General features: G+C 43.3%; 2 protein-coding genes across 3 annotated transcripts; one reads left to right on the forward strand and one right to left on the reverse strand.

Moving 5' to 3' along the window:
* The first annotated feature begins 1756 nt into the window (after positions 1-1756).
* ANXA11 (annexin A11) lies at positions 1757-36114 on the forward strand. Of its 2 annotated transcripts, none has more exons than XM_069980903.1 (15): positions 1757-1841; positions 16766-16839; positions 17916-18010; positions 19735-20238; positions 22213-22300; positions 24145-24239; positions 25706-25819; positions 25905-25995; positions 26419-26498; positions 27971-28027; positions 28339-28432; positions 29387-29482; positions 31952-32010; positions 32224-32346; positions 33285-36114. In XM_069980903.1, the coding sequence occupies exons 2-15, from the start codon at positions 16788-16790 to the stop codon at positions 33342-33344; spliced, it is 1608 nt and encodes a 535-aa protein (XP_069837004.1). In that variant the 5' UTR covers positions 1757-1841; positions 16766-16787; the 3' UTR covers positions 33345-36114. The 2 variants fall into 2 exon arrangements, with proteins under 2 accessions (XP_069837004.1, XP_069837005.1); XM_069980904.1 differs by lacking the exon at positions 1757-1841 and adding an exon at positions 14494-14569.
* Positions 36115-37341: 1227 nt separating this feature from the next.
* On the reverse strand, positions 37342-56084 carry PLAC9 (placenta associated 9). Its single transcript, XM_069980905.1, has 4 exons — positions 55902-56084; positions 40535-40626; positions 38758-38881; positions 37342-37447 (listed from the first exon to the last, which is right to left on the reverse strand). Exons 1-4 carry the CDS (start codon positions 55984-55986, stop codon positions 37437-37439), a joined length of 312 nt encoding a protein of 103 aa, XP_069837006.1. The 5' UTR covers positions 55987-56084; the 3' UTR covers positions 37342-37436.
* Positions 56085-72089: the final 16005 nt, after the last annotated feature.

Genomic DNA, 72089 nt, shown 5'->3' on the forward strand with positions numbered 1-72089 from the left:
CACTGTGTATAAAGAGCTATAGACAGGTAATACCCAGCACTGTGTATAGGGAGAGATATATACAGTTAATACCCAGCACTGTGTATGGAGAGCTATAGACAGGTAATACCCAGCACTGTGTATGGAAAGATATAGACAGGTAATACCCAGCACTGTGTATAGAGAGCTATAGACAGGTAATACCCAGCACTGTGTATAGAGAGAGAGATAGACAGGTAATACCCAGCACTGTGTATAGGGAGAGATATAGACAGGTAATACCCAGCACTGTGTATAGGGAGAGATATAGACAGGTAATACCCAGCACTGTGTATGGAGAGCTATAGACAGGTAATACCCAGCACTGTGTATAGAGAGCTATAGACAGGTAATACCCAGCACTGTGTATAGGGAGAGATATAGACAGGTAATACCCAGGCATTGTATATGGAGAGCTATAGACAGGTAATACCCAGCACTGTGTATAGGGAGAGATATAGACAGGTAATACCCAGGCATTGTATATGGAGAGCTATACACAGGTAATACACAGACACTGTGTATAAAGAGCTATAGACAGGTAATACCCAGCACTGTGTATAGGGAGAGATATAGACAGGTAATACCCAGCACTGTGTAAGGAGAGCTATACACAGGTAATACCCAGCACTGTATATGGAGAGCTATACACAGGTAATACCCAGCACTGTGTATGGAGAGCTATAGACAGGTAATACCCAGCACTGTGTATAGAGAGCTATAGACAGGTAATACCCAGCACTGTGTATAGAGAGCTATAGACAGGTAATACCCAGCACTGTGTATCGGGAGAGATATAGACAGGTAATACCCAGCACTGTGTATGAAAAGCTATAGACAGGTAATACCCAGCACTGTGTATAGGGAGAGCTATAGACAGGTAATACCCAGCACTGTGTATGGAGAGATATAGACAGGTAATACCCAGCACTGTGTATAGGGAGAGCTATAGACAGGTAATACCCAGCACTGTGTATGGAGAGCTATAGACAGGTAATACCCAGCACTGTGTATGGAGAGCTATAGGTCACCAGAGACAGGTAATACCCAGCACTGTGTATGGAGAGCTATAGGTCACCAGAGACAGGTAATACCCAGCACTGTGTATAGGGAGAGATATAGAAAGGTAATACCCAGCACTGTGTATGGAGAGATATAGACAGGTAATACCCAGCACTGTGTATAGGGAGAGATATAGACAGGTAATACCCAGCACTGTGTATAGGGAGAGCTATAGACAGGTAATACCCAGCACTGTGTATGAAAAGCTATAGGCCACCAGAGACAGGTAATACCCAGCACTGTGTATGGAGAGCTATAGACAGGTAATACCCAGCACTGTGTATAGGGAGAGCTATAGACAGGTAATACCCAGCACTGTGTATGGAGAGCTATAGACAGGTAATACCCAGCACTGTGTATGGAGATCTATAGACAGGTAATACCCAGGCATTGTATATGGAGAGATATAGACAGGTAATACCCAGCACTGTGTATAGAGAGCTATAGACAGGTAATACCCAGCACTGTGTATGGAGAGATATAGACAGGTAATACCCAGCACTGTGTATGGAGAGATATAGACAGGTAATACCCAGCACTGTGTATGGAGAGATATAGACAGCAGCAGAGGTGACACTATACACAGATCAGTCAGTGTTTCCATGGGCGGCAGTACCTCAGTGTCATGTACAGGGGCGGGAATCCTCCTCCTCCTCCTCCTCCTCCTCTGAGACATTTCCTTCTGCAGAGAGGAGTTGTCGCAGGAGAGTGCCGGAGGAGGCGCACAGAGACACGGCCGCTGCCCGCACACTTCCCTGCAGGTAGGTCCTCTGCCCGGGGCTGCCCCTGTCCTCTGCCCGGGGCTGCCCCTGTCCTCTGCCCATGGCTGCCCCTGTCCTCTGCCCGGGGCTGCCCCTGTCCTCTGCCCGGGGCTGCCCCTGTCCTCTGCCCGGGGCTGCCCCTGTCCTCTGCCCGGGACTGCCCCTGTCCTCTGCCCGGGGCTGCCCCTGTCCTCTGCCCGGGGCTGCCCCTGTCCTCTGCCCGGGGCTGCCCCTGTCCTCTGCCCGTGGCTGCCCCTGTCCTCTGTCCGGGGCTGCTCCTGTCCTCTGCCCGGGGCTGCCCCTGTCCTCTGCCCCCTCACACACACACTGCTCGCCCGTGTCCTGTGCTGTGTGCCCGGCTGTGCCCAGCTCTGTAGGGATCCCCACATAGGCCATAGTCCCTATACCCACCAGTCTCCTCATCCCGCAGCCTGTGCTATACCCCACTGGGTGCTCCTCCCCTCTGACAACACTTCTGGGCAGCGGATACTGGGTCTGGGCGACAGGCAGATATAAAAGGAAATTGGTTGTCAATGTATGAACCTTTCATGTATAAGCCAGACCCCTCAGGACCCTTTATAGCTGACATTAGAATCCAGGCTGCTGCCCCCCTCTATCTGTACCCAGCCCCAGACCTGGTACAGGTTAGCAGGTGGCACCCTGGCCCTCCACCCTGTGACACACCCAGCCCCTGAGGCCTCCTATGTGTGTATGTCACCGAGCCCCAACCTGTGGATCTATAGCTGTAGTGGAACTACAACTCCCAGCATACCCAGATAGCATTCTACCTGCTGGGATTTGTAGTTGGAAAGCTTCATGTTTGGGATTACATTGTATGTATTTTGGATTGGGGACCCTGTCCTATGTGTATATCCTATATCTACTGTATATCACTTGTAGGCTACATACACAGTGTATACTAATGAACTTATACAGCAGTACCATTATATACTCAGGGGATGTAGCTTGTGTTTTACAGATAAAGTTGTAGGGTGACACCGCAGACTTCTCTTTCCCTGGCACAGTCTTGCACATCCGTGGAATGAGAAGTATTACTGCAATGTGAGGAGCTCACTGACTGATCCCCATGGGGAAACGTTACTAACACCAGGCTTTTATGTTGTGTCAAGGATATTGTTATATATATTATACAGTATATCGGTATATCTGCATTATGGACAGAGATCAGTATTTTGCAGGTGATCTCGCAGTATGGCAGTGGGAGCAGTCCTCTATTACCACATAAGGGTCTTTTATACTGAGACGCTGATGCAGGTTACCAGGAGAGGATTAGCCGATTGGCGCTGGTTTACTGGCGGTATAAACGATTGCTGGCAGTGGCGTAGCTACCATAGAGGCAGGGTAGGCAGTTGCTATGGGGCCCGTGCAGGAGGGGGGCCCGAGGGAGAAAGTAAGAGCGTGTGTCCTTCTGCTTAACCCCTTATGTACTGCAGTGTGTAAGTGACCTAATGTTTACTTACATGCTGCAACACAAAAAAAGGGTTAGGGTTAACAAAGAGAAGACAGAGATCTCTGCTTTACTGCACTGATAACCTCTGACCTCTATTCTCAGTCAAGTAGGAAAGGAAAGTCTGCAGAGCTCCATGCAGAGGTCAGGGGTTATGAGTGCACCAGCAGTAAAGTATGTGTATGTATATATATATATATATATATATATATATATATATAATGCTTTGTGTTGTGCGTAGTGGAGGGGGGGCCTTACATATTTTTGCTATGGGGCCCCGTGAATCCTAGCTACGCCCCTGATTGCTGGATTGTTCCTGGCCGCTTGCATCACTTTCCATCACACATCCCCAGTTTGCACAGCAAGACGTTGGTGAAGTAGTGCGAGCCCAGAGATTGGCTGACGAATGAGTGATTGATCATTCATTGGCTGATTGCTGGATCCAGTGGGCGGTCCCAATAAGTGATTGACATCCTTCCCTGTATCATTCCGCATACAGATTACTGTCAGTCACTGTTAGTGCCGCCCACTGGACTCCTATATGTAAGAATTACAAGCTGAATCTTTTCCCTCAGAACTATATATAAATGTGCTTAGCTTCTCCTGCCAGCAGACATTATCTCACTACCAACGTGACAGGTCTCCTTTAAGCTGAGCGAGCCTTCATCGGTCTAGCATGTAGAGTAGACAGGGCTATGTCAGGACATACATGTATCAGTCAGAACGTTGCGGGGCTCCTGTGTGTCCGTAGGGGGTGCAGCCATTCTGCTCTTCATCTGCTTGTTTTCACCATCACATGCACAGTACATTCTTCTGCCAGGAACAAGTCTTCTGAGGTCTGTACTAATATCCTTACACAACCTTCATTGTACGTTCTGCTGAGATGAAACCCGTCAGCTTTACTAACATCATAAAGTCATTGCTGACTCTATAGCCGGCAGTGCATGGGTTAAACACGCTCTGGCGATCGTCACTGTTTATTGCTCCTAAAGCAAATAGTGAGTTTCCAGGTCAGAAAATGGCGGCATTGTGACATCAGAGGAGGACTTTCCTGAGTGGGAGGGGAGTTTTCCTGGAGCCAAATGTTTTTGATGTTCCTTTTTTTCCTGTAATCTCATATATATAGAGCGGCGGCCCAGGTCCTGACAGAGCTAGCATTATTCTAGTTCATGACGGATATTTTCCTGTGGTTTCCCGGCCTGGTCACTGCCTGTAGCTGAAAGAGTTGGTGGGTTCCAGTTAGGGCAGGTATGGAGTTGCCTTCACGTTGCTAAATGTATCAGCCGTATAATATGTTACAATAGTTTCTCACTGGCAGGTTGTGCAAGCACAACGCCATATCACGTCAGGACTGAAAGCCTAGACAGAAACATACCTGGTAGTAATGCAATACTGTATCTGCCCTGTCTCATTCATTTATACTAAATATAGCTCTCTTCTTTACAAGCTCATGCTATAAATGGCTTTTATGTGCTACTTGCAGCATGTCAGCTGCTTAGGAATAGCAACACGGAGCTCTACTATATTGATAAACAAAAAAGCAGGCTAAAGCTTTGGCTGTCCAGGCATGATGGGAGTTGTAGTTATACAACAGCTGGAGAGCCAAGGTTCCCTACCCTGCCCTAACAGTTCTCACTATCTAAAGGCCCCAGTACACATAGGAGAAATGTCGCCGACATCAGCCAGAGCAGCCACTTACTGTACCGCATTCTCATTGGTTGGAAAGGCTTCTGACTGTCCACTGACAGAAGGATGGGGGATGGTGAATCTTAATACTTGATCATTTTATTCTTCCTGAGGATAAGCTGCCACCAGTTATCAGCAGAATGAGTGTACGTACCTGATAATCCATGTAAATGGGGCCAGCGATGAGCCAATGAAGGAGAAAAAAGCCAGTTTGTCGACTGAAAGGAATTTTTATGTGGACAATAAAATAATTGTTACCGGCCACACATTGCCCTGTGTAAACGGAAGAGGTGCGGCCGACTGATAAATGGCCGTACAAACAATCCAGCAACCTGCAAGGTACTGGAGCCCTTGCAGTGTGAGGCTATGTTCACACTACGTCAGTGCCGCAGAAATCACGGCCGTTGTTACAATGGCCGTGATTCCTGCGGCACTTACGTAGTGCTGCAGCCCGAGGGAATCCCGGATGGAAGGTAATACACTCCGGATGGGATCCCTAGCGGCACTGTAGTAAAAACTGACATGTCTGCGCGCCCGCATCAGAACTCCCCACAGCACTCAATAGAGCAGTGAATAGCGGCCGCAGAAAACCCTGTCAGTTCACACAATAGAGCGAGCGGCTCTGGCCCCTCGCCCTATTGTGTGCTGTGGGGAGTTCTGATGCAGGCGCGCACAGATGCGCCCACATCAGTACTCTGCGGCCCGAAAGATCATCCGGCCCGGGACGATCTTTTCAGAGACAGTCTCTTACTAAGTGTGAACATAGCCGCCTGAAGGATCATAAAAGGAGTGTTGATCAACAAGATTAGTGCTGGTTATTGTGCAGCTGTCGCCCCATGTGAAGGGTCCTGTACTCCCCTGATCCTGGTGAAGATGCATGAATTCTTCAATGGACTGAGTGTGCATGTGTATACAGGGCGATCGGGAGCAATAGCTGACGGTCAAATGAGCATTCTTCTCACACTTATTGAACATGTATGAGTGTCTTTATTGGGGTTTCTTTAACCAACCCCAGTGCCAGCCACTGAGCCACTCACTATGTTCCCTTCAATGATTCCCAGCTAAATCTGCTATAAACACACTGGTCCAAATGGGGTAAAGGTCTCTGCTTCCGTCGCTTTCCGCCAAAAGAATTGGCATGTCAACGGAAGCGGGACTTGCGAGCCATCCCATAGAGACAATGTGTGACACTGAGGCAGGCGGGATTCCGACACTTTTGCTCTGTGTGAACATACTCTAAGGCCAGAATCTGATGTTGGGGCTTCTAATTTCATAGAGGTTGGAGATTCCCAGCCTATAGACCACTGACCAATAAATTCTTAGGGTGTGTTTACACAGACTGATTTATATGACAGATTTTTGAAGCCAAAGCCAGGAACAGACCATAAACAGAGAACAGGTCATAAAGGAAAGACTGAGATTTCTCCTCTTCTCAAATCCATTCCTGGCTTTGGCTTCAAAACTCTGGTCACATCTGTATATGGGAGCACCGTTGTTCTACAGCATTATAAAAGCAGTACAGTGAAACTGGTGGAGTGCCAGCTTTGACGGACTCTAATAATTTATAATGGGTTTGTCGATTTCTCTCATGGCATCTGTTTTGTTACAGCAGGAAGTAGGTCAGCTTGTTGCACAGGGTGTTTTTGCCAATTTTCACGTAATCTGCAGCCGTGGTTGTGACTGGCACCTCCTACACTGGTGTGAACACAGCCTTATACTGGCACACACTATACGCCTCTTCACAACCCTGCACAGCACCCTTTTTTGGACCCTTTTTATAGCATTTACAACCTCCCATGAATATGTACCCATACAGAACATACAGTACATACAGCGATGTTGGATGACATAGTGACGCTCACAATCAGCAATGTAGTTTATCCCATAGGTGATCTCTGGGGTGGAGGTCAGGACTCACAGCCTGTCACATCATGTCTAGTATGTACACAGGGGCACTGTCACACTGGAACAGGAAAGGATCTTACCCACAAAGTTGTAGATAGAGACACAGATATATGTGACCAATAGAGATGAGGGACTTTCGTGCATGCTGGGGTTTTGGTAAACCTGAATGCTTTGCATTTGACTGCCGGTGACTGAAGAAGTTGGAGGCAGCCCTAAGGCTGCCCCAGGACTCCCTAGGGTTGTGTCCATTGTGGCCACCGATTAGCAAATGCAGATTGTTTGGAAGAACCCGAGCCTGTTCAAGGTTTGCTCATCTCTAGTGGCCACCAAAGACCCCCTTTAAATCCTGAAGGAGATGGCTTATGATTGTGTGATCTCTCTGCCTAATTACCTGTAAGCTGAGCTTAGAAAGTGGATTATAAATGTAATTAGAACAAAGGTTGTAGTTAAATAAGCGGGATGGAAAATGCTGGAGATGAGAGTCTATTATCTGTCCTGGGAGCATTACACTGTGGTATGTTAGTGAGTGCTGTGCCTGTGACTTCCCCCGCCACGTAGGGTTGTGGGTAGGGCTCTTACTGACAGTCATGTGTTGTCACTCAGGAGATAGAGAAGCAGGAAATAGAAGTTTTATATAGCTCAAGAGATAGAGAAGAGAGTAGTAAACTTCTCAGAGATCACTGACTATTAACACTTTCTTGGTATACATTCAGATTGCATTGCCTTGTTGCACTAAATTTCCTATTTGCTGGCGTTAGGTGCAGTCATCAGGTCTGTCCATATCATGTATTAAATGGTATGGATTGGCAGTATTGTATTCCAATTGTTAAAAGCATTTTCATACCCTAAACTCAGCTCCAATTTATTGTTAAAATTTTAATGTGTAAAAAAAATCTATGGATTGTTGGTTCCTTTATTAAATAGTTGTATGTTTTCCTGGCCCGATAAAGGTCACATATGGCCGAAACGTTGTCAAGTTATGTACTTTGAATAAAGGAAGCGCTCATAACAGATCTCTGGTGCACTGTCCATATCAGATTAAGGGGGTATCTGACAACCTTAAAGGGGCTTTGCACATAAACTGCAAGGGTGCTTCGAGTCAGACCCCACTGGACCTTTCTGAGGGTAGGCCATCAGTTTTTATGAGCTGGATAACTCCATTAACATCTGAAATGTGTTTCTTGGCTCACTATACTTACAGATTAGAAGGTTTGTTGACCTGTATTGTGGTCTTTCAGGTTCTGAATACACAACGTGTTTCATTCCCACTTAAGTTCAGGGAAATTCCAGTAATTCCACCTTCGACCAGAGGCAAAGACCTTGTTGTCTGTGAGTGAGGGGAGAATCTGTGGAGATGTTCCCCCTAAGAGCACAGCAGCCCGTTAGTGTCCGTATCACAGTAATAATTATAGTGCTTGAAAAGCACTATATTGTAATCCGTATTCTTCTTCCGTTTCTTCTTCTTCTTCTTCTTCCAGCCATTTTTCTGCGCGTAATACAGCCCGAACCGCTTTGTGCACACACTCCGTTCAAACTGCGTTTCGAAGCCCTCGGCGGTGTGTGGTGTGCTATCTATTTTTCGTTTCGATCGGATTTGTCGTTTTTAAGAAATTTACGTTTAAAGACCCTGAATTTCCCATAGAAAATAATGGCCCATTGCAAATAATGGCCACACACTAACCGCTGACAGCCAATCACAGCACATATGCAAATAGCTGAAATATAGCAGCCAATAGGAACTCTAAGGTCTCGTCATGCAATGTATCACACCATCCACAGTCACATGTCCACTATTGGCCAATAGAAGATGTAATATATGGAAGGTCCTTAACGATTTTGTCTCCCTGACATGAGTAAGATTGTCATGGTAACCGAGCAATGATCTTTACCATTATAAGTACTCAGATCGCTCTTAAAGGGACTCAGGTCGCCCTTAAAGGAACGCAAGTCGCTCTTAAAGGGACCCAAGTCTCTCTTAAAGGGACGGGAGCCATGTCGCTCTTAAAGGGACCCAAGTTGCTCTTAAAAGGACGGGAGCCATGTCGCTCTTAAAGGGACCCAAGTTGCTCTTAAAGGGACGGGAGCCATGTCGCTTTTAAAGGGACCCAAGTTGCTCTTAAAGGGACGGGAGCCAAGTCGCTCTTAAAGTGGCGGGACCCAAGTCGCTCTTAAAGGGACGGGACCCAAGTCACTCTTAAAGGGTCCCATGTAGCTCTTAAAGGGATCCAAGTCGCTCTTAAAGGGACGGGACCCAAGTTGCTCTTAAACGGACGGGACACATGTCGCTCTTAAAAGGGACTCAAGTCACTCCAAAAAGGTATGGGAACCATGTCGCTCTTAAAGAGACCCATGTCGCTAGAGGGACCTGGGTCCCTTTAAGAGCGGCCCGGGTACCTTTTAAGAGCGAAATATGTCCCTTCAAGAGCGACCAAGGTCCCTTTAAGAGCGAAATTGGTTCCTTTAAGAGCGACCTGGGTCCCTTCTAGAGCAAAATATGTCCCTTTAAGAGCGACCTGGGTCCCTTTAAGAGCGAAATATGTCCCTTTAAGAGCGACCTGGGTCCCTTTAAGAGCGAAATTGGTCCCTTTAAGAGTGAAATTGGTCCGTTTAAGAGCGACCTGGGTCCCTTTAAGAGCGAAATATGTCCCTTCAAGAGCGAAATATGTCCCTTTAAGAGCGAAATATGTCCCTTTAAGAGCAAAATGGGTCCTTTTAAGAGCAACCTGGGTCCCTTTAAGAGCGAAATGGGTCCCTTTAAGAGCAAATTGGGTCCCTTTAAGAGCGACCTGGGTCCCTTTAAGAGCGAAATGGGTCCCTTTAAGAGCAAAATATGTCCCATTAAGAGCTAAATATGTCCCTTTAAGAGCAAAATATGTCCCTTTAAGAGCAAAATGGGTCCCTTTAAGAGCGACCTGGGTCCCTTTAAGAGCGAAATTGGTCCCTTTTAAGCGTAAAATTGGTCCCTTTAAGAGTGAAATTGGTCCCTTTAAGAGCGATCTGGGTCCCTTTAAGAGCAAAATGGGTCCCTTTAAGAGCGACCTGGGTCCCTTTAAGAGCGACCTGGGTCCCTTTAAGAGCAATCTGGGTCCCTTTAAGAGCAAAATGGGTCCCTTTAAGAGCAAAATATGTCCCTTTAAGAGCGAAATGGGTCCCTTTAAGAGCAAAATGGGTCCCTTTAAGAGCGACCTGGGTCCCTTTAAGAGCGAAATATGTCCCTTTAAGAGCGAAATATGTCCCTTTAAGAGCAAAATGGGTCCTTTTAAGAGTGACCTGGGTCCCTTTAAGAGCAAAATTGGTCCCTTTAAGAGCAAAATGGGTCCCTTTAAGAGCGAAATTGGTCCCTTTAAGAGTGAAATTGGTCCCTTTAAGAGCGACCTGGGTCCCTTTAAGAGCGACCTGGGTCCCTTTAAGAGCAAAATATGTCCCTTTAAGAGCAAAATGGGTCCTTTTAAGAGCGACCTGGGTCCCTTTAAGAGCGAAATATGTCCCTTTAGCGAATCGGGCCCCTTTAAGAGCGAAATGGGTCCCTTTAAGAGCGTCCCGGGTCCCTTTAAGAGCGACCTGGGTCCCTCTAAGAGCGAAATTGGTCCCTTTAAGAGCGACGTGGGTCCCTTTAAGAGTGAAATAGGTCCCTTTAAGAGCGAAATAAGTTCCTTTAAGAGCAAAATAAGTCCCTTTAAGAGCGAAATGGGTCCCTTTAAGAGCGACCTGGGGCCCTTTAAGAGCGAAATATGTCCCTTTAAGAGTGACCTGGGGCCCTCTAAGAGCGACCTGGGGCTCTTTAAGAGCAAAATATGTACCTTTCAGAGTGAAATATGTACCTTTAAGAGCAAAATGGGTCCCTTTAAGTGCGACATGGGTCCCTTTAAGAGCCACCTGGGTCCCTTTAAGAGCCACTTGGGTCCCTTTAAGTGCAACGGGGACCCTTTAAGAGCGACCTGGGGCCCTTTTAGAGTGAAATTGGTCCCTTTAAGAGTGATCTGGGTTCTTTAAGAGCGAAATGGGTTCCATTAAGAGAGACCTGGGTCCCTTTAAGAGCGACCTGGGTACCTTTAAGAGCGACCTGGGACCCTTTAAGAGCGACCTGGGACCCTTTAAGAGCGACCTGGGTCCCTTTAAGAGCGACCTGGGTTCCGTTAAGAGTGACCTGGGTCCCTTCAAGAGCAAAGGGACCCACGTCGCTCTTAAAGCGACCCAGGTCGCTCCTAAAGGGACCCATGTCGCTCCTAAAGGGACCCATGTCGCTCCTAAAGGGACGGGAGCCAAGTTGCTCTTAAAGGGATGGGACCCAAGTCGCTCTTAAAGGGACGGCACCCAGGATTAAAGTTAAATGGAAGTCACTGGTAAAGGGGCGCTCTTTTCAAGCACTATGTATTTCCCTGGAAATGCAAATCTAGTTCTACTCTATTATTCACTGTCATAAACAGTGTAATGAAACAGAGGTAGGAAACATTACATAACGGTACTGTAGGCATGAGCAAACTATTACTCAATAGCATTCCATTCTGTTGTTCATAGTCTTCTGATAACCTACTTTCTCTTTGGGAAGATAATACTAAGTGCAGAACCGCAAGCTATAGTGGTGTACACTAGGTGAGTAAAGACAGTGTGGGGTGAGTGTGCTGCTCTTCTTCAGGGACACATTGCCTGCCATCTGCATGATATGTAATCTTATATGGAACTGAATTATGTCCTAACAGAGCTGTGGCCTGTCTGCTTGTACAGATCATTTAAAATGTTAGATACTATAGATTGCATACTTATCTACAACTTTCCCACAAGTTCACAAACTATACAAACTATTGGGGAATTTTACCATAAGAATTACACTGCTTTTCTTCTGTATGTTTTTTTTTTTTTTTTTTACAAAGATTGTGCAAATAGCTATTTGTGCAAAATTTTTGACACTTATTTGATAACCAGTTTTACCAAAACCAGAAATTTATCCAAATCACAAAATAATATATAGTTCTCAATTGATCAATAAACACTAAATTACTTTGTGTGATCCCAGTCTCAAAACTAAAAATGTTGTTCTAGTTTTATGACAACTAAGGAAGCCATACACCTTCAATAAGTGACGGCCCGCTGCCGATAATGGCCGTCAGTTCTGTCTCCTGCCCATCCTCCCCATACACTGGAATGTTTAGCACGGCCGAGCATTCCTGTGTTCTTCATGGGGAGGGGTAAGATGCAGTGAGAAAGCTGTCACTGCGGTCTCTCTCTCCCTGAACAAAGCATGTCAGGTGGTGATTTTCCATCACGTATGCAAGTATACATGACTACAGTCTAAAGGCCATATTACACCAAACAATTATCGGCTGTACTTGACCAATTGTTTGGCCAGTTCTTTGGTGTAATAGCATGCATAATGGCGGCTGATTGTGGTCTTTCAATATGTTGAAAGATGCCATTCATGTCAGTGACAGTCTGCTGCTGGCCGCCTTGAGCAATAGGAGCGGCAGCAGACCGTCACTCCCACAGCTCCTGCTCAATGTCTGTGCATGTAATAGCACAGACAGCGAGCAGGGAACGGGGGAAGCGTGCGCTAACCTGACAGGTCGGCACTCGCTTCCCCCTCATTATGGTGCCATTATCATGAAGGTGTATGAGGTTCCCATCTGAGGTTGACTCTCCACAATTCTGTTTCTTTGTTCCATTTAGGCAACAAACAGAGGTAAACATATGACTTTCCAACATTACATCCGTCATCATTCACTTCAATGAAAAAAAAAAACATAACGTCTACTCTCCCTTTGACGTTGTTGCCTATTTTTTTTTTTTTTTTTTACAGAAGGACAACTGAACCCAGCCAAATACTATGGCAATGGTTATCTGCATCAGACAAGCCTGATAGATTACTGCTTGGGATGGGTTTACAAACAAACCGTATACATGAAATATTGTGTGCGTGCTCTTGTTGGTAAATATGGCCAGGTGATGGGGGAGGGGCTTTATATAAGACTGGTGTATGGTAACGCCTGTCTTGATATATGTCTTTATATATGTCTTTTTCATAAAATACATTGAGTGGTATGTGACATCACTGGCACTGGCGTCAACAGGAAATTTCTGACCAGTATACCAGAAACTTTTTTCCCTCTAGATGTTTAAAGTGAATGTACCAATTCCTTACTGTTTTTTTTTTTTTTTACACTGTCTGGTCGGGGATGGTACAGAGATCCTGGTGGCGTGGTTAATTTTTCAAAACGCTACTCTTTGGCCCACTTTATGCACTGGAGGTGGGCCCCACACCCCCAGTCTAACAATATTCCCTCGCTGATGTGCCTCGATCAGAATAAAGTCTGGCCGCATCACCGGGGAGGGGATATCCTTACACTGGGTGCGCAGTGCATAGAGTGGGCCAAAGTGCACATGAAGAAATTGGTGCCGATCGCAGGAATCGGGCAGTGTTTTGAGAAATGCACCCCTGACCTGATAGTGTAAAAAAAATTCTGTGAGCGAATACGCTTTAAAATGAAAAAACAAAACAGTATGCTCCCCTTGCTCCTTCCCTGGTGCTCCTGTTCCGTGCACTGGTGTGAATGTTCAGCTGCAGATTTCCCTGTGAAATTGTGTGTGAACATACCCTAATAGTAAAGTGCTGTGTTTAGCCAATATAATGACTGCAGCCAGGTCCTAGTCCTGTCCCGGCTTGTGTGGTGGTCAGCACTTTCTTGTATTTCTGGTCTAGCAGGTGGTCCTTCTAGGAGTGGCATTGTACATAGAAGCCAGCACCGCAAGTCTTGTATCATATCATTTCATCAGACACAGAACAAAGACTTTAGTCAGGTAGGTAACTCTTAGCTAGTCTCCTTTGGATGGCAATGTACTACTTTAGGATTCATGCAGTGTAGGTAGTTACAATAGTACAGGTTTGATTGTTGGTAACAAATGCTGACTGGGCTCATAGACTGCCGTGCACCATATTTACCGAGGGTGACTCCACACAAGTCATAGCAAAATCTTTTATAGTTCGGCTGTCACTTTTGGTCGCTAGCAGCCAGACACTCATATATCTCTATAATAAAGGTCTATGGCCCGTGTTCAAACTCTTTTGTAATACCATGAAACTTCCCTTTCTCCTGAGTTGACTCATTGCATAGAAAATGCTGTTGGCAAACAATGAATAATGTATAAGGCATTTATAACGTGGGTGAGCGAGGTTACAATGCTGTAGCTGTTTGTGTTGGTTGACGTGCTTCCTATAATACATGTATTTTATACTTTTTATTGACTTTCGAGTATTGTAAGAGTAACATAACTATGTAACGCGGCTGGTTCTACTTGTTGTCACCTGTGGTTGTTGGGGGTTGCTGGCTGGTGCCATGGCTGGAGCTGACAGCTGTATGTTAAGGTGTTACTATACATTGGTTATCTAGTGTTATACTACTGCTTGGATCAGTGCATGGCTTGTATGGTGCTGTTACCAGGCATGCTCTCCTAAGTGTTAGTAAAGACTGTGTGGGTGGGACGGGACCTGGCAGCTGCTGTAGCTATTTTCATAGCAAACACTCCCTAAGTGCATTAGGCACACAGGCTCCAGGCCTTGTTCATAGCTAAGCTGGGTGAGGAATCCGCCCTTCTCTAGCTCTAATATCCGTACTTATAAACAAATCCAGGAAGCCTGTATGAAGCTGCGGCTGGCTCCGGCAGTGCTCCTTACCAGGTAAATGCTAGCTCCCGCTGTGTGCCTTGTAGAAACTACTCACTTAGTAGCTTTCCTGTAGCAGGCCTTGCTTGTTTTCTGCTAAGTCAGTGTGCACATGGTAGATAAAGGTATATAGGAAACAAGCAGATACACAGCTTTCATAATCTACATTCCATAGGCTGTAGTAACCGTGCCCTTAGGGTCCTATTCCACCGGACGATTATCGTTTGCATAATCGTTAACGGTTAACGATCTCAAACGACCGCTATTGCGAATGACCTGAAAACGTTCACTCATTTCCATGGAACGATAATCGTTACTTATGATCGTATTTGCGATCGTTTTTTCTTCGCTATTTATTCGCTATTGCGTTCGTATCTATTGCGAACGACTGAACGATGTCTTATTCAATGCGAACGATTTGCGAACGAGCAACGATAAAAATAGGTCCAGGTCTTATAAAGCGATCAACGATTTCTCGTTCGGTCGTTAATCGTTAATTGCATTTCAAACGAACGATTATCGTTTAGATTCGAACGATTTAACGATAATCTGAACGATAATCGTCCGGTGGAATAGGGCCCTTAGGTTATACCAGTAAGAAGCTTCACATAGGGAAAAACAATGGAAAGATTGCACAGGTATTTTCTAATATGATATAAAGTCTCCATGTTTGGGATGGGGAACCTTCGGCCCTCCAACTGTTGCAAGACTACTATTCCCATCATGCCTGGACAACCAAAGCTAAAGCCTCCGCTGCCCAGGCATGATGGGAATTGTAGTTTTGCAACAGCTGGAGGGCAGATGGTTCCCCATCCCTGGTATAAAGGCTTCCTTCCAATCTATGGAGCTTCTGTACCCAAGAAAAACACCTTATTTCTTGGTGCATAGCTTCTCTGAGATGGTTCCTATACCCAGGCTGGTGCACGTTGGTGCTGAATGACACTGGGAACACCTGGTTTTATTTACCAAGCGTCACTTAACAAGACAAAATTGTATAAAGATAATCTGTCATGTCTTTTATAGTTCTGTATACACGGCCTGGAGGCTTCATTACACCAGTGAGCAAACTGTTCCTGTGGTTGCCGCATGTGCAGCAAGAACAAGCTGCAGACAAGAAGTGGGGTTGGTGCCCATAGCCGCTCGTATGATCAGGGCTTTCACTCTCATGTCTGCTGGAGATCATAATGATACCAGCATCACTTGTCCTTTCTAGTTTCCATACATACCTTGGGCAGTCACCCCTCCACACTATTCCAGCTATGTAAAACATGTGGCCATTGTTACTTGCAGGGTACAAGAGCAGAAGTGTATGTGTCTGTTCCTATGGAGCCTTCATACTGGGATTTATGGCCACAGTGACTGTAACCTCACAGCAATAGGGCACGGTTGTGCTGCCGTTTTACAAAAGACGCAATAATGTTTGGCTGTAATTTCATGGAAATCATACCAATAAATTGTAATTTGCCCGCTCCATGGACTCTTAGTACTACCAGCTATTCTATAACAGGGGCATTCATACAAGCAAGTCAACAAACAAAACATATTTAGGGTCTAGTATTTCCAGAGGGTGATAGTGTGCCACGGGCCAAAGCTATGAGTCGTAACATGTTTTATTAACATGTCGACCAATGCTGTCAGAGGTGAGAGCAGCGTATTCATTAGGTGCCCTTGTGATTGACAGACAGCTCCCATCACTATGACTGAGCATATGGAGAATACACCAGACTCATCCCTGCCGCCATCAGGCACATACCATAGAATGTAAAATGCAAGTGCTTCTGAGCACCTATTTCCAAAGGCAACACTACCACACTATGTGAATATACCCTGGTGATTACTGTATGTATGCAGAATAATCTCAGTAAATAAATACATTATATGGTATACCCAGCTCAGACATTTATGGCTTGGCCACAGAAGAGGTGGCCACACATGTGCTTGTTCTACTTACTATGGTTGCTGCGGGTCCCAGGACCCCCATTCTGGATCTGAAAGTGTAAGCTAGGTGTACTTGCTTAGGAAATATTCAAAAGCAGTAGATATGTTGTAGAAATGGGGTTGTATTGGCCACCAGTACATGGATTTCTACAGGCCTCATTGACATGAATAGGACAGTTGCAGAAAACTCAGCTGCAGACTTGCTGTTTGCATTCACTGTACATGCACTACAATACAGAGATGCATTGATATTCATCACACCTTTTATTTCAGGTGCAGAGAATCAGACTAAAACATGAGTTATCCTGGTTATCCTCCGATGGGCGGTTTTCCACCTATCCCTTCAGGTAAGAAATACCAACCTTTCTATGTATATATGGGAGGGGGGGGGGGTGACTACTGTAAAACTGTCTAATCCCTAGTCAGTGCAGACTAGATTCACACAGGACGGATCAGCTGTGGAGTTTATGCTGTACACTCACAGCTAAATCCGCATCTTTCTTCAGGGGTTCCAGGTGTCTGGACATCCCGCTCAGCCAATCTGTGCGCTGCCCTGCCTTAAGGCCCTATTCCACAGAACTTTTTCGAACGATTATCGTTCATAAAATCGTTCAAACGACCGCTCGTTAACGATATTCGTTCTGTGGAATAGCTGTAAACGAGCGAACGACAACAGCGAAATCGTCGTTGAGTCTTTACTATTTTTTTTTCAACAATAATTCGCTAATCTTTTCGTTGAATAAAAAAATCTTTCAGTCGTTCTTGAAATGTCTACCTACATTTCCCCACGTTTTAAACGACCATGTAACGATGTAACGACCGCAAAAAAATCGTTACACTACAGATATCATTCACGTTCCCACACGTATTGTGTTATCGTTCGCTTAAAAAAATCGTTAAGTGCTTGTTAACGAGCGGTCGTTGGAGCGAGTCTATGAACGATAATCGTTCCGTGAAATAGGGCTATTAGTGACACTGTGCAACAGTGATAAAGCACACAGAGGAGACAGTATCTCTTTAAGACAATGTATATTATTTTGGCCTTTGTCTGTTATTTAGTTCAACTAAACTCTAGTAAAATGGCTGATATTTCATACACCCATTTATTTTATGGTGGTAATATTATGTGCATAGACCTTTCTTTGGGTCTTTCACAGTCCAAAATATACACCTTTTTGGACGTATAATGTAAATTAGGGCCGTTACTTAAAATGATGCATATGAAAGCTTTGATATTTTTTTTTATGCCTCATTTGCATCCCATTTGAAGCATCTTCTGTTCTGCCTTTTTACATTAGCTGATATTTATTTGGTTATGGCTTTAGAATCCTTGTGGTTACGTTAGGTATTTTATTTTCTTGCTCATAAAAAATGTTTTAGTTTTTCTTAGGTAAATTATGTTTCCTTTGTTTCTCTGCCGCAGGCGGTAACCCATGGGGGGCACCCAGTAACCCTCCTCCCATTGGACTGGATATGCAATCGGGCTTCTCTCAGCAGTACAATCCACAGCAATATATGGTGAGTGCATCAATAAAAACACCTTTTATTAGTCCTTAAAGGGGTATTCCAGGAAAAATTCACTTTTCCCCTATCCTATAAAGTAAGAGATCGCAGGGGGTCCGACCTTTGTACCCCCCGCTGATTTCCATATTGAGTCCCACAGGCTCTGTTGTGAATAGAGCTATGGATATGGCACGTGATACGCGACTCTATTCATTTCTATTGAGAGACAGAAAGAGCGCTGTACTCGACTCTTTCTATCGGTTCCATAGGAATGAATAGAGCTGCAGGTCGCACACGGAGGTCCAACCCCCTCCAATCTCCTACTTTTTCCCTATTCTTTTGATAGGGTAAGAGTACAAACACACACACCGTATACGCAGCGTATTTACTGCTGCGATACGCAGCAGATTAGATCTAAATAACTGAACACAGCATCAAGTCTTGACCATCAAATCTGCTGCAGATCTGCTGCGTATCTGCTGCATATACGGTGTGTGTGTTTGTACCCTAAAAGTGAATTTTCCTAGACAACCTCTTTGAAAGAAAACTGTCATCAAGGTTGTTAAAGGTTTTTGAATATAAAAAAAGGACTGTTTGTGATCCTTTGTAGGGGTTAGGGATGGGCAAGGAAAGCAGTTCCCCAATATACAGATATCATCCCCTTTATGAGCTTTTCTGCTGGTATACACATCCATTAGTAGAATAAAGCCCCCATACTCGCACAGGATTCTGTACTCTAAGTTGGTAATAAATGATACATGTCTGATAACAATAAGGCCAGATTCACACGTCCGTGATATACTGTCTGTAATCTTTTTATATTACAAACTGAACTACGAGACTCCTTGCATTATAATGCATTAAGTGGCTGGAGCAGTAATAAATTATGATGCAGGGAGTCCCTAGTTCAGTCCGTGATATACAAGGAGCATACAGACCGTATGTCATGGACGTGTGAATCTGGCCTTAGTATATTTACTCATGATGCTGTCTAAAGGAGTCGTCCATTTACCACGCAAACACATCAGAATAAAGTGGCGTCATGTGTGCACACTGCTCTTTCATTCATTGTCTATAGGACTGCTGAATAAAGCTCCATGCTGTACTTTGCTATGCCCTAACCTGTGAGTAGGGGATAAATGTTGTTTGTGGGACGATCCCTTTAAAGCCTACCTGTCATTATAAAAAATGTTTGACATGTCTCAGAGACGTGTCAAAAGTTTTGAACGGTCCGGGTCTAACCGATCAGGAGAATGAGCCAGGAGAAGTCTACATGCAGCATCTTCACTCCCAGCTCTGTGACCAGGACGGACCGACACAGAGGGAAGAGAGAATGCGCTCCCCCGTCTCTTCCTTCTGATAGGTCGCAGTCTTAACACTCAGATCAAAACTTTTGATATGTCTCTGTGACATGTCAAAAGTCTTTTTTAGAAGGACAGGTACATATTAAGTTCCTCGGTGCACTGTGCTTTGTATCTGTGGTATTTAGAACAGGGATCAGTAGGGGTCCGACCCCTGGGACAGATCATGAAAAGAGATTTATTGGTTCCCAGAATGAACAGAGGGTACCGCACATGTGTGGTCAGCTCTCCATTCAGAAAACTAAGATGCTAGTTTCTGTATATTAAGGAAGTTTGTGATAAGGGATTTTAAGAAAAAGCATACACCGTACATATTCATAACTTCTAACCGACATATATTCCTGTTTGTGTTTAGTAAACTGTGTATATTTGTCGCAGGCAGGACCAGGCTTTCCATTTGGAGGGATGAATCCTCCTCAGGGAATGTATCCACCAGCAGGTGGTGGGTACCCACCTGCACAAGCACCTGGTTATGGGGCACCTCAACAACCTCAAATGCCTGGCTATGGTGCACCTCAACAACCTCAGATGCCTGGTTATGGGGCACCTCAACAACCTCAAGCGCCTGGTTATGGGGCACCTCAACAACCTCAAGCGCCTGGTTATGGTATGTACCCTCCTCAAGATGGTGGATCTCAACCCGGGATGCCTGGGTTTAATGGAGGATACCCAGGACAGCTTCCAGGACAACCACTCCCAACACCAGGACAGCCTCCAATGCCAGCACCTGGACAGCCTCCGATGACAGCACCAGGACAGCCTCCGATGACGTACCCTGGCCAGCAGCCAACGCCGAGCTATCCTCAGAATCCAGCAGTAAATCCATCCATGCCACAGTATCCATCACAGCCATCAGGAACACCCAATATTCCTCCTATGAAGGTAATATCTTTATGCTAACCTCCAGCCCCTAGGTCTGATTCCTGGCAGCCCTTTCAATCATTTGTTTAAAGGGGTGACAGCACTTTAAAGAGCGCTGCCACCTCTTCACTGTTTACATATGATCATTCGATGATCAGTGGGGGTGCTGGGATCTTAATATCTTGAAAATGACCTGGAAAACCAGAAGAATCTAAATCTTGCTTTTCTGCAATATACTTTTCCCACATAGTAATTGGCAGCTTTCCGTGTATTAGTATACGTGTACAGTCAGGGCCGTTTTAATACATTGGTGGGCCCGGTGCACAGCCCTCAAGAGTGCCCCCCCCCCTCTTCCCTTTCGGCACATTGTATAAAGTACTGAATTTGCCCCCACACTGTATCAAGAGCCCCGATACATATAGTAGTTAACTTATAACACTATTTCTACCATACAGTGATTACATAAAAACTGCACTGAACAAAACAAAGATACCACCAATGATACCATTACATAATACCGCCACACCATGACCCCTATCATTACAAGCCTATAACAGAGTGCAGTTACATCCAGTGACTCACCGGGGGCGTCTTCTCCGATCAGATTCTGTCACCTTTTCTTTTTCTCTCCATCCAGCCTGGGCCACCATGAAGTCTTCTCCTGGCTGTGAATCCTCTCTCCAGAATCTGCCAGACAAATATTTAAGGCTCCAACACATACAGTAGTTAGGTCCCTTGTACCCCTATTTATTAGTTACACCCCTCTGTGCCTCCATAGTTTTAAGGTGTCCCTGTAGTATATAGACCCTCGTATGCTCCTCCAGTTATATACAGCACTCCTGTGCGCTCCCCCATTAGTATATAGACCCCCTGTGTGCTCCCCCAGTAGTATATAGACCCCCCGTGTGCTACCCCAGTAGGATATAGCCCCCCTGTGCTCTCCCCAATAGTATATAGCCCCCCTGTGCTCTCCCCAATAGTATATAGCCCCCCTGTGCTCTCCCCCAATAGTATATAGCCCCCCTGTGCTCTCCCCCAATAGTATATAGACCCCCTGTGATCTCCCCAATGGTATCTAGCCCCCTTGCTGTGCACTCCCCCAATAGTATATAGCTCACCTGTGCTCTCCCCCCAATAGTATATAGCCCCCCTGTGCTCTCCCCCCAGTAGTATATAGCCCCCTGTGCTCACCCCAATAGTATATAGCCCCCTGTGCTCACCCCAATAGTATATAGCCCCCCTGTGCTCTCCCCAATAGTCTATAGCCCCCCTGTGCTCTCCCCAAGAGTATATAGCCCCCGTGCTGTGCGCCTTCCCCATTAGTATATAACCCCCTTGCTGTGCGTCCTCCCCATTAGTATATAGCCCCCTTCATGTGCGCCCTCCCCATTAGTATATCGCCCCCTTCATGTGCGCTCTCCCTCCCATATAACATTAAAAAATATATATATATACTCACCTGGATCCACGCGTTCCTCTTCTCTTCCCTCTTGTAGCCGCACTGCAGCGGTCACAAGAGGCTGCACTCCCCTTATCCTCGCGCCGATGTTCCAGTGACGTCGGGCGCCAGAGGGAGAGTGCTGCCTCTTGTGACCGCAGAAAGTGCGGCCACAAGATTGACTGACAGGGAGGGAGCCAATGGCGGGCAGCGGCGAACGCGTGGGGGGTTGGCCTGCAGGGGGCGCCATGGATGGGTAAGTTGATTACTCATCCCTGGCGCTCCCCCCTGACAGGCTGGTGGCCGGAGCCCTGTGCGACCGCACTGGTCGCACATAGCAACAGCCGGCCTGCTCGGGTGGGCCCGGTGCATGTGCACCATGTGCCCTCTGGTTAAAGCGGCCTTTGTACAGTGTATAGTGGAGCAGGACTCTTCCTAGGGGTCCTGCTAGGGTTTAGTAGAGCTTTGCTTCTTTTCCTCTATCATATGCTTCCCAATATATATGCAGTACAATGGACTTAATGGATAACATCCATGTTTGATGGTTTTCTATCTAGGTTCAGAAGAGAGGCACCATTACAGATGCACCAAACTTTGATCCACTAAGAGATGCTGAAGTTCTCAGAAAGGCCATGAAGGGATTTGGTAAGGAATCATGCCCAAAAATACAACTTCAGATGTTTTTTTATTATAACATTTTTTAACGCCGTACTAAAAATTTCCAACAGGTGTACTTTAAAACGACTCTGTACCCACAATCTGCCCACCCCAAACCACTTCGGATAGCTGCTTTTAATCCAAGGAGTCCGTTTGGCAAGGGATACAGTTATTGTCCTAAAAAAAACAACTTAAACCTGTAGCCTTGTGTCAAACGGCCGGGGCTTAGAGAATCTGTGCCCTAACTTTGCACCACCCCTCCGTCCCTCCTCCCCACGCTCTTCATTATTAGGAATTTCCCTAGAACATTTCCTCCTGTCTGAACATTGCACAGGTGCCTTAACGATCCAGCCCATGTGCTGTGCTCACACAGGTGGTGAATTGTAGAAAATCTGCCTGGAGCATTCCTAATGATGAGGAGGGCGGGGAGGAGGGACAGAGAGGGTGTGCCAGCCTAATGCATACACAATCTAGACCACGGCCGTTGGGCAAGGGGCTGCCAGTTTAAAAGTTGTTTTTGAGAACAATAACTGCATCACCTGCCGAACGGACCCCTGGACAGATCTTGGACCAGTTTTGGGGGGTCAGAATGTGGGTACAGAGTCGCTTTAAGGGGATAAACAGGTTTTAAAAAACATAGCCTCTTTTTTCCCAAATACAGAGGCACACTTGTCCTCAGCTTATGTGTGATAATACAGCGATGTGTGATAATACAAAAAGACTGAGGCCCAGACACTGTGGCATTTCTACTAGATATTGACTGGGTTATCAACCATAGGTTGGTAATTTGTTCTTAATATTTCTTTCTGCTTTTACCTTACCTCAATTTAGAATGGCCATAGCCATGGAGCATGGGGACATACATATGGCCATGTACAAATAGTATCTGAGTGGCATACTCACAATTTCACTAGAACCACTACTTACAGTGCTTTCAGTGAGAAATTTGGTGCAATATGCACCACCCAGTACTGAACTGCATGACCTGCAATGTGTTCTGTATTATGCACAGAAACTCACACTGCTGTGCATGATGGAATAGCCATCTCACTTAAAGAGACTCTCTTAGTAGGTTTATGCAGCCCTATCTCAGGGTAGCATAAAGTAGTCACCGAGAAACTGAACAGAATGATGGATCACTTACATTGCGCTATGCAGCTGATTCAGAGATATCCTCCTGAATAACATGGACAATAAGTAGTCCTCTCCATTATGAGCGTGAGCCCAGTAGTCCTTAATATTCATGAGAAGCAAAAACTCCGCCCACCAGCTGCTGATTGGCAGTTATTTATCCATGCTGTGTACAGGCACTCAACTGTCAATCAGCAGCTGAAGGGCAGGGGGAGGGGTGTGGCAAGAATCCTATTTTCCTGCATATTAGGAGAACGGCTGAACAGATTGATGTAAGAAATACACCGATCTGTTCAGCATTTATATCACTAGTTTATGCTGCCCTTATTTAAGGTGGAATAAACCTAGTGACAGATTGTCTTTAAGGAGTACCCTAGCACAGTCATCTAAGCTTGGACGACTACGTTGTGTATTGGGGTGACCCTAATATGTTGGGAGTAAGCAGCATTGGGCATTTTAGATTTCAACATACCTGGTCCTTTGTATGTACGAGAGACAAGCCTCTGCCTGCAGCTTCCTCCCCTCACCCCATTAAGAACATATACTTGCACAGCTGAGTAGGCGTGTATATAGGGGATGCTGGAAGATATAGCCGCTAAAGGTGTGTTTTCTGTCATCTGTTGTTTGGGCTAATAGCTTTATAAAGTTAGAACTGCAGATAGACTTTAAATTAAAAAAAACCTTGTACATTCTCCTAACAGGAACTGATGAACAGGCCATCATTGAATGCCTGGGAAGCCGCTCAAGCAAGCAGAGGCAGCAAATCTCCTTATCCTTCAAAACTGCTTACGGAAAGGTAAGTGTTCTGCCTGCTCCGAACCTGCATCCATGACTTCATATTTCCATTTTACATCATTTTCTAGATCTGTGAACGTAGTCAGCCATGTAAACCATAGATACTGTCATTCCAGTAACTATGACCAGGCACGTGTGTGTGTGTGTGTGTGTGTGTATATATATATATATATATATATATATATATATATATACATATATATACACACCAATACCTGCATGAAGTACAGTAAGCAGAGCTAGTTGCTTGTTCATTTGTTTCTCATTGCTTATGTAAAGACAACATATTCCGCAGCCTTGTACAGAGATTCAGCTGGTGTAGGTTTCAGTAAGGAAGCATGGGTGGCTCACCGCCAACTGGATTTATATAGGGGTACACGGCTGTATATAAATCCTCATATCCAATGATTTTTGGATACAATCACCTAAATTAGCTCCTAGTATAAAACATGTTAAAGAAGCACTACTGGAATTTCACTTGAAGCCTGTGGCATTGCAAGGAGGGTGTTGGGCTACAGTTAGGCTACAGCCCCACATGCCGATAAATGCAAGTGACTGGGATTATCAGCAACATCATGTGGCCATTAATGAATGCACAGGTCTATGGTTTTAGCCGCATGTATTAGTTGCATCTGGTAAGGTAGATTTTCTGTCAGGCGGGTGATCACATGACTCAATTACAGCAATGAAACACAAAGATGCTGATGTGCTACCATAAAACAGATGGCACTATTTATGATAGGTGCTGCAAATGCTGTGTGTCCAGCTTCAGAGAGGAGCTTCTCCTAATATCTTTTTATGAACCAATATGATTTTGGTGGAATGGCAGCACATTTACGAGAACAACTGGGACAGAGATTTTGCCAGTCACGTGTTTGTGTTCTCAGTTAAAACAAATGAGTTATCTATATAAAAAAGGTTGATACTGCCACCTCCGTTCTCAAGTAGCTGGTCCTATTGCCCAGTGCTTCATATGTTTGGGAGTGTTCAGCCAATTGGTGGCATACACCAAATAAGCACTGTGCAATGGGACTGGAGAATGGTTTTTCTATGTTTTTCTGCCAGGCTTAGCACATTTAAACAAAAAACTAGAAATGCCATTTTAAGGAATAATAAGGTAGCTGACACCAGTGAGTGACTTCATTGAGTTTGTAATACTAAATTGCATAAAATTCTAAGTTAAAATGTAATGCCACCCATGCTAGTTTCCTGTATCTGTCATTGACAGTTGTGTGCCTGCATCCACAGCACATCTGCCTTATAAGATAGATGGTTAATAGTTCATATAAAGTATACATACTGTACAGCATATGTATAATCCAATCTGATATACCTACACAAGGACCCAATTGCCGTATCAAACAAATTAAAAGCTAATGGCCCATTGGGAGCCCAGAGACTAGCAATAATGATACAGAAATCTTCATTGAGTGTTGTAAAACTAATTACCCTTTCCATTTGCATTAGGATTTAATAAAGGACCTGAAGTCTGAATTGTCTGGGAACTTTGAGAAAACGATCCTAGCAATGATGAAAGCGCCAAGCCTGTATGATGCTTATGAAATCCATGAAGCAATTAAAGTAAGTGCAATGCAAAGTTATGTATAGGAAGTAATACAGTCAGCGATCAGTAAAGAACCGCCACTAACTCTCTGTATGTACTCAGGGGGCCGGGACAGATGAAGAATGCCTCATTGAGATCCTAGCATCTAGAACCAATGCAGAAATACATGAAATCAACAGAGTGTTTAAAGTAGGTAAGTGGAGAACAGCACTAAGTATACTTTATAATTAGGGATGGTCCGAACCTGACGAGGTTCGGGTTCGTATGAACCCGAACGCTCGGCAGCAGATTCCCGCCGTCCACGGAGCGGGCGGATACAGCGGGAGTAACGCCTGGAAAACTGGGATACAGCCTATGGCTATGGCTGTATCCCAGTTTTCCAGGCGGTCCTCCTGCTGGATCCGCCCGCTCCACGGAGCGGGCAGACAGCGGGAATCGTTACCGAGGGTTGGGGTTCGTACGAACCCGAACCGAACTCGGTTCGGACCATCCCTATTTATAATATTGTCTGTATATGGGGTAAGTTTCTTTTAGTCAAATTTACACAAATATAATTCAGAGAAGTGTTCTTTATTGTGTTCTGTAACAAAACGTCATGTCTTGTGTTTTTCTGCAGAGTTTAAGAAAACCCTGGAACAAGCCATTAAGAGCGACACATCTGGACACTTCCAGAGGCTGCTTATTTCCCTTGCTCAGGTAATCCCATCATATTCTTATGTTGCTCCATGTTACCTGTGTTTCCTAAGAAAATAACAACATAGAGCAATGAGCATAGTTTTGTGCTATGTTCATCAGTACCATAGACTTTAAAGGGGAGGAAGGATGCATGTAGGACCCTACTCCACTCAGCTAAGGGACACTTTTTCTTGTGGCATAGGAGAATGGTTGAAACCGGTTATTGGTGGAGGTCACAGTTGTTAGTCTCCCACCAATCTAGCATTAATCACCAGTCCAGTGGATAGGAGATAATTGCTGCAGTTCAGAATACCCCTTTACTTGTAGGATGGTTGTTCTTAAACTGTCATGTGACATTCGTAATTTGAATACATAGGGGCTATGTTCCCACAACATCTTTTTAGGAGATAAAACATTCTTTTAAAAAAATAAATAAATAATGACCGCCATCAATAATTATCATTATTTACGGCTGTCATTATAAAAGAATGGCAGTAATTTTGCCTACAAAGAAGTTGTGTGAACATAGCCTAAAGTTTATCTGAATAAAACTGTGAGAACATGTTATTGGCCTGCAGGGTGTACTGCTTGGTTAGAGTTGGACATGTCAGCCCCCTCTGCAGCTAAAGGCACCACAGAAGGCTGGGCACCAATGGAAATATTAATGGAGTTGGCCCGCTCACAGCATTTATCTACAAGCTCCTCTCTATTCACTGCTTATAGGACAGTAACTGAGCACTATCATTGTTGGTCCCATAGTTGTAAATGGAGAGTGCTTTCAATTTACAAGGGGAACTCTGGGTCTGTCAGTAATTTTGGCATTTAATTGGTTTCTAAATTTTTGTCACCCCATCAGCACTGATCACTGGGGTGCAGATGAATTTCTATAGCTGTAGGGGGCCTTGTGCCTACTCAGCTTTGCCTCCGCCAGGGCCGCTTAGGTTACCTGTAAACGTTATGCTATACACTACAGTATACTAGTAGTACAATGTATTATATTAACAATCATAAGATTGCATTTCAAAGTCCCTTTGTGGGACTAATAAAAAGTAAAAAAATAAAATAATAATAATAATTTTATCATATTAAATATAAAAATCCACCCTTCTTCCAAAAATACAACTATACAATTTCCCTTACAAAATTATTTTTTTTTAATATAAAACATAAAATAAACATACACATATTTGCTATAACCACAACGACCTGAACTATAATATTATCTCATTATTTATCCCATATTGTGAATGCCATAATCATAAAGATGAAGAAAAAAAACTACACCAGACCTGCTGTATTTAGTAAACTTGCCTCTGAAAAAATGTTAAAAAAGCAATGAAAAAGTCATATGTACCTAAAGATGGTGCCAATAGAAAGTACAACTTGTCCTACAAAAAAACCCTTGAAAGGCAACAATGAAAAAAAACATTAGGGGGCTACTGTGGTTGTTTCTTATTGTTTTTGAGTTTACTAAGTGTCATTTTATTCTACAGGGAAACAGAGATGAGAGCTGCAATGTAGACATGTCACTGGTCCAGCGTGATGTACAGGTGAGCACATGATCTCTTATTGTACACTGGAGCAGTCACTTCCCATTACACAGGTTTATGCTACATCCACAGGATAGATGGGGGTCCCAGTGGTGTTATGGTGCATTATTTTATTTCTGTGGTATTATTGGCTGCCCAACTATTCTTGTATCTCCTATAGAAGTAAATGGATAGCAGTGCCCACTGCCTCACATGTACTTGCAAAAATATTTGACTTGACGAGTCCTACAAGTATAACTATGTTAGATAGGATAACCCCCTTTAATTTTTACCCATATCACTCAGCCCTAATATTAATAATGTATTTATAGGAACTGTATGCAGCCGGAGAAAATCGTCTGGGAACTGATGAGTCCAAGTTTAATGCCATCCTGTGCGCCCGCAGCCGGGCACACCTTAATGCAGGTAATGGAAAGTAATTCTTTGTTTGCTATTAAAACAGCACATTATGTGTTTATTAAAGTGACATTACCGAAATATAGAAAATACATAGGAAAATAAAACAATCCCATCAATTCTTACCTTCTTATTCTTTTCACCCTGTTTTGTCTCCTTATTTAGTATAAACTTTAAGAAATAAATAGTATAGCTTAGCAGATTTCCCAGCATTTCCATCACCTACTGCACAGTGGCTGTTAACCACATGCAGGAGTCATAGCTTCCCTTTAAGGGGTTAAAGGGATTTTCCAATGCATAGCATTTATGGCCTGTGCACTGAATGAATCATTAATGGTAGGGTAGAGAGTGATAAGAATTTACAGGCCTGGCCCAAGGTGGTTACACAAGGCTGCCAGTATGTTTATGGACAGCAGTTTAATGGGTAATTTATTAGGGTCAGTTCACCGATCCAGTCATTCAGTTCTGTGGAATATGTTAGTGCTCTATAGATTAGGATTAATATAAGTATAGTTATAGTAACTTTTACTAGGGTTAACACATCATTGGTCATCAAGGCAAATGCTAAATGTATTTGTATTTATTATTTGTCAGAGAAATCACTTAGATGCTAATGTGGATAGTCAGTGACTACTGACAGTTTTGCGTCCTGTACGCACATACAGATAATGTCTGCTCACATAACCACACAGGCGGCCCACGGGGGGTCTGAAGGGTCAGGAATAGCAGAAGTTGGATGCAGCCCTAGGGCTGTCAGAAAACGTGGAAACAGCTTATGGTTGTATCCAAGCTTTCCAGGACTGCACTAAACTTTTACAGCCACAAGGAATCTAAGGCCGATCTTTCAGGTTTGGCTGATGTTGCCGAACCCAAACATTTTGTTAGGTCTCCTCAACACTAAACAAATAAGAACTAGTTTCCCACTGTGTTCATTGTCTACAAATTTGCTATTTCTTCCCTCAGTTTTCTCTGAGTACCAGAGAATGTGCAACCGAGAACTGGAGAAGAGTATCTGCCGGGAAATGTCTGGGGATCTGGAGAGAGGCATGCTCGCTGTGGGTGAGTGGATACTGATCAGCACATATGGGGATCTGTGCTACAAATAGCCATATAAAGATACTTGTCATCTACAGAAATCTATGAAGTATTAGTGGACCTGTTACACAGATCCCAGGGCAGATGCTGTGTACTTCTTCTGCCTTAAAGCTGAATTAGTAGATTGCTGATTTATTGTGACAGACAATGCCTTGCAAGCTACATGGATCTTTTCTAGATGACTCAGTTCATATATATATATATATATATATATATATATATATATATATATATATATTATTTTTTTTTAATCAGTTGATGTCAGAAAGTTTTACAGATTTGTAAACTACTTCTATATAAAAATCTTAAGTTGTCCAGTACTTATCTGCTGCTGTATGTCCCGCAGGAAGTGTATTCTTTCCAGTCTGCCACAGTGCTCTCTGCTGCCCCCTTTGTCTGTGACAGGAACTGTCCAGAGTAGTAACAAATCCCCATAGAAAATCTCTCCAGCTCTGGAAAATTCCTGACATGGACAGAGGTGGCAGTAGAGAACATTGTGTCCGGCTGGAAAGAAAACACCACTTCCTGTAGGACATACAGCAGCTGATAAGTACTGGAAGACTTGAGATTTTTGAATAGAAGTAACTTACAAATCTGTATAAATTTATGACACCAGTTCATTTAAAAACTATTTTTTTTTTTTACCGGAGTAGCCTTTTAATGTGCACCTGCCCTATGCTAAATGTTAAAAGAATAATAGAATATAAACAATAAAGTGTATATTCATTCCAAGTTGCCCAGAAGTTACTAAAAAAACATGTATTATTACTGGAGTCACCAAAGGATGAATGAATATTAAAGTGTTACTGTAAGCTTTGACATGTCCCACAGCACAGGAGCCCCTTTGACCACTACTTGTAGCCCGACACTACACAGTCTGACTTATTCCAGAAGACGCAGTCTATATACTCTCAACAAACCCCCAGCTGGCCAGTACCACAAGTCAATTTAAATGACAGTAATACTTGCTTTCCTACCTGGACCTTTGCTATGTGAATGGACTGATAGCAGGGGCACTTTCCAGGTACTGTCGGGCACTGTGACTCCTCCTCATGGAGTCCAGTTACAGAATACAGGCTGCCCTTAAGGCCCTATTCCACGGAACGATTATCGTCCGTATTCGGCCGATATCGGCCGCTACGGACGATAATCGTCCCGTGGAATAGAGTGCAACGATCAGCCGACATCGTTCATGTCGGCTGATCGTTGCAGTCGCTTGTTTTTCAACATGTTGAAAAACAAGCAACTGATATAGCAGAGATCTGCTGCCGTCGCTCCATTGAATAGGAGCGTCGGCAGCAGACGCTGCTATATCCTATGGGCTGCCCAGGCGATCAGCGATCCCCCGGGCAGCCCCCCCGCAGCTCCCCGCCGCCCCTACCGCACTCACCCGCTCGCTGCTGCCGCAATCAATAGCGGCGGCAGCGAGCGGGGAACGAGGAGCAAACGAGCGCTGAGAGTGCTCGTTTGCTCCTCTTTAAAGACCCGTGGAATAGGCCCTTTAGTTGAATGGACTCAGGAGTTAGAGGTATCCTGCAGGCTGCTGGTAAATGTAGACTGCTGTAGGATGTTTCTGCATATGTGTGTGGTGTCTGTGTATACCTTGTTTGTCCATGCTAATGCTGGTTATCTCTTTCTTGCTTTGATCACTTATTAGCTTCCTGATGATGTCTGGTAATTCTTAGATTGCCTATAGCACCCAGGAGTCATTGACCGTGCTGCAAAGATTCATTGTGTTTTGTGACAGTGTCCATTTCCTTGCATGTATTATTGCTGTGCTGTGTTTCTTCACTCAACATTGTTTCCATCTTATTTCTGTAAGGAAGGTTACTAGTGCAGCAATAACTGTATAACTGTATTAATATACACATACATACTGTATCAGCCAGACCACTGCTTTTAGAGCAGAGTGGTGTACGGTAACCTAGACAACAAGCTGTCAACAATGGGAGGGAGAGAGGGGGGAAGGTATGTTAAATTAATTTATTTGCAAAAATATTTAACTTGATGATCCCTGCAAGTATAACTATATTAGTAGAGATGGGAAGACCCCCTTTAATGAATTGCATTTAATATAATATATAGAGAGAGAGAGACCGCATTGACATGTTCCGTGTTCCCAACATAACACGGACGTGGAATGCCTGTAACGGAGTAACAGTCAATAAATAGACACCTTGGCTCATAATATTTATTGAACTTTCCTTTTCTTACTTTATAACATAGCCTCATGTGTTGTGTCGCATTCATATTGGTTTGTTCTTCCCTATAGAAGTAAACAAGTATGATCATGGTTGGCACATAAAATATGTGAGGCTATATATCACAGATTGCAGTGACCTTAACATTTAGGTCTCTTACTCTTTTTCATTTTTTTATTGTCTCTTCTACAACCGAACTGATATTCATTTTTTTTTTTTTTTCCTTCTTTAGTAAAGTGCCTTAGAAACACTTCAGCTTTCTTTGCGGAGCGCCTCTACAAGGCGATGAGGGTGAGTGTGTGCGGTGTACCTCTATGTATGTTCCAGCATTTGACAAAGCCAGTCAGATAAATATTTTTTCCCCCCTGAGATTATTTTGCCAAACAAGTATTATACAAGTATTTTTTCCCTTCCATATTGCTACCTGTGTTTTTTTTATTGCCAGTCTGTTCTACTGTATGAGCAGACGTGTCGTGGACCTCACTGTGTTGGTTGTATATTTAGGGTGCTGGAACAAAAGACAGGACTCTGATCCGTATCATGGTGTCTCGGAGTGAAGTGGATCTCCTTGATATTCGTCAGGAATATAAAAGAATGTATGGCAAATCTCTCTATACAGATATCACGGTAAGAAAACACATCTACACACAGAACAAGCAGCGTACCTCCAGTTCATGCAGACCAATCTGGTAGAGGGGGCATAGGACGAGCAGCCTCATCAGTCATGTTCAGTAAATTTCCCTTTCCCACTTGGCTGCACCGTTACCCCTATCACCTTTCATATATTATTATAGGATTTTTCACAAATTGTGGCAAAAAAGTGACTTATGAAAGGGCATTATAGAGGCAGAAATTGTGACACGTGAACAAGAGCAGTGAAGGACTGCTGGGCGACATCCGTAGTAATAGGGTATGTTCACAACAGGTGGCTTTGTTGCAGATTTTTGCATGGATTTCACATATAAAACTTACAGCAATGCGAAAAAAGTAAGCAGGTTTTCAAAATTTCATTAACAAATTTGGAACCATCTGTATAGATTTTTAATTTATTTTAGATAGGCTCCATAGACTTTCTATAGAACATTATGCAGCAAGATGGGGAATACAGTAAGCTTGGGAGAGAAGCACTCAGCTGCATGCTTCTCTCTGCTTATTCCAGTAATCAGTTGGGTGTGACCCCCAGTGCCCCCTGCAGGTAACTGTCTGTAAGCTAATGTCTGACCAATGCAGGAGCCAAGTGTCCTTATCATTTGAAAAATCTATAGTCACGACAGACAATGATTAGGACACTTGGCTCCTGCATTGGTCAGACATAAGCTTACAGACAGTTCCCTGTAGGGGGCACTAGGTCCCATAATGCCAAGAGTGACATTTAAAATGTATGCAGATTTATTGGGGTTTTAGGTTTTGAAAATACTGTTCAGTTCTGTTAAATGTCTCTTTTGGGACCCAGCATTGTGTTGTTCCATCACAGAACATAGAGTACATACACAAAGTTCAGAATATAATGTTTATACAGTGAGAATGTAGTGATACATGTAACACTTATCTTTCCACTTTCATAGGGTGACACATCTGGAGACTACAAGAAGATCTTGCTGAAGATTTGTGGTGGCAATGACTGAGCTCGTGTTTTCGCCTCCAAACTCAGAAAGACTCTTCATCTGATCTTTTTTTGCCTCTCCGTTTCTATGCTTGGACACACCATGAGCAGATTCCCCTTTGTTCTGATACTGGGCACTCCTCAATGTGAGACTGCACCCACAAAATGCATATATAGCCGTATTGCAAATGAGCACAATGCACAATCCAGTTTACTCAATTTTTGTCTCTTAGGTTATATTATAATTTTTTTGCATTATTGAAATAACATTTTATATGGTATATGTGGACTCCAGAGGCCACTGCTACCTACTGGTATATTTTTAGAAAAAGTTATGTTCTGTATTAAAGCTTTTCCTTCTATGTATGTTATTTTTATAAGGAGAAGAAAATTTCTGGTTACTAAAGGCCGTATTAGGCGGCCTGACCCACCCCGTATGCACCCCGTAAATTGGTGTTCGCTTGCATAGCTGATTAGACAGCTCCATAATTCTCACAAAGATCTTTAGCCCTTTCCTTTAATCAGCCATCACCCAGGCATCTCCCGTTACACATGTGCGTCTGGTAGCAGATTATCTTGTAGACATGTTGAAAGACAGTGATCAGCAGATGAGCATTTGTCTGCTGATCACTGGCCCTATTACATGTGGAGATATGTGCCTTATTTGGCCTTAAAGGGGTATTCCAGGAAAAAACAACTTTTAAGTTGGAGATTGCAGGGGGGGGGGGGGGGGGTTCAACCTCTGTACCCTCCGCCAATCTCTGGATCAGGCCCCTGCTTCTGTGTAATGAATAGAGCTGCGGGTAGGGCACATGAACTGCAGCTCTATTCATTCCTATGGAGCAACGGAAAGAGCAGAGTACGCCAGAAGAGTGTTGTCTCTTTCCGTTGGCTCCTTAGAAATTTATAGAGACGCAGGTTGTTTTTTCCTGGAATACCTCTTAAAGGGCAAGGGCCGTTTTTACCTGTGGTGACAGGATGCAGACAATATGCACCCGTTCTGTGTGCTAAGACTTTACAACGCTCAATCAATCATGAGACTGGGGTACATAAATCATCTTTAGATTGTTTGTGCGACCATTTAATTTAATCATTATTGCACATGACCTGTTTACATAGGGCAATAACAATTTAAATGCTTGCTCAAAAGATCAGGGCTGATCACTGGCCCTTTTACCTTGGCTGAATATTGGGAACCGGCACTGGCCCATGTAAAAGGGCCTTAATGGAGTTATCCAGGCTTAGAAAAACATGGTTGCTTTATTCCAGAAACAGCACCACTCTTTAGTCTTCAGTTTGGGTGTGGATGTTGCAGCTCCATTCCATTGAAGTGAATAGAGCTGAATTGCAGTAACACACACAACCTTAGGACATGTGTTGTGCTGTTTTTTCTAATCCTGGATCCTTGGATTTGATGCTGATAAATTCTTCAGCTAATCCACAGGGAAATCCACAAAATCGAGTAACGTGCAGAAAATTCTGCACAGATTTCATTATAGGTTTTTACTTTCTGTTTGTAAAAAGAAAAAAAAAAGAAAATGATGGTGCCAAGTGTGCTTGAGTTGTTAACTACTCTGAAAGGGGTTGTCTAGAATAATAATTTTTTATTCAATAAGGGTATGTTCACACTGAGGAATCCGAGCGGATCACCTGCCGCAGATTCCGCAGCTCGACCCCGCTCACATGGGGAATGCAATCACTTACTATGACAAACAGGTGAGGAGAGGCCACAATGAAATTAAAGGCCACATTATTCATTTTAGTTTTTTTGTTAATACATTGTTTTTAAAGGGTTATTCAGGGTTAAAAACAGCTTCTTGCAAAAAAAGCTCCACTCCTGTCCTCAGGTTGTGTGTGGTATTACAATTCAGCTCCATTTACTTCTGCAAAACCTGCACCCAAACTGAGGACAAGAGTGGTGTTGTTTCTGGAAGAAATCAACTATTTTCTTGTAACACTGGATAACCCCCATTAATAAAGTTACATTACTTTGCAATATAACTTTTGTTAAAGTAAAAATATACTTTTGTTTATATATCAACTTCGGTTGAGTGACAGCAGGAATGGGCAACACGGGGAAATAGTTTTTAAAGACATTTGTTGTATCATTACTAGATATATGTAAAGATTCAGCATGAGCTGCAAAATATTTGCTTTAAGTGTGCTAGGGTGGTAGTGAGAGTGACTCTGTAAGGTGTACAAGGAATAATAATCTATCAAAGAATATTGTTACAATAAATTCAGTCTTTGTAAAACCAGCCTTTCATGTAACGTGAACTTCAGTCATGCTTACCTCTTTAGATCCCATTGCATTTATATATTTGCATTTTCTTCTTTTTACTTTTTTGATCTGAATACCATAAATAACTGGTGGTAATTGGTGTTGAGCAGACCTGTCAAACCGAACGCTTGGTATTTCATTTCCCGTGGCTACAGAAGTTGGATGCCATCCTAGGGCTGCCTGGAGAACATAGATACAGCCATAGGCTGTATCCATATTTTCCAGGACTCCCTAAGATCCAACTTCTGCAGCCGTGGGGAATCATATAGATAGCGTTCAGGTTCGGAGAACATTGTCAAACCCAAACAGTTTGACAGATCCTCTCAACAGTAGTGGTAATCCATTAGACTGGGCAGAAATATTAAGATTTCATGTTTTAAAACTGGTAAGGTGTAGGAGAAACCAAATTCATTATATAGAGGTGAAACAGATTTGAAAGATGCCATATTGTGCCTGTACGTTAAAAAAGTCTGCATATGTTATGTGTGAATAAATCTGTTTGTACTGGCCAGATTTTGGGAGTTTTAATTCATGATAAGTAATCACTTACATTGTGCAGAGAGGTCTAGAGAAACTAAACCGGGTTACATTCAGTACCTAGTACGTTTAAGGTTACATTCACACTGTGTTTTTGCATTCTGTTTAAGGGTCCAGGTATTTTCTTCCAACGGGCTGCAAAATTATGGCTTGAACAGGACCTACCTTCCACCACTGCAGGTTCCACATCTACCTCCGGCCACAAGAGGCTGCTCTCTTCCCCCAGCTCTCTGGTGGCATGAGTGACATCACAGGGCATGGAGGAGGAGGAGGCGCCAGGGGACTGTATCAGAGCCAGGTGAAGGTTCTTTCTTTCTTTTTCTCTTTTCTTTTTTTTCTTTTCCTTTCTTTTTTGTCTGTATTGACAAAAATGTCCCTGACATTTCAGCCAAGGCAATGAGTAAATAGTAGAGAGAGGGGAATTTATATAGGGCCATTCTTTTGCCTGCTCTAGAAAAAATATATAAAACCAGCCCCTGTGAAGCTACCCTTAAGGGGGTTTTCTACCATCTGACAATAACTCTGAACGGCACCCCTGTGTCCCCGCTCACTTCCTGGTTTGGAGCGTGCGGGGAGGGGGTAGGTGAGGTTACACATGTCTCCAGGGATAATCCAAGCCCTGGAGAAATGTATGACCTCAATGGGAGACCATGAAGGGAAGTAAAACCATACTCGCATTCCCTGAGGTTCTAGATGCGAGGTCCTAGATGGCTAAACGTAAAAAGAAAACAATTTTTCTAATTTTTGCTAATGCACTGTATTTGCAAAATTGCTTTCCTTTGCATTTCCTATCACCTTAATAAGGCCTAAGTAAACCTCTCTCTGTGGATCACTGAAGCCCCTTATGAATTTTTGCCTGTACAGTGCCACGCCCTCACAACATGCTGCCCAGGTATTGCAGTGACCTGATATTGCATTAACCTGGATCACGCTTGGACAGGGGCAGCATTGTATAATGAAAATATTTGGCAGGCCTTATGATTGATGGGGAGGGGGTTCTGGTTTCCCCCTCCACCAGCAATTGCATGCATGTCCTAGCAGTACGCCTCATATGACAACTTAACAATCTGAGGTTCAGCCATAGGCAATACCCATGTTTCATTTCAAAGAATGAAACAATCTTCATGCTAAGGTAATATGGTTTTATGAGAATACATTGTACATTGCTGTTCTTATAAAGCAATGAATCACAAGCTTCTGGTGTAGTAAAATATACCTTTTATATGTTACAAAATGCACAACGGAGTATTCTAGAAAGTGTATTTGCTTTGTAATGCGTGGGATCCGGGGATAGCTTCATCTAGTATCTGCAAGAAATGTTAAAATAAAAGAAATAATTAGTTTTGTGGGGAAACAAACACTTTAATATCTAACCATATAATAGATCTCTCATACAACAGAAGAAACAGCAGAAACAAAATCAGATGGGAGGAGCTCAGTGAGGTCAGCTATTCACCTTATTATTAGAGATGAGCGAACCGGGTTCAGGTTTGAGTCCATCCGAACCCGAACGTTCAGTATTTGATTAGCGGTGGCTGCTGAACTTGGATAAAGCTCTAAGGTTGTCTGGAAAACATGGATACAGCCAATGACTATATCCATGTTTTCCACATAGCCTTAGGGCTTTATCCAACTTCAGCAGCCACCGCTAATCAAATGCCGAAAGTTCGGGTTCGGATGGACTCGAGCATGCTCCAGGTTCGCTCATCTCTACTTATTATGGTTCATAATGGCAGTGGTTAGGACTCATAGGGATAAGTGAATTTACAGTACAGTAGTGAAGTGAAGTGATTTGCTAGGTTTGGCTGTTGAACTTTGAGCTGCTCCTGTCCCGGTGCCCAGGAAAAGCTGGATCCCGTCCTGGGAAACTTCTCCCAGTTTGCCAGTACTGGATCAAGCTTTTCCAGGCACCCGGACAGGAGCAGCTCAGAGTTCAAAGGCAGCCATCTGACAAGCCAATGGCCGAGCCTAGCGAAGCACATCCCTTCGCTAATACTGTAAATTCGCTCATCCCTAGTTAGGAGAATGAACTGCATAGACTTGTGTGACATTACATAGCTGCGCATACTCATACACTTGGAGATTGGAGATGCTGCCATGCTGGGGGGGAAGGGGGATATTCCATTACAGGCCTTCCACTTCCATGTTGTCCATGAAACACGGAATGTGGGAATAAGGCCTAATAGTAAATGCAGTGAAAAAATAAGAAAATGTGTGTGAGCAACCAAAAAATTATGTATTTTGTTTGCATTATTTAATACACTGTGTGCATTAGGCGTCCATCTTTACATTGACTTCGATGCATATATATATATTATATGTTATTATATATTATTATATATATGTTATCCACAAACAACCCCACTCTTGTTCTCAGTTTCGATGTGGTTTTGCAGCTCAGTTCCATTGAAATAAATGGAGCTGAACTGCAATTTTACATTTAACCTGGTGACAGGCATGGCGCTGTTTTTGCAAGAAAGCTGTGCATTTTTTTTTTATTCCACATCACGCGTTTACAGAGCGAACTTTCTGGGCATTTTAAATGTACACCTCCCAATATGATTTTTATTTTTTGATAATGTAAAAATAATGATAGATTTCTAATATCTTTACTAACCTTCCTCAAATATATCCAGGAGAGGGCCACTAGGGGCTACCGATAGGGCCCAAGAAGATCCAGAAATGGTGTCCAGCAAGGAATTGACTTCAGAATACAGGTGCTCCACTGTGGTCTGCACTCTCTGTAACACAGACAGTACATGGTGAATAGGCAGTGTCGGCCATGCTGCAGTATAAAGCCCCATGTAATAAAAAAGAACATTTGCTGCATGGAACATTGATCGGGATTATAGCTGGTAACTTCCACATTACACATGTCTAAATGTAATGTTCTTATTTTATATAGAAATATAACATCAACAAATTGTAAATGTGTATCTGACTATTAATGAGATCTCTGCTTGCTGTCACTGAATGGGATTCAGTCAGTCAATCAAATAATACAGGCGAATACATATTTTACCTACACAGATACATTAGAGCAATTTGTCAGATCAGAAATGCTGGTATAAAGCACACTGAGAATGAATACAAAACTGTCCATTTTTAATGTATGGGTGTCCCTGGATTGTAGAAGCCACCACCACCACCACATTGATTTTCCTTCTAATCCATCCCTGAACCTGAAGGTGCACTCAGGGTGATGTCATACTGTATATACAGTCAGCTACATATATACAGCACATTATTTTATCCATGCCACAAAGAATCCAGATAGGGTTAAAGAGATGTCATTTGTCTATTCACATACTTTTTCCAGTTTTATGTATACATACACATAGCATGTTATATTATTAGAGATGAGCGAACCTCGAGCATGCTCTAGTCCATCCGAACCCGAACTTTCGGCATTTGATTAGCGGTGGCTGCTGAAGTTGGATAAAGCCCTAAGGCTATGTGGAAAACATGGATATAGTCATTGGCTGTATCCATGTTTTCCAGACAACCTTAGAGCTTTATCCAAGTTCAGCAGCCCCCGCTAATCAAATATCGAACGTTCGGGTTCAGATCGACTCGAACCCGAACCTGGTTCGCTCATCTCTGATGATTATACATCATTCTAATAGTGGACACTAGGGGGTGCTCTAGGCCTGCGGCCTGAAAGTTTTTTATTTTTATTTTTTATTTCAACTATCATCTCGCAAGTATCATAGGAATATTATTGATTGCTTCAGGAAATATTTTGCATCTAGGCTCATTCTCCTATAATAGACAAGTTGTACACTTGATGAAAAGTATCCAGAAAAGGTTTAAAATAAAATCTTTCCTACATAGAGTGACACATGAAGGTTGGATGAGAGATATCTTGCCTACCCAGGGGGATTTAGCACCATTTGCACCATTCTCACCGTCTTCTTAATGTGTACACCATAGGACACTACTGATCAGTCTTACACTAATGAAGTGTAAAATCACATGTGATGGAGTCATGAGCAGTATCAGCTATAGATCGGCTGTGTCATGCCAAAGTAATGGAGACTAGTGCACACTGAGATGTACAGGTGTCTCTATCTCATATTGTCAGGGCACAGTGTAGGACAGACTGTTCACCAGCTATAGAGATATTGGGGTGTCACATATAGCATATTGTGGCAGTTTTGTGGGTCAAATCCAGAAGTAAATCCACAGGAAGAAGAGGTATAAACTAAAAGGTATTCTACTTTCAACTTTAATTCAAAAAAATTAATGAAAACCTGCCATAAAATCTGTTGCAAGAAACAGTGTGTGACGCCCCCCTATGGAAACTTATAGTACTGCGTCTTCAAGGGGCTCATTATAGTCTGTAGTCCTGAGCGAAAAGCTCAGCCATTTCCAGAGAAGCCAATACAGGTTACCTCCTCTACAGCATCCAAACGCTTGTGGACCTTCTGGTGCTCCTTACACCATTCTTCTCTGTCTCTGTGTAGGGTACTTGCAGGATCAGCAGCTGAGGGTTTAAGGCAAAGTATTAGGATAAATAAATTATCATATATAGACACTCTCTAAGAAAATAGTAACATATGGAATGATCAACCGCGTGGCTATCTAGCTAGCTATCTACATAAATAGAAAAGAGCAGCACATCTAGTCAAAGTATGATGCAAGCAACCAAGTCCCTTGATCAATACTTCAAAAAATACAAAATGCAAGGAGTATGCAGAACAGCAATGGTTAAAGGAGAAGTCCGGTGTTTTCTAACAGCCAGCAGCCTGCAGGGGAGGGGGGAAATTGATTTCAAGTACGCTCTTACCTCTCCCTGTGGCGGCGGTGAGCAGCTGGAGCGTCCGCGGGAGATAATTTTCACCTGAATTGTGATGGCATCACGATTTGTGGGAAAATACCTGTCCCAGCTGATGGACTGGCAACTCAGCCAATCAGTGACTGAAGCTTTTTTAAGTGTGCAAAAGAAGAACCTGATGAGCCTTATTTAAGAGTCCCAAAAGACAGGACCAGCCAGATATCCCTCCGGGAAGGGCCCAGCCACAGGGTGGCTCCTGTAAGGAAACCACCAAATCCACCATATTAAGTGGCCCTATGGGTCATTGTAATAACGAGAAAAACCAAGGCCAGGTATCTATCCACAGACAGCTGTTTCAGGGTGTTGTCCCTCATCAGTGTGGAGCAGGATTCTGGCTAGGTAGCAGCAATGCCTAGTAAAGCCATAAGAGAAACAGATCACTGATCTCAGGGAGACCAGCCAAACAATAACACTGCTGGCTAAAGCGCTCAATGCAGTGAAATCCTAGGTGCATTGCTCCCTGGGAAACATGAAGATGCAAAAGAAGAGCCCGTGGAGCATCTCCAAAACCACCATATTACATGACCCTAAAAGTCAATGTAATGACAAGGGAAAAACCAAGGTCAAGGTATCCTTGACTTATAGGGCCACTTAATATGGTGGTTTCCCTACAGGAGCCACCCCTCCTGGCTAGTCCTGTGTTTTGAGACTCTTCAATGAGGCTCCATGGGCTCTTTTGCATAATCATGTTTCCCAGGGGGCAATGCACCTAGGATTTCACTGCTTTGAGTGCTTTAACCGGCAGCCGGCAGTGTTATCATTTGGCTGGTCTCCCTGAGATCAGTGATCTGTTTCTCTTACTGTTTTTAAGTGTGGCACAGAGACTCCATTATTGCGGTCTGATCAGAGACAGATCTGTATGGTAGCTAAAGTCCCTGACTCTAAGGAAGGAGATTTGGATGTGGTGGCAAATAACAGAAATAAATCCTTATTGGCAGCTGGTTTTCGCATTTACCTTTGTATTATTACTTTTCGGGATTATTATACGATACTTGTTATTATGGACTCTTTCTGCCACATGCTTTAGCAGGGATTACTGCCATTTACAAAGCACAAATAGCTTTTGCAGAAGTCTTCTATTTGCCAGTATGTAGTTAGCTTCATATTTTCCTATTAACGTTGTATAACATGATTGTTTATGGAAGTATGATATCTTCCTGAGTACAGAAGATATAGTAATCACAGCTATATACAGCCCGTCAGCATCATTACTAGTGTATGACAGGTTTAGGGAAAATGTTGAGGACATTTTGAAGGGGTGAAATGTGTATCTCTGCTTACAAGAACTGTACCATTTATGTGATTGCCTGTAACCTTGTGATACCAGTCTTACCTTGCCTTGTTTTTTTTTCTAGTAGGTTAGTATTAGCTGCACTAAAGTATGGTTTCCCTACAGGCCTGTATAGTGGCAGGAATAGTTAGGCCTGAAGTGTTACCTAGATAGTGGGGCTTAAGATGTGGTCTGGTTATAATAGTCCTTAGAGTGGTAAACTTGGCCCAGTGAATAAAGAGCAGAGTGCTGAGCACTCCGCAATGGTTAGAAGCCCAATAGTGAGGTAATAGAGTGCTTGCTGCACATTATTTCGCCATTGTAGAGATTGGTTGGGGTCCTAGAAGTTAAACCTCACAGATCAGCAGTGCTTTGGGAATTGGATATATCTCTTTAAAGCGACTCTGTACCCACAATCTGCCCCCCCCCCCAAACCACTTGTACCCTCGGATCTTTTAATCCAAGATCTGTCCTAGGGTCCGTTTGGCAGGTGATGCAGTTATTGTCCTAAAAACAACTTTTAAACTAACAGCCCCGTGCCCTACGGGCGTGGCTTAGAATATCTGTGCCCTAACTTTGCACCACCTGTCCATTCCTCCTCCCCACACTCTTCATCATTAGGAATGCCACTGAAACATTTTCTCCATGCTGAACATTGCACAGGTGGCTTAACGATCCAGCCCATGTGCCCGGCTGCCACAGCTGATGAATAGGAGACAATCTGCCTGGAGCATTCCTAATGATGAGGAGGGCGGGGAGGAGGGACAGAGAGGTTGTGCCAGCCTAATGCATACACAATCTAGGCCACTCCTGTAGGGCACGGGGCTGCCAGTTTAAAAGTTGTTTTTTAGGACAATAACTGCATCACCTGCCAAACGGACCCCAGGACTGATCTTGGATTAAAAGCAGGTATCCGAAGGTACAAGTGGTTTGGAGGGGGGGGGGGCAGATTGTGGGTACAGAGTCACTTTAAGATGTGGTCTGGTTATAATAGTCTTTAGAGTGGTAAACTTGGCCCAGTGAAAAGAGAAGCAGAGTGCTGAGTGTTTGCTGCACAGTATTCCTCCATTGTAGAGATTGGTTGATATCCTAGCAGTTAAACCTCACAGATCAGTAGTGCTTTGGGAATTTGAAATATCCCTTTAAGCAAATCTTGGCTTATGTTGGTCTGTCAATGTCTTCTTTTAAATGGAAACAGTTATAGCGAACTACCTACATATACTAGAGTACAGTAAGTTTACATTATAAATGAAGATATATAAAGGTCAAATGTATAAGAAATTCCCTATTTAAAACCTTTAAGACCAAATAAATTTTCATTAAAAGCAGAAGAAGCTGTCATCCCTCTGTAATACCCCAATCCTATCATGGAGTCTCTAAGTACTTGTGAGATAACATATAATAACATATTAGATGGGAAGTTTCAAGGTTCTTCAAAACAAGGGAAGGAAAGAATCAAAGTGAACCTTTACGCCATCTAAGATATAGCAGGTGTACTTAAACAGTACCACATGGACACCAGACGCAAGTAGAATCAGACGCAAAGGTTTTGTGCAGCCAGATGTTACCTGGGACTCAATAGAGAAATATGAAACACCATAACTATATGGTGCTTTTGTATCTGGTGTTTTCACCCTCTAGTAGCTTCTTTTTTTTAGCTCAGTGGCAGTGTTTCAAAATTACAGTGTGCTTTGGCTTTGGCATTTTTCTCTATAGATCTCCATGGGTTATAAAACAAACGCTAGATAATATCCATGTGGACATTTTTTCTTCCATTTTTCCATAACCTTCTCAATAGAAAAGAGAAAAACTAGCGGAAAAAAAACCTTATGCAAATACACAGTGTTTTTTTGGAAAATGGCAGAAAAACTGCATCATAATATTCTAATGCCAATGTAATGCAAGGCGATGACACTCCCAGCAGGAGCACAGTTTTTTTTCACAATCTCCTTTTGGGGCATTAAGTACACAATGATCGGGGAAACCTTGAATTTTAGAAAGCCTCAATGCATAGTACACACAACAAAACAGCACAAAGTCCCCGTGGCTCCATGGTGCAGCGCCATATGGCAATCTTAGTGTTCACAATAAACATACCACACATGGCTGAGCTTTGCACATGCAGCCTGACAGCCATTTCCGCACAGTGTGAAATGACGGACGTTGCTTTATAATAGGGACCGTCATCATACAAACAACGGACATTGTTTTAAAATAACGACCATTATGTGCCATCCAATAAAAGCACGTATGAAGACATAAATCCCGGCACTCACGTATTGCGAAGTAAGATAAGGTTCTGTGTTTATTCACACATGGGACGCTGCACGCGTTCCGGCCATCAGGCCTTTTTCAACAGCATACAGATGAACACAAAGTGCAGCTTTTTATCAGCAAACAGGCTCACAAAAATGACGTCATCAGGTGAGTCATGAGAATGGCCCACGAAATCCTGAGTCATTAACCCATGACTAGCCCTGTTACAATACACATGGTAAATATATAACAAGACGTATAACATCTAGTCTTCCAATTTAGTATTGATTTTCTCCCGATTGTAGAAGCTGTGAATAAATGTACAGAACACAATAAATATAAAGAGAAAGAAAGAAGAAAGAAGAAAACGCTTATGAAAACTGGCTGACTTCATAATCCCTGTTCAGACCATGCGGTTCTAATGTGTTAAGGACGTGAATCCAGTAAGCCTCTCTATATAATAAAAGTTTTTTAATATCACCACCACGTCTGGGAGTTTGTACTTTCTCGATAATCTGAAACTTAAACTGTGATAAATTATGATGACATTTTTCAAAATGTGCTAGCAAAGGAAGTAAGGTATTATGACATCGGATAGTGGACTTATGCTGGCTCATGCGCTGTCTAATTCTTTGCATAGTCTCACCAATGTATAAAAGCCCACACGGGCATTTAATTAGATAAATCACACAACTACTATTGCACGTATGGTGGCCCCGCACATTGAACTCTTTACCAGTGTGTGGGTGATAAAATGTATCACCCCGAATAATATTAGAACAAGACTGGCAATTCAGACATGGAAAAGTACCATTCTTCTGAATTGTCAGTATCCGTTGACGCCATGCTTTTTGTTCAACCCCTAAGTCTGCGCGTACCAATTTATTGTGTAAGTTGGGTGCTTTCTTGTTGCACATAAGAGGAAAATCCTTAAAATCTGGAATGTCAGGATGGGAATCCCGTAAAATGTACCAATATTTCCTTATGGTGGTATCAACTTTATAATTTAGAGGATGAAATTTCCTCACGAAAGGAATACGGTTAGACTGTTGTCTCGGCTGCCTGGGACCCTCACTAAGTGCAGATTTTAAAATGTTACTGGGATAACCTCTCATGAGAAACTTCTCTTCCATTTCCCTCAATCTCACCTCTCTAGTCTCGGGATGGGTCACAATATTCCTTACCCGTTTGAATTGTGAAATCGGTATCGCTCGTTTTGTTGAATAGGGGTGACCGCTACTGTACAATAAGAGACTATTACGATCTGTCTCTTTACGATAAATGTCAGTACATAAATGTCTCTGTTCATCAAAGGAAACAGTGGTGTCTAAAAAATTAACCTTGTCTTTACTGTATGAAATCATGAAATTAAGCTCCTCCCACACTGTGTTCAAATCGGCAAAAAAGGACAATAAAAGGTCGAGTGGCCCCTCCCATACGCAAAATATATCATCTATAAATCTACGCCATATACGGGCGTGTTGTTGGAATAAAGAATGTGTATATACATAATTTTCTTCAAATTCAGCCATATAGCAATTTGCGTAGGGAGGGGCCACATTCGACCCCATCGCCGAACCACGTAATTGGACGTAATAGGTGTCTCTAAACATAAAAAAATTCTCGTGGAGTACTAGATGTAAAAGGCCCAGAAAAAAACTTTTTTGTGCAGAAGTGTATGTGCTAGAATCCAATAGTTTAGTCACAGATGCAATACCCTTAGTATGGGAGATAGAAGTATATAAGTTTTCTACATCTATTGTCACAAGCCAGCATTCATCAGACATTGCAGGTAAATCACGTAATTTTATCAAAAAATCCCCTGTGTCTAACAAGAAGGATTTAGTGTTTTTCACTAATGGTGTAAGAGTTTTTTCAAGTACAATGGCAAGTGGACTGAGTATGGAGTTGGTAGAAGCCACTATAGGACGACCAGGTGGATTGTTCAGACGTTTATGGACTTTGGGAAGCATGTATATGACTGGAATAATAGGTGTTTGATTAATCAAATACTTATTAAGTTTAACGTCTATTGTTTTATTCTCTGTGAAGTGATCAACCAATGTCTGTATTTTCTGTTTAATGTCAGGTGTTGGATCTCGAGAAAGGGGTCTATAGGTTTCAGTGTCTGATAATTGCCGTAACACTTCTCTAATGTACATTTCTCTATCCATGATAACAATTGCTCCCCCTTTCCAGACAATGAGGATTCTGACAATGTTGATACGTTATGTTTGGACAAATTGGGTTTGAGGATTAAAAGCTCATTTAATCCTCCAAAAACTGATCATACTGTGGAAGCTTTTGTTAGCCTGGTTAAGAAAGAGGTCCATGGTTTCATGAATGAAGTTAAAAGGGGTTGTTACCCTATTGCCAAAAATCTTTCTAAAACTGAAAAATTTGCCATAGATTCACTTATCCATGATAAACAATTAATGCTAAAACCCGCGGATAAAGGGGGAGCAATTGTTATCATGGATAGAGAAATGTACATTACAGAAGTGTTACGGCAATTATCAGACACTGAAACCTATAGACCCCTTTCTCGAGATCCAACACCCGACATTAAACAGAAAATACAGACATTGGTTGATCACTTCACAGAGAATAAAACAATAGACGTTAAACTTAATAAGTATTTGATTAATCAAACACCTATTATTCCAGTCATATACATGCTTCCCAAAGTCCATAAACGTCTGAACAATCCACCTGGTCGTCCTATAGTGGCTTCTACCAACTCCATACTCAGTCCACTTGCCATTGTACTTGAAAAAACTCTTACACCATTAGTGAAAAACACTAAATCCTTCTTGTTAGACACAGGGGATTTTTTGATAAAATTACGTGATTTACCTGCAATGTCTGATGAATGCTGGCTTGTGACAATAGATGTAGAAAACTTATATACTTCTATCTCCCATACTAAGGGTATTGCATCTGTGACTAAACTATTGGATTCTAGCACATACACTTCTGCACAAAAAAGTTTTTTTCTGGGCCTTTTACATCTAGTACTCCACGAGAATTTTTTTATGTTTAGAGACACCTATTACGTCCAATTACGTGGTTCGGCGATGGGGTCGAATGTGGCCCCTCCCTATGCAAATTGCTATATGGCTGAATTTGAAGAAAATTATGTATATACACATTCTTTATTCCAACAACACGCCCGTATATGGCGTAGATTTATAGATGATATATTTTGCGTATGGGAGGGGCCACTCGACCTTTTATTGTCCTTTTTTGCCAATTTGAACACAGTGTGGGAGGAGCTTAATTTCACAATTTCATACAGTAAAGACAAGGTTAATTTTTTAGACACCACTGTTTCCTTTGATGAACAGAGACATTTATGTACTGACATTTATCGTAAAGAGACAGATCGTAATAGTCTCTTATTGTACAGTAGCGGTCACCCCTATTCAACAAAACGAGCGATACCGATTTCACAATTCAAACGGGTAAGGAATATTGTGACCCATCCCGAGACTAGAGAGGTGAGATTGAGGGAAATGGAAGAGAAGTTTCTCATGAGAGGTTATCCCAGTAACATTTTAAAATCTGCACTTAGTGAGGGTCCCAGGCAGCCGAGACAACAGTCTAACCGTATTCCTTTCGTGAGGAAATTTCATCCTCTAAATTATAAAGTTGATACCACCATAAGGAAATATTGGCACATTTTACGGGATTCCCATCCTGACATTCCAGATTTTAAGGATTTTCCTCTTATGTGCAACAAGAAAGCACCCAACTTACACAATAAATTGGTACGCGCAGACTTAGGGGTTGAACAAAAAGCATGGCGTCAACGGATACTGACAATTCAGAAGAATGGTACTTTTCCATGTCTGAATTGCCAGTCTTGTTCTAATATTATTCGGGGTGATACATTTTATCACCCACACACTGGTAAAGAGTTCAATGTGCGGGGCCACCATACGTGCAATAGTAGTTGTGTGATTTATCTAATTAAATGCCCGTGTGGGCTTTTATACATTGGTGAGACTATGCAAAGAATTAGACAGCGCATGAGCCAGCATAAGTCCACTATCCGATGTCATAATACCTTACTTCCTTTGCCAGCACATTTTGAAAAATGTCATCATAATTTATCACAGTTTAAGTTTCAGATTATCGAGAAAGTACAAACTCCCAGACGTGGTGGTGATATTAAAAAACTTTTATTATATAGAGAGGCTTACTGGATTCACGTCCTTAACACATTAGAACCGCATGGTCTGAACAGGGATTATGAAGTCAGCCAGTTTTCATAAGCGTTTTCTTCTTTCTTCTTTCTTTCTCTTTATATTTATTGTGTTCTGTACATTTATTCACAGCTTCTACAATCGGGAGAAAATCAATACTAAATTGGAAGACTAGATGTTATACGTCTTGTTATATATTTACCATGTGTATTGTAACAGGGCTAGTCATGGGTTAATGACTCAGGATTTCGTGGGCCATTCTCATGACTCACCTGATGACGTCATTTTTGTGAGCCTGTTTGCTGATAAAAAGCTGCACTTTGTGTTCATCTGTATGCTGTTGAAAAAGGCCTGATGGCCGGAACGCGTGCAGCGTCCCATGTGTGAATAAACACAGAACCTTATCTTACTTCGCAATACGTGAGTGCCGGGATTTATTTCTTCATACGTGTGCGATTATTCCCTTGGCACCTCGATGAGCTGGTGTGCCGATCATTGGCTTGGAATTATATCCAATAAAAGCAGCCATCGTTTCAACAGCCTAAAGGTTACTCTCGCTATATTGGAACTGTATTCTATTTTCCTGTACACTTTATCATATGCAGATTTCAGGCCCTCTGCTTCCCATTATTCATAGGGCAGCAGCATCGTTCTCTTTCAGTGGACAGCAATCTGTGCTAGTCATGTGCTGATCCCACATGTGCACCAATTTTTCCATCATATGACCGAGACTCATTTTTATCTACTGGAAAAAAAAACAGTGAAAGTTCATTGAATGACTGCCCAGATCCTGAAAACTGTGCATAAAATGTACTGGAAATTTATGTAACTTTTTATAACCTTTATATATTGAAACGTCTACTGTAAAGCCCCAAGGTTTATGGACCCTGTGTGTTATTCTACCAGTCTGACTTGGGGCCAAAATCAGAAAGTCGATAAGTCGGAAAGTTACATAGTTTAAGTGCCCTCTAGGTTTTGTCTCTTTATCTGCACTGGGATGTGGAAGCTGGTCTTCTGCTTTTAGAGTGTACAATGTCACTACCCAAAGAGGGGTCCCATGGACAGTGGATGGCCAAGGAGGGCTGACAGCCATGGTGCTTGGCACCACAGATACAGGCAAAGGTAAGGCTGGTGCAACCGGTCGGCAGCTTGGTAGGATTTACAGGAGACGCCACACAGTCCAGTATCGGAAACAAAAAGCACATGCAGTAGCTGCAGTATAGGGATAGTTTAAGGGGTACACTGAAGAAAAAAATTATTTTTAAAACTCTCAGGTCTTTCAGTACTTATTAGATGCTGTGTATCCTGCAGGTAGTGATGTTTTTAGCCTGACACAGTGCTCTCTGCTGCCACCTCTGTCAGTGACAGGAACTGTCTAAAGCAGGAGAGGTTTTCTATAGGGATTTGCTACTGCACTGGACAGTTCCTGACATGGACAGAGGTGGCAGCAGAGAGCACTATGCCAGACCGGAAAGAAAACTCCACTTTGTGCAGGACGTACAGCAGCTGATAAGTACTGGAAGACTTGAAATTTTTAAATATAAGTAATTTACAAATCTGTATAACTTTCTGACATCAGCTGATTAAATAAAAAAAACACTATTTTTCTCCAGAGTACCCCTGTAGCCACAAGATGTAGCAATGTGGGAGGTATCCTGTTTGTAGCAGGATAAGAAGCAGCCTAAATACAGTCCAGGACAAGTCATGCACAGGAGGGTCAGCATGGGACACAAGGCAGATGTAACATCAGGAACAGCACACATTCACTAACTATAGCAGAACCGTTATATTGCCAAGACACAGGTGAGCAGGTAGAGTAGCCTTTAGGGTGCTTTCCCATGTAGCGATTTCGCAGCGTATTTCACACTGCAAGTTTCACTGCAAATTTTAATTCCGCTGCGAGAATGTAGTGAAAGGTTTATTTAACTAATTAGCTGCCCGCGCTCGCTCTGCGCACTCTTGCTTCAGTCACTGGGTCTCTGCTAATTGACGGCTCAACCAATCACTGACTGCGGCGGGACAGCTCGGTGATTGGCTGAGCAGGCTGTCAGTAGGGACCCAGTAGGTAAGTAAGTGCAAGCAGGTAAGCAGGGGCTGTTAATTATTTTTAGCGGCAGCTAAATAGTTAAATATGGCTTTCACTACATTCTCGCAGTGGTTTGAGAATCTGCTATATAAGATTTTGCAGAAAAACTTGCAGCGTGAAATCCGCTGTGAACTGGCTGTGTGGGAACGCACCCCTAATAAGGCAGAGATAGGTGGAGGACACATTAGAGTTGCACACATGGGAGAGATTTATTAAATGTGGTGTAAAGTGAAACTGGCTCAGTTGCCCCTAGCAACCAATCAGATTCCACTTCTCATTCCTCACAGACTCTTGGGAAAATGAAAGGTGGAATCTGATTGGTTGCTGGGGCAACTGAGTTACACTTTACACCATGTTTGATAAATCTCCCCAACTGTTACTTTAATTTGCAAACAGTGCCAGGGTATGACCCCTAGGGGGAGGAGCCAGTAACTGCAGCCATGGAGAAAGAAGCAGCAGAGATACCAGAGAAGGAAGCCTGAACCTTGGGGCTGAGAGGAAGTGAATGTGGCCTGGCGGTGGTGAGTGCCGACAGATACACGTACTATCACTTTAAGATTCTGAGGTAAAACGATTGGTCATTGTGTGACTTGAACATATTAAACATATTTCTTCGCAGTTAAATATTTTACAATTTTTAAATATTTAACTAAATGATGTTTATATAAAGCACAAGAGGAATTATATTATAAATGGCTTAGCATCACATCTGTTACTGACTGATTATTCCCATACTCCCCGGCTAGTTACAGAACAGCTGGAGGTGGCTGAAACTTATCATTATGTCATTTACTGCTGGAAGACAATAACATCTTATCAACTGTCTCAGAATCATGTTCCATGTATCTATGGTCTGGGGATCACATAGGCCTCTGACTGCATAATTAACTATTGAGCAAAAGGAAACCATGTGTACAGGACAAACCATATATATATATTGTAATAGAATGTGGTATAAGTATTAGGAATATGGTGGTCATTTTCTTAGGACTGCCTCGTTTTTGCTTAATATCTTCATGCTGTATGTTTAAATAGTGTTTTTTGTAACAGTTAAAGGGATAGTTCACAAAAAAAAAATCTTTCAACTCAACAGGTCCCAGCAAGTGCCAGAGATTTGTAATTTACTTCTATTAAAAAAAATCTAAAGGCTTCCAGCACTTATCAGCTGCTATATGTCCTGCAGGAAGTGGTTTATTCTTTCCAGTCTGACACATTGCTCTCTTCTGACACCTGTGTCCATGTCAGGAACTGTCCAAAGCATTAGCAAATCCCCATAGAAATCCCTCTCCTGCTTTCCAGACTACTTTTTGCAGGACATACAGCATCTGATAAGTACTGGAAGACTTGATTTTTATTTTATTTTTTTAAGAAATAAATAAAAAAATCTCTGGCATTTGCTGGGACCAGTTGATTAAAAAAATTGTCAGGGGTGGGGGGGGGGGAGTAAACAACCCCTTTAAATTTAAACCCAACATTGTTTATATGTAAAATCATAGATAAATGATGATTTTCCATCCTTCAAGTAAGCTATGAAGGTAAACTATTAGTGCTGGAACGCTGTGCCGCAGGGGAATAAGACATATACGCATATTAATGTTAGTGAGGGATATAGCCCAAGCCAAGATTTACATTCTATGAACTGTTTATTTATGAAGGCTTTTCGCACTGATATATAGTCGTTTTGGGCAGAGACATCCGCACACAGACGTTCTCTCTTACCGTCACCACTACCATGTATAGAGTCTGAACTCCCAAAACCATGTTAGGGGAAAACTATTAACAACTTACATAAACATAAAATAACTATCTATGTGTTGATTTTCCCCTCACTGTACTTAAAGGGAATCTGTCAGATGCAATTCACGTTCCCAGCTGCTTACACTATTACATAGTTAAGGCAAGAAGACACATGGTACTTTTAATATATTTGTCTGTGCATACAAAATGCTTTTTTATTGTGCAAAAAGCCCCGGAAGTACTGAGTGCTGTGATGCCTCCTCGCTCCCTCTCCCATCCCTAACCCTGCTTAATTGATTGATTGATTGATAGTCATCTGGAAGCTCCCAGGAAGGTACAGGTATAGGAGGATGAGGTAGCAAGAAGACATTACAGCCCTCAGCAGTCTAAAAGCTTGGAAATAAGACTCTGACACTTTGCTGCGTAGAATAAAAATATTTTTTTCAGTGTTTTGGAAGCACAGACAGATGTATGAAGGTACTATGTGTCTCATTGCATTGCTAACAGTGTCAGCAGTTTGAAACATGAATTACAGCTTACTGATTCCTTTTAAAGGGATACCCCAGTGAAAATCTTTTTGTTTCAAATCAGCTGGTCTCAGAAAGTTATATGTATATTTGTAATTTACTTCTATTTAAAAATCTCAAGTCTTCCCATACTTATCAGCTGCTGTAGGTCTTGCAGGAAATTTTCTTTTCTTTTCAGTCTGACACAATGCTCTCTGCTGCCACCTCAGTCAGAGACAGAAACTGTCCAGAGCAGGAGAGGTTTTCTATGGGGATTTCTTACAGTTCCTGTCTCGGACAGAGGTGGCAGCAGAGAGCACTGTCAGGCTATATGTACACATCGTATATTTTCTCAAAAGTACGGCCGTTGTTGCAATCGGAAACAATGGCCCTACTTTTTACAAAAATATACACTCACCGGCCACTTTATTAGGTACACCTGTCCAACTGCACGTTACCACTTAATTTCTAATCAGCCAATCACATGGCGGCAGCTCAGTGCATTTAGGCATGTAGACATGGTCAAGACAATCTCCTGCTGTTCAAACCGAGCATCAGTATGGGGAAGAAAGGTGATTTGAGGGCTTTTGAACGTGGCATAATTGTTGGTGCCAGAAGGGCTGGTCTGAGTATTTCAGAAACTGCTGATCTACTGGGATTTTCACGCACAACCATCTCTAGGGTTTACAGAGAATGGTCCGAAAAAGAAAAAACATCCAGTGAGCGGCAGTTCTGTGGGCGGAAATGCCTTGTTGATGCCAGAGGTCAGAGGAGAATGGGCAGACTGGTTCAAGCTGATAGAAAGGCAACAGTGACTCAAATAGCCAACCGTTACAACCAAGGTAGGCAGAAGAGCATCTCTGAATGCACAGTACGTCCAACTTTGAGGCAGATGGGCTACAGCAGCAGAAGACCACACCGGGGGCCACTCCTTTCAGCTAAGAACAGGAAACTGAGGCTACAATTTGCACAAGCTCATCGAAATTGGACAGTAGAAGATTGGAAAAACGTTGCCTGGTCTGATGAGTCTCGATTTCTGCTGCGGCATTCGGATGGTAGGGTCAGAATTTGGCGTCAACAACATGAAAGCATGGATCCATCCTGCCTTGTATCAACGGTTCAGGCTGGTGGTGGTGGTGTCATGGTGTGGGGAATATTTTCTTGGCACTCTTTGGGCCCCTTGGTACCAATTGAGCATCGTTGCAACGCCACAGCCTACCTGAGTATTGTTGCTGACCATGTCCATCCCTTTATGACCACAATGTACCCAACATCTGATGGCTACTTTCAGCAGGATAATGCGCCATGTCATAAAGCTAGAATCATCTCAGACTGGTTTCTTGAACATGACAATGAGTTCACTGTACTCAAATGGCCTCCACAGTCACCAGATCTCAATCCAATAGAGCATCTTTGGGATGTGGTGGAACGGGAGATTCGCATCATAGATGTGCAGCCGACAAATCTGCGGCAACTGTGTGATGCCATCATGTCAATATGGACCAAAATCTCTGAGGAATGCTTCCAGCACCTTGTTGCATCTATGCCACGAAGAATTGAGGCAGTTCTGAAGGCAAAAGGGGGTCCAACCCGTTACTAGCATGGTGTACCTAATAAAGTGGCCGGTGAGTGTATGCTGCTTCGCCTTCTATGGATACATAGTATACGCTCCAGCCGGGATCTCTCGTGAATAGCGGCCGCAGAAAACCCTGTCAGTGCACACTATGGAGTGAGCGGCTCCGGCCACACGCTCCATAGTGTGCAGTGGGGAATTCTGATGCAGGCCCGCACGGATGCGCCCGCATCAGAATTAAGCAGCCCTAAAGATCACCTGCCCGGTACTGCAGTACCGGCCGGGATGATCTTTTCAGTAGTCTGCACATGGCCTAAAACTGAAAAGAAAACAAAGTTTCCGGCAGGACATACAGCAGCTGATAAGTATGGGAAGACTGGAGATTAAGTAAATTACAAATCTAATAATAATCTGATACCAGTTGATTAGAAACAAAAAGATTTTCGCTGGACAACCCCTTTAATACAGCTGACTGAGACAAGCCATGTATTACATGCAGGTAGCAGTACTGTTATTTTCCTCTGTTTTTACATAGTGATCATGCCTATGGCAGTACCTAATAGGCTGCTTGTCTGCTTGTTTTCTCAGTCCAAAAAAGGAGGTGTGGTCTTTGATAAAGGTGTGGCCAAAGCTAAACCACTCTGCGTCAAAAAAGCACAAAAATCTGGCTCAACATTCCGGCACGCTTTAAGCAATGAAATTGTTGGTCTAAACTTAGTGTGTTCAGGTGTGACCGATTTTTAGAGGGTAAGTGGCTTCCTGGACAAATGACTTCAGCATACACACATATGTTTTACATTATATTGTGTGCAAAGCTCCGGAATACGTCAGCACCATATAAATAACAGGAGGTTAAAAAAATACTGCTGGATAAATAACCGTGTTTTGTTATTTTATGAAAACCTCTGTATAAGAGAGACTTGTATACACAGCTATGATATAATCCTTGTATACAGATATAAACATCTGTCTGTGTGGGCAAACACTTTGTGCACCAAAAACTTTGCAACTTTTTCCTATAAAGATCTGGTAATACCTGCAGCTCATGTTCCCCAATTCCTTAAACCAAAAATGCACATTATTATATGTCTCACGTAAGAAGACATCGGCAGAAAACACGTTTTTAGTTAAACACGTAAAAACCTGCCAAATTAACCCCTTCTCCAGCATACGAGCTGCCCTGTACTGTATGCCTGAATACAGTTACTATAAGCATATCCACCACATTTAGGCTGTCTATCTATAGACTTAGTGCAGTCACGTTACCAATGTTCAAATATAACATTACCTGTCAAGGTTCCTTCTAGTACAACTAGCAGCAGGAATGCTGCAGGAATGATGGTGCCCATGTTACCACTGTGATCCAACTTCATCCGGATGAAAAAAGTCACAAGAGTTTCCCCTCCAGGGTGCTGAGATGTCCTATGTCACTCTACTCTAAAGACTGCGAGAGCTCTGGAAGAGGGATAGTACCAGAAAGTTGGCCAGAAGACTTCTTTTTTTTTTTACACTGCCTTACAGCAGACCCAGTTATCCAGCAATCTGGCAGAATTCCAGAGAGACTCCCAAGCCCCCCCCCCCCTTCCTTCTGTATTTATACACACAGGGCGTGCATGGAATTCAAAGGCCAGCATTTAACCTTACAGGAAAAGTGGGTGAAAAAATGATCCATCACTTTAACTCCCGATGTGCCTCAGGTATTACAGCGCAAGCAATCGCAGAATTTCAACAAAGCCAATGTTGTCACTGCTGGCCGGCCACATGTGCTCCGCTCCGAGAACAGCTGCTTCAACTAAAAGCTCATGTTCACAGATTTGGGGAGGGAACTTTTCATTTCTCCTAGGTATTTTTTTACAGGTATTTCTAGACAAGACAAGATGTAAAAATGACATAGAATAGACTAGTTTGCAGTTGATGCATAAAAGATTACAGTATTGTAATTACAATACTGTACTTGTTAATCACAATAACGCACAGGAGCTTAGAAAAGGAGGCTGTTTCTCTGGTGCTTCTAGTGTGACCGCATTGGAGAAGAGAATCCCCCATAATGGACCTGCAACCTCCACTGTCATATATGTTGCTGGCGTGAAGGAGGGTGTGAAGAATTTTAGGTGGCATTGTATATGTGAAGAAATCTGGGGGCACTAGATTTGGGAGGCTTTTCCTGAAGAAGATACAAAAGAAGTTGGATGCAGCCCTAGGGAGTCCTGGAAAACATGGATACAGCCTATGGCCTATGGATGTATCCTTATTTTCCAAGCAGCCTTAGGGCTGCTTCCAAGTTCTTCAGCCACTACCAATGAAATGCTGTACACTGTGATTGGGACAAACTGGAGCATGCTCTAGGTTAGCTCATCTCTACCTAGGGCCATTCATCATCTTACCACAATCCTTAAATGACTAATGCTATAGGGACTATTAGCTGACTACCTGCATCCATCTGCAGGGTTCATGTCTTGAAGATGTTCATTACCTTGAGAAATAGGTTTCCCCATGTCTGAAAACCATGATCCCCCAAAAAGACGGAACAACCATTATTGAGTAGATCCTCCTAATGCTGTATTCGTGTAGTGTTTAGGAGATCTTGCTTCTCTGTCTCTCACTCACAAGTAGCAGCAGCATGGAGGACATTTTACGTGCATAAGATTTGCTTGAAGCTACAGCTGTCTTATCTCCAGCAGCTCACTCCTCTTCCTGCCTCATCAAGGTGACAGCATTCCATTCAATATTACTTTATTTTTATTTTATTTTTTTAATTTAAGCCATGTTGTTTTGTAGGACAGATTGTACATTTTATAGGCTTTATTTTTGGATACATGTATGGTAGCATTTAAATGGGCACTAAATATTTTGATATGTCAAACATTTTGATCAGTTGGGGTCTAAATACTCTAGAATGAGACGAGAAACGTGCACAGTAGAGTGCTCTCCATGATCTGTGCCATGTAAAAGTCAATGGGCTGTCTCGGTCACAGACACAGAAAGCTGAAGAGAAGCACTCAGCTGTGCACTTCTCCCTATCCTATCCAGTGATAGGTAGGGGTCTGAACACTAACAATTTTTACTGTCTCTGTCAGAACCTTTTTTTTTTTTTTTTAAATGAGAGGTATTTAATATATACATTATTATAATAGAATGCATCAACTCTGATATCTTTTTTGCATTTTAAACACAACGCAACATGTATGACAAAGTCGCAAAGATTTCTATAACCTGGTAAAACCTCTTTGATACACACGTGCTCAGTGTTTTATTACCACCATTTGGGATCAGCTTGTTATGGGAAGTCATGTGCAGAACGTAGATCGTATCCTATGTCTTACAGTACAATGACTTACCAACATGTATTATTACTCCGATAGACGTATCTGTGCAGTTCTTCGCACATCTGTAAATGTTATGCTAGATAATATTGTACATAATATGATTTAATGGTTTCCTGGAACAGGAAGGATACGAATGGAAAAGGAAATGAAATAGCTGACAACGTTGTGAAGACAAGATCCTAGCCATTGTATATGAGGTGACATGTATATGACTGGAGATTCATGGTGCACAGCAGGCAGCACGTTCTAAATCACTCCATTTGCAGCCGACAGCCGCAGGTCTTCTAACCATTATACCTATCTGGTCCCATAATATGTTTTTTGCTGTTAAACTGTAATTATTTAATGGTCATATTAGGTGCTAAGAATTTGATTCTCTACATTCCTGATAATACTTGAACTCTAGTAAGATGTTAACAGGTGTTCTCTTGAACGTATGGGTGGCTGTTCCTGGTAGTAGATCTGATCCCTATTTGTTTCTCTATTTCCCACTGTACTTGTCATCTGTTAACTGTTGCCTCCTGTGCACTAACAGATAATGAGGGTACAATGTGTAATGTGGGAAAAAACATACACAACACTAAGGCTGGGTTTACACTATTAAAGAGTTCACTGACAGAAATACAGAATGTCAACAGAACATGTTGTACCTGCGTCAGGCCCAGTGAGTGACCATGTTCTGTCCGTTTACTTTCATTTGGAAACTTCTGAAACTGTAAAATGAAAGTATTCTTTCGGAAATGGACCAAACACAGTCACTGGTAAATTATGCTAGATCTATTAAACTTAATGGGCCTAGCATGGGAATGCTGCAATATAAATCAGCAGGCCTTCCTACCGACATGTACCACACATGTAGACCCATTTAGTTCTGTGAAAGTACTCTACAGATGGAAGGAGAGATGAAGACGTGGAGGGGAGAGAAAAAGAGACGAGTTTGTGTATATCAACATAAAATACAGTTTTCTATTGCCTCCAAAACATTGTAGGAACTCAGACAGTTAGGAGTGGGTATGGCCCTGGCCTTTTAACCTGTGGCATCATTAATATACGGCTGACAAGACATACGCATAGCTTAAGACATATTAAAAAATATCCCTGGAAGTTATAATAACTGTGAAGCCGTCATCTCTCCCTAATGATGATCTCATATGTGGCTTATACTGGACCTCTTGCTAAAAGAAATTTACTATAGTAACAGTTATCAGAAATCTCTGGTGATATAAGCGTTAAATGGCCATGGTAAACAACATAGTACTAATTCTTTCCTATAACATCTACATACAATAGTGTCTCTCTTCCCCAGTCTACCCTCTCCCAATAACCAGAATCTCCCTTTCCCAGAGCAGACAGCTGGCTAGGTTCCATGCCTTCATTGGGATACTGGAAGCCCTCCCAGCCCTGTAAATGTAGAACTGGCCGTGATGTTTGTTATGATAGGAGAATACTGTCTTCCCATGTCCGTAAGGGCTGGTTCTTGTTAGACTTCACTACAAGGGTAAGCTCCGATTTCCTCCCACTCTCTGCAGCACTGGATAATTACTTCATTTATTCTCACATAACAACCGCATGATGTATAAGAAAAGTCAGAGGTCAGATATGAAAAACCTCAGGAAAGGTGCCTGAAAAAACACGGCAAGGATTATGGGCCTTCACGCAATCTGGGATGATGCAGCCGATTTCACTAGTTTTGCCCTTTAAAAGTTTCAGAGATGTTTTTGCGCAGTATTTTGTTGACCACACATCATGCTCCAGCCTTACTCTCCATATGCCAAGTGCTATAAGACCTATTGTACTGAACAACAAAAGGATGAATACATTTCACCTTTTTATGAGAAATAAAAACAGTAAATTACATTGCGATATTTAGGGGCATTGCTATAGTCCTAAAAAATCTGGGGCACAAGCCCCGAGACACATAATGCTTAAATAATGCAGCCACACCATGACTGTTATCACTACCACTATGGACAATATAAGTGATAACAGTGCGATTACATTTAGTGACTCACAGGTCACATTATAGACTACAGAGATATCAAAGGTGCCATAGGGTGATAACTTTTAGAAATGGTGAACGGAAAAAAAAAAAACTGCTCACCCTTAAGTGTTGTACTGAGAGCACAACATCTATGATCACAGTCAATGGAGAGAGAATTAAGCCAAAGCAGCCATTCCCAGAGTCCCAGTCCCAGGTTCCAAGACAGAGGATTCCTCAGCAAAATAATAGTGAAGCAATGTCAAATCTCCAGAACTCACCAAAGAAGATGCATCAAGCTTAGGCAGGAGCTAGATGGCATGGTCATGCTGTCTAGCTACTGCCTATGGTTCCTGCATTATCTTTGGTGAGTTCCGAAGATTTGACACTGCTTCACGGGTGACATTAAGGCATTTTTTTCCTGTCCATCTGGCTCAGACCACCAGCACAGTTTTGAGGTAGGTAATTTCCCCTATTAGGTAGACAGGTAAACCCAATAGGAAGATTAGCAGTAGACAGGTGCCCACAAGTAGGTAGTGTCACCCATTAGCTAGTTGCCCCCAGTTTCACTTATTATCCAGGTTCATAACACCTCTACAGTCGGGTAGTTTCTGCCCAGTCTTGACGAGACAGGAACTGAAAGAAAACTAGAGACCACAGACTGAGAGTGAACTGGGCTCCAGGACAGGTAAGTATAACATCTTTATTATGTTCCTTTGCTCCACATTTAACTAGAATTCTCCAGAAAAAAACTAAAATAATTTTAATCCCAAGCAGTGCACCTGCATCCTCTCTTATCCTATCAGTAACATCATTGTGTGCCTGTGGCCAGGTGCAAAAAGCTGGAATCACTGGCGAAGAAAATGCATGCATCCCATGGAGGCCATGGAAAGCGCTGTACTTCACTCTTTCTCTGTGTGACTTACCAGAATAGTGCTGCCTGTTATATCCATGTGCACCCACGGGCCCTGAATCTTATTGCCTAGTGACCAACCTGGATATTCATATGTAAAGTAACAGTGTTGTTGGCTACATGAATGTTCTTTTTGCTGACAGCTGTTGCTTCTGCTCTCCACATACACATCAATGTTTGTCACTGTCAAAGGTTCAGGTGTTGTGAATTGAAAGAGGAGGGATAAGCTGCTGCCAGACAGCTCTGTCTCCTGTTTATGTCTTTGAGGACTAAAGGGTCAGGCATTTTAAACCCAGCATGTCCAATATTCTTTTCCCCAACATCATCTGTCAGGGAAGAATCAGGAGGCTCCATACACCTTATAGAGTTGAAATAATGATCTTTATTTCTGATGAATTGGGATGCGGGTGCACACGGGTGCACAATTCACCGCTGCACACAATGGAGCGTGCGTCCGGAGCCGCACTCTCCATTCTGTGTACTGACAGGTTCTTTGCGGCCACTATTCAATGACATGTCAGTTTTTGCAGCGCCGCCAGGGCCGCTTTAACCAGAGGGCACATGGTGCACGTGCACCGGGCCCACTGGTTAAAGGGGCCCCCCCGAGCAGACTGGCCGTTGCTATGTGCGACCAGGGCTCCGGCCACCAGCCTGTCAGGGGGGAGCGCCATGGATGGGTGATCTACTTACCCCTCCATGGCGCCCCCTGCAGGGCCCCCCTGTCCGCCGCTGCCCCCGCCCGCCTGCTGCGGCGCTTCAGCAGCAGCGATACTGACAGAGAGAGAGCCATTGGCTCCCTCCCTGTCAGTCACTCTTGTAGCCGCACTTCCTGCAGTCACAAGAGGCCGCACTCTCCCTCTAGCGCCCGACGTCACTGGAGCGACGGCGCGAGGGTAAGTGGAGTGCAGCCTCTTGTGACCGCAGGAAGTGCGGCCACAAGAGGGAAGAGAAGAGGAACGCGTGGACCTAGGTGAGTAAAAGTGTTTGTTTTTTTCAATGTTATATGGGAGCGCATATGCTATTGGGGAGCACAGGGGGCTATATACTATGTGGAAGCAAGGGGGCTATATACTATGGGGGAGCACAGGGGGCTATATACTATGGGGGAGCACAGGGGAGCTATATACTATGGGGGAGCACAGGGGGCTATATACTATGGGGGAGCACAGGGGAGCTATATACTACTGGGAAGCACAGGGGGCTATATACTATTGGGGAGCACAGGGGGCTATATACTATTGGGGAGCACAGGGGGCTATATACTATGGGGGAGCACAGGGGGCTATATACTATGGGGGAGCACAGGGGGCTATATACTATGGGGGAGCACAGGGGGCTATAAACTATGGGGGAGCACAGAGGGCTATATACTATGGGGGAGCACAGGGGAGCTATATACTACTGGGGAGCACAGGGGAGCTATATACTATGGGGGAGCACAGGGGCTATATACTATGGGGAAGCACAGGGGGCTATATACTATGGGGGAGCACATGGGAGCTATATACTATGGGGGAGCACAGGGGAGCTATATACTACTGGGAAGCACAGGGGGCTATATACTATGGGGGAGCACAGGGGGCTATAAACTATGGGGGAGCACAGGGGGCTATATACTATGATGGAGCACAGGGGAGCTATATACTACTGGGGAGCACAGGGGAGCTATATACTATTGGGGAGCACAGGGGAGCTATATACTATTGAGCACAGGGGAGCTATATACTATTGGGGAGCACAGGGGAGCTATATACTATTGGGGAGCACAGGGGAGCTATATACTATTGGGGAGCACAGGGGAGCTATATATTATGGGGGAGCACAGGGGAGCTATATACTATTGGGGAGCACAGGGGTCTATATACTATGGGGGAGAGCACAGAGGGGTATATACTATTGGGGAGCACAGGGGTCTATATACTATGAAGGAGAGCACAGGGGGGCTATATACTATTGGGGAGAGCACAGGGGGGCTATATACTATTGGGGGGAGAGCACAGGGGGCTACATACTATTGTGGGAGAGCACAGGGGGGGCTATATACTATTGTGGGAGAGCACAGGGGGGCTATATACTATTGTGGGAGAGCATAGGGGGGCTATATACTATTGGAGAGCACAGGGGGGCTATATACTATTGTGGGAGAGCACAGGGGGCTATATACTACTGGGGAGAGTGCACAGGGATGGCTATATACTAATGGGGGAGCGCACAGGAGGGCTGTATATAACTGGAGGAGCACATGAGGTTCTATATACTACAGGGACACCTTAAAACTATGGAGGCACAGAGGGGTGTAACTATGTAGGGGTACAGAGGGGTGTAACTACTGTATAGGGGTACAAGGGACCTAACTACTGTATGTGTTGGAGCCTAAAATATTTGTCTGGCAGATTCTGGAGAGAAGATTCACAGCCAGGAGAAGACTTCAAGGTGGCCCAGGCTGGATGGAGAGAAAAAGAAAAGGTGACAGACTCTGATCGGAGAAGACGCCCCCGGTGAGTCACTGGATGTAACTGCATTCTGTTTTAGGGTTGTAGTGTTAGGGGTCTTGATGTGGCAGTATTATGTAATGGTATCATTGGTGATATCTTTCTGTTTTGTTTAGTGCAGTTTTTATGTAATATGTAATAACTGTATGGTGGAAATAGTGTTATAAGGTAACTACTGTATGTATTGGGGCTCTTGATACAGTGTGGGGGCAAATTCAGTACATTATACAATGTGCCGAAAGGGAAGGGGGGGGGCCCACTCTTGAGGGCTGTGCACTGGGCCCACCAATGTATTAGAACGGCCCTGGGCGCCGCTAGCGATCCCGGCTGTAGTGTATACTATGTGTATACACTCCAGCCGTGATTCCTTCTAGCTGCAGCTCAATGTAAGTTCAGTATTAATCACAGCCGTTGTTGCTGATGTGCAACAACGGCCGTGATTAATACTGAACTTATGTTTTGTGAACATAGCCTTACATTGTTTACAATGTCTGATTATGCTACTTTATTGAAAATTTAGTTTTTTGTATGCTTGATCCTTGACCCCTACTTACCTGCAGCATTTGGAAACAGCTGTGTACATACAGGGAGCAATAGGCCTCAGGAAAGGTATCATTCATTCTTGCCTCGCTCATAGTACATTGTGTGCACAATTATTAGGCAGTTCTTCTTTGCAGGCGGCTATCCATGCACTGGAGTAATGAAGCATTGTCCTGCAGAACATTTATAGATCCACTGTCATTTTCAGGCCGCTCAGTGCTGATCTTGTTAACCATTTCTTGTGTAATTATAAGGTTGTGTTATAAGGTTTGCGGCCCATTAATTATATTATTTGTCCCCCTATTACATGAGACAAACGCTTGTTTGTTGACTAATTGACTCACTGTATAAATAGTGAAGAACTAATCTTTACATATTTTAAATAAAAAATGATATAGCCCATATTATATAGTGTAATATTATAAAGTCAGTGGCTACATTCATGTTTCATCACTGCAAACAGCTGAAACATCCCAGACAGCTTTTCAGATCTCTTATAATGCAGTGGGACTGTTGGCTTTTACTATATCACACAACTGTACAGAATACACATCGCTATATCTAGCCTTGTGCAAAGAATGCTGGGAGATTACAGCTCTGGAGCCTGCATAAATCTGACTTCAGCTCTGGATTATACTAAACAAAGTTGCAGTGGTGCTGATAGGTCCCTTTAGATCTCAATCTTTACTTTACAATTATTCTTCTGACAAAATTTTGACTCCACAGTAGGTTAGGTATACACAACTCCAGACTTGTTTATGGTGTCAAAAGATAAAAGAAATGTCTATGGGGACTCCTGTGTAATTCACAATCCGTGTCTGTATGAATTCCTCTGCACTGCTGTGGAAAGGGCTTTTAAACACAGTGTACTTACTATAGTAGGGAACTGTGAATTTTATGGCCTTGCAAATCAGTAAAACCTGGGGGTACAGTAAAAAGAAGTTAAGGTCCGTTAACATGGAGTAATGTAGTGTAAGGCTCCATATAACAAGGAGTGCTAACAATAGTCACTCTGTGTAAGTGAGCCAAGTGAAATGTAGATACAAATATTCTTTGTTATTTGGAGAATGTATCAAGCAGAGATAACGTTATCCGTCAGTAACATGTTATGGTATCACCTGATACCATAGACCTGACCATAGTAACTATCATGTATTCATCCAGCCAAACTCAATATGGGAATGTGTGAATGATGGCGGCTAAGGGATGGGTAAATAGTCAACAGATCTCTAATCTGACAAGGGGAAATTTTATACGGTATATAAAATTTGTTTATAGTATAAATACTGTATGTATGAAAGAGAATAAAATAAAAATGATTAAAAAAAAACCTGCCTGGACCAATAAATATGACTGACTACACTGTCTAAGAGTTAGTCTTGGTTTACACTTAGGGGGCTCTGTTCAGGCCCTCAGTTGGAGGATCCATTCAGTACCACACAACAGAGCGGGATGATCTGGATACCAACTGATGCTGACCGGATGTTACTGGAGAGATTCCATTGACCTCAATGGGGTCTCTTGGCTCTCCGCCTGGTCTCTGTTTATTTTGTGGAATTTGAGGGAAATGTTATTTTTTTTGTCAGTTTAGATCAAGGGTGGGGAATCTCCGACCCGCGGGCCGCATCTGGCCCCCGGGGTCTCCGGATGCGGCCCGCGGATTTGTGGGCCCTGTGCACAGCATCCTTCTGTGTCCGGTGGCGTCATGCACATTATAACTGAGTGTCGCGGCTGCCTGACACAGAGGAGGATGCTGTGCCTGCCAGCTCCTCTCAGCCTGCTGGAGAAGATGTGCGCTGCTCTGGCACGGACTGTAGGAGATGGCAGAGAGCCAGCCAGCGCTGGAGCGAGGAAAGGTGAGTGGAATGTTTATTATTTTTATTTGGCACTGACTACCAGGGCATGACAGGAGGGGGGTTAACTATAGCTACCAGGGCATGACAGGAGGGGGTTACTACAGCTACCAGGGCATGACAGGAGGGGGTTATTACAGCTATCAGGGCATGACAGGAGGGGGTTACTACAGCTACCAGGGCATGACAGGAGGGGGTTACTACAGCTTTCAGGGCATGACAGGAGGGGGTTAACTACAGCTACCAGGGTATGACAGGAGGGGGTTAACTACAGCTATCAGGGCATGACAGGAGGGGGTTACTACAGCTATCAGGGCATGACAGGAGGGGGTTACTACAGCTATCCTGGCATGACAGGAGGGGGTTACTACAGCTATCAGGGCATGACAGGAGGGGGTTAATACAGCTACCAGAGCATAACAGGAGGGGGTTACTACAGCTATCAGGGCATGACAGGAGGGGGTAACTACAGCTACCAGGGCATGACAGGAGGGGGTAACTACAGCTACCAGGGCATGACAGGAGGGGGTTACTGCAGCTACCAGGGCATCACAGGAGGGGGTTAACTGCAGCTACTAGGGCATGACAGGAGGGGGTTACTACAGCTACCAGGGCATGACAGGAGGGGGTAACTACAGCTAACTGGGCACCACTTTGCCTTGCACAGTATAACATTAAGTGTGACGGCCATGTAGTGTATGGCCCTTGAATTATTTTATAAATGGCCCTCGAGTAAAAAAAGGTTCCCCACCCCTTGTTTAGATCCTGCAAAATAAACGGAACTTGTGAAGAGTGTGAGCCTAGCCTTTGGGTCTACACTTACAGGATCTGTAGCAAATTTGATGGCACAGATTTGAATCCGTACAAAAGCAAACAGAGAAGTAGATCAGCTGACCCAGAACCCATAGTACCCGGCTCCAGACCAAATGAGAGGGGGAAAGGGTGCACGGGTCAAGGCATTAGCTAGACGCTGTATCCATGTAGAACGGATCAGGTTAGATGTGGAGATCAGCACTCCCGTGTGAGTAAAAAAGTTCAAAACGTATGTTTAAATTTATGAATGCAATAATAAAACCAACACGTTTCGGAGATTTGAAGCTGCAGTTTAATGATGAGTTGAGTCTTTTATGCTATGTTTACATGGAACGATAATTCGCCCGATCGTACGATTAACAACTTCGAAGTAACGATTTTTCTTTTATAACGATCAGCGTTTAGACGGAACGATATATCGTACGGAAAATTTGTTTTGCGATCGCTTAATCCTATCTCGCACATAGGTAAAATAGGTGAACAACTATTTCCACGGAACGATCTGCGAATTTTTTGCGAACGACAATTTAAGATCGATCGCTGCGTTCGATCGTTGCGTTCGATCGTTGCGTTTACACGTACGATTATCGTTCGAATTCAATCGTTCAATTTGCACGATAATCGTTCCGTGTAAACGCAGCATTAGTTACATCAATATCTGCAGCACATCCTGTACGTGTGAAAGGACCCTAAGGCTAGGATCACACTCGTCACAAATTCCATTTATTTTGTAGGATCTGAATGGAAAAGAAAATACTGCAAGCAGTCTTTTTTTTTTTGCCCCTTCTCAGATTTTGCAAAAAAAACGGACACCAGACGGAAAGCCGACAGACCCGAGTGAAGTCAATGCGATCTCTCAGGTGGGATCTCACTGTCTTTTGTTTATTTTCTGCTGAATAGCCAGACAACCTCTTATAAGGCTGAGACTATTCATGGTTCACACAACAAGGAACTACTGATGCATTACAACCCACAGGCAGTGCGACACAGCAGCTCCTGAGATTTACCATGAAGCCCCAGCCTAAAGGCAGTCACTATCCAAGTGCACCTGGCTCAGAGTTTATTACATGGGGCACTGAGAGTCGGTAAAGAGTTCATTGGCAGTAGCAAGGTCAGGGACATGTCTAATCGGCAACAGGGATTGCATCAATGGAAATAAAAGATAGGAAGTCATTACCATGGAGCTTGTAGTATCCAACAAGGAATGCTGGTCAGACTTCTAGTTCCGGATGAAAGCATGTGACCTCCTGTCAGGTTGTAGGCAAGGGTCATTGTTCTAAGATTGTCCCAAGATTGTCCTTTTAGCCTCTGTATGGCCAGTATACATCACTATACTAGAAAAATAAAGCATGAAGTAGCATAGTAGACGACTAGGTGATTACATCCAACAGGATCATATAAAAAAATATATAAGTTAACCAGGTACCATCTGATCATATGGGTTATGGATGCTAATGTATGGTATCTGGTACACATTTAGAATCTCAGGCATCTGATATACAACTAGTTTATGATCCTTTCATTTGCTTTTTATGATATGGTATTACTGCATATCGGTTGGGGATCTGGCCCCTGTCACCCAGGGCTATAATAGCATCCATTAAAGCGTAACTGTCATGTTTTTTTTTATTGCAGAAATCAGTAGTATAAGCGATTTTAAGAAACTCTGTAATAGGTTTTATCAGCCAAAAAAGCCTCCTTCTGTACTCAAGAAGCAATTTCCCAGCCTCCCCCCCTGACTTCTTATCTGTGCATTATCAGGCAAACACGTCTTCATTACAGAGAAGCCAGTGAAGACGGGTTCTGCTCTCTCCATTGTAAGACTATTAAGGGGGGAGGGGCTGAGGGAGATGAGGGAGCAGGAAGAGGTGACATGAAGGTCAGCTGTTTGTAGACTCTCTGGGCACCTAAACCGCAGGATTCTGGGGTCAGAAAGGTCAGTGCTTATCTATGAACTTACTGAGAGAAGATTGCAGGGTGTTGTGCTGTGCAGAAATCCTCCGTGCTCAGTCACTCCTAACAGCCCCTCCCCTCTCCATAGCCACATAATGGAGACAGAAATCCTGCTTCATCTGATGTGAGGGGGGAGGCTGGGAGATTGCTTTTTCAGTACAGAAGGAAACTCTTTTAGTACATAAAACCTATTACAGAGTTTTTTAAAATCGCTTGTACTGTTGATATTTAATGTTTTCAGAAAAATGGCCCTGAAATGACAGTTACGCTTTAAGGATATGTCATGAAAACAGGCCAGGTATTAGTATATGGTTGATAAATGCCAATGGCCTCCGTCACACCCTTTATTGAATGTATTTAACAGCATTTAACAACATACACACTAAAAAGGAGTCACAAATGTGGAGACCCCTTACACACCTGACTGTGTTCTGTGTGAATCAGATATGGCAGGGAAAAGTATTAGCCACTTCACTACAAGCGGCCTGGCTATTGTTAGCAGCAGCTTTGTTATGACACTATAGTAAATCGCAGGGTGTATCTGTAGTCTACATCCAATACTAATTCTTAATGACAGTACCACACAAAGTCAGAGACAATTGTAAGCTTATGCTGCGTTTACACGGAGTGATTATCGTGCAAATTTGCACAATAACGATCGAATTCGAACGATAATCGTACGTGTAAACGCAGTGAACAATCGAACAACGAGCGAGAAATCGTTCATTTTGATATTTGAACATGTTCTTAAATCGTCATTCGTAAAAAAATTCGCAGATCGCTCCGTGTAAATAGTAGTTCACCGATTTTACCTATGTGCGAGATAGGCTTAAGCGATCGCAAAACGAATTTTCTGTACAATATATATTGTTCCATCTAAACGCTGATCGTTATTAAAAAAAAATCGTTATTAAAAAAAAATCATTCCTTCGAAATTATTAATCGTACGATCGGGCTAATTATCGTTCTGTGTAAACGTAGCATTAGTTGTAATCATCTATGAATTTCCACTACACTATACTGCTAATGTTGACCAAGAAGACTTCCTAGTCCTTCCTAGACCAGATTCTATATATTTACTTTACATCACTTGTGAGATTCTGGAAAGTCCTTGAGCTTCCAGTACTAGCTTTTTACTAAGTTGTCTAAAAATACCTTCATCTACAAGGACAAGTTGACATACTGTCTAAGATTCCATCAGACATCCTAGTGACCTTTCACCTTAGTGGAGGAATTCATTCCAAGCTTGGATTAAGCAGCCATTTCAGGTCCCCGGATGAGATAACATGGGATTTCTAAGCCTGGTAAGCACTCTCACTACTGTTTATGGACAGAAATCACTGTGATGACCAGCGGCGGTCCTCTTGATTATGATTGAAAGCATATATGTCACCAGGACTACAGAATTCCATTGCTTCTGCAGAGCAACCGGACAGTTTGAGGGGATGTCTTAACATTTTTGGAAGTTCTCTCTTACTCTATTTGGACTTATTATAAAAAAATACCATGAATAAATAACTTGAAACTACATATCCAGGCAAAAATTATGAAAACTGTGCTAAACACACCGAATCCTTGACTCTCAAAGTCATCCTCCACCACTTTGGAGAGGAAAAAAGCCCTGTGGAAGAAAGCTCTAGGGAAGCATGGCTAAAGTATTGCCCTTCCATTGGGATTAAAGCGTAACTGTCATTTCAGGGTCATTTTTCTGAAAACATTAAATATCAACAGTACAAGTGTTTTTAAGAAACTCTGTAATAGGTTTTATGTACTAAAAGAGTTTCCTTCTGTACTGAAAAAGCAATCTCCCAGCCTCCCCCCTCACATCAGATGAAGCAGGATTTCTGTCTCCATTATGTGGCTATGGAGAGGGGAGGCGCTGTTAGAAGTGACTGAGCACGGAGGATTTCTGCAAAGCAAAACACCCTGCAATCTTCTCTCAGTAAGTTCATAGATAAGCACTGACCTTTCTGACACCAGAATCCTGCGGTTTAGGTGCCCAGACAGTCTACAAACAGCTGACCTTCATGTCACCTCTTCCTGCTCCCTCATCTCCCTCAGCCCCTCCCCCCTTCATAGTCTTACAATGGAGAGAGCAGAACCCGTCTTCACTGGCTTCTCTGTAATAAAGACGTGTTTGCCTGATAATGCACAGATAAGAAATCAGGGGGGGAGGCTGGGAGATTGCTTCTTGAGTACAGAAGGAGACTTTTTTGGTTGATGAAACCTATTACAGAGTTTCTTAAAATCGCTTATACTACTGATTTCTGCAATAAAAAAAAAAAACATGACAGTTACGCTTTAACCTCTTAAGGACCCATGACGTACCGGCACGTCATGGATCACTGTCACTTAAGGACCCATGACGTACCGGTACGTCAGCCCTTTAAACGGGCGCCGCGGCCGGCCGGGTCCCGATCGGGGGAGATAGCCTGCTATAATACATAGCAGGCCATCTCTCCCTGTCGGCATGGAGGGTTGTTAACCCCCCCCATGCCGACGATCGCCGCTATTGGCTGATAAGCCCATAGCGGCGATCGGAACCTTTCCGGGCCATCGGTGGCCCGATGACCCGGAAAAAAATGGCGGTCGGTGCTGTCCGAGGACGGCACCGACCGCCATTACTGTAAAAAGTAATGGTGGTCACGGTACCACCGTCCCGATCGCCGTGAACGGCCGGCCAGCCGGCCGGCCGTTCACGGCGATCAAAGTCCCCACAAGTAATAAATACCTGCTCCGGACCCCTCAGCTAGGTAGCTGAGGGGTCCGGAGCAGGTATTTGTACATTACTCACCTGTCCCGGGGTCCTGATCGGCGTCTTCCGGGTTCCCGGCGTCCTCTTCATCTTGTCGGGACTTCGGCTTCTTCCGTGAGTCCCGATCGTCTGTTTCCGGCTCCAGCGTCGTCTTTTTTCGTATTTTTCCGGCTCCAGCGTCGTCTATTTTCGGATCTTGCTCTCTGCTGCCCCCTAGCGGCTGATAAGTGTAATACACGTATCAGCCACTACAGGGATGTTCAGAATGTAGTAAAAAAAAAAATTTTTTTCCCAATTTTTTTTTTTTCTATTTTCCGCACCCTATCGCCGCTGAGTGTTGATCAGCATCGCACGAAAGTGCGCTGCTAATCAGCAACTCCTCCTTTTTGGCGTAGGGTGTTTTTTTTTATATCCTACTGCCACGGTCTGCTGATAAGTGCCGAACATAAGTGCGGCATTCATCAGCAACACCATTTTTGGCGTAGGTTTTTTTTGTATACTTACTGTAAAAAACACGTAAAAAAACACTACATTACACCACACTACATTGAATAAAGTTTGACACTACACCACTACATACCCCATATACCAATCCCCATATAAAGATGGCCCCCAGGGTGTTTTCGGTATCGGACGCATACGTTATTATTGCCTCCGACACCGAAACAGCCAGTGGGGATGAATGGGGGGTCCTTTGTTCCTCCATTCATCCTCATCCTCCTCATCATCCAGTGACGTGTCTGGGGGTAGCGTAGCGTACGCTGCCCCCCAGACACGTCTTTTCCACCAGTACCGTCCCAATAAGAGATGACGGTATGGTGTGAAATTCTACACACTCTGTGAGCGTACCTCA

Source organism: Dendropsophus ebraccatus, chromosome 8, assembly GCF_027789765.1.
Source record: "Dendropsophus ebraccatus isolate aDenEbr1 chromosome 8, aDenEbr1.pat, whole genome shotgun sequence".
NCBI classification, from domain to species: domain Eukaryota; kingdom Metazoa; phylum Chordata; class Amphibia; order Anura; family Hylidae; genus Dendropsophus; species Dendropsophus ebraccatus.

Bases quoted from the DNA above. Each gene is read 5' to 3' on its own strand.
- ANXA11 (XM_069980903.1), top strand. From the start codon at position 16,788: ATGAGTTATCCTGGTTATCCTCCGATGGGCGGTTTTCCACCTATCCCT. The intron at 24,240-25,705 runs GTAAGTGTTCTG...CATTTGCATTAG, and splicing joins TCAAAACTGCTTACGGAAAG to GATTTAATAAAGGACCTGAA. The intron at 25,820-25,904 runs GTAAGTGCAATG...GTATGTACTCAG, and splicing joins AAATCCATGAAGCAATTAAA to GGGGCCGGGACAGATGAAGA.
- PLAC9 (XM_069980905.1), bottom strand. From the start codon at position 55,986: ATGAAGTTGGATCACAGTGGTAACATGGGCACCATCATTCCTGCAGCA. The intron at 40,627-55,901 runs GTAATGTTATAT...TTAAACCCTCAG, and splicing joins ACTAGAAGGAACCTTGACAG to CTGCTGATCCTGCAAGTACC. The intron at 38,882-40,534 runs GTAACCTGTATT...TCTGTGTTACAG, and splicing joins GTTTGGATGCTGTAGAGGAG to AGAGTGCAGACCACAGTGGA.